Below are 72089 nucleotides of genomic sequence, written 5' to 3' on the forward strand. Positions count from 1 at the left end.
AGCAGGAGGGAAAATCTAATGGCAAAGAATGAAGCATATCTTTACAATAATATAAAGTTTTGCTCTCTTCATTTCGAAAACACAAAATTTATGAATGAAAACAAAAATAAATTAATCTGGAATGCAGTTCCAACTTTATTTGATGTTTCAAATAAACCTGTTCTGTTATTACCTGCAGTTGAGAAACAAAAGCTTTGCACTAATTCTACGTCTGTATCAGCTGATTCCTTGAATAATTGTACATTTTCAGACAACTTAGGCCTACTTCTTTTTTCAAAGGATATGTTTTTAATTATAGCTGTTAATTTTGTTGTTATTTTTATTTGTTACTTTACTAGAGACGTAGAAAAAGTAAGTCTATTACAATAAAATTTATTGATCACGTTTTATTTCCAATTCTGGTGTGATTATTATTGCTTAACCTCAACCCACTTTGTTAACTACGTAAGCCTACACTACAAGTACCGGTACACGTAAGTTACTCCCATTAATTCATATTTCCATTATTATTATTATTATTATTATTATTATTATTATTATTATTATATTATTGTTGTAAAGGGAAATGCGAATTAATATTTATTGGTTTCATAGTTCATAATCGTTATAACCTTGAATGAGTGAAGCGATTACGGCATAGTAAATTTCAGTTCGTTTTGCACAAACAAAAATAATATTAACCTATTTCTTGCAGGTATTTTCTAGTTTATGGAGGAATTTAATATATACTTCGTTAAAATAATTAATTAACTTTATCCATTTAATATTTCAATAATGGAAGGAAGGTGCTAATTTTTCCAAAAAAAACACGACAACGAAAGTGTAACATATTTTGTCATCTGCTAGGAGAGATCTGTGATGATGAGGCGATAGTAGCGATCCTAGTGGTGGGCAACTACCCATGTTTGCATTTTTACTACATATTGAGCTTCGCGACTGTATATAGTAGACTGTGGTCGTACGTTATCTGTTCACATCCCTTCCTCTTCAGTCCGCTCTCGTCTTCTCCTGAGTCACCGACAGTATACGAACGCTGCACTGCGGTCACCAGATTGTTTCGTAAATATATTATATATCCCTTGAAGAGTAACACTGCTATGTGGCGTTGAAGGTACTCATCTTTGTAGTCTACATTTTGATGTGAAACCACGTCTTTATCCTTTATAGGTATGGATAGATAGTTTGGTTTAAAAAGAGCCCGTCAGCTACTATGGCTAGTTGCGCCCTTATATAAAATTCTTCATAAAACAAAGACACAAATACTGTAATATAATAATCAAAGTGCTAAATAGTACATTATGCAAAAAGCCTATAATGGTAGTAATTAAGACGCGAGTATGTTTATGAAACGAGCACAAGCTCGTTTCATAATTTTCATACGAGCGTCTTAATTACCATTATAGGCAAGTTTCATACGACTTTTTATGCTCGACCATATTTCTAACTTGAAATTATTCATAAGTATTCATATTATTCTTATCTGACTGGAGAGCGGAATTGACCTTGTGCAATATCTCGTAAACTGTGAGATTTGCGCAGACGCGAAAGTAATGATTTTTTTTCGAGGAACAAATGTCATTGACCTTGATATAATCTAGAGAGTAAAATGAACATTAATCTTGATATAACCTTGAAATTGATTTAGACATTGAAAAACGAGATGACAAATTGAATTTATTTGAGTATTATTTACAATTAACGCTAATTATTATAGTAACAGAACATAACCTTCTGCGACGGTATTGAATTTCCAGCCTCCGTGACGTTTCGCCAGTTGTCTTTCGATTGCATATCCGAGAATAATCGATACTTGCGCATTCATATTGCTACAATGATGTTTGTGATTGGTGGAAAACCTGAACTTTAATGAATAGGTGTACTTTAATGAGGTCCATTAAAGGGCTGCTACCAGGTGTAGGCCTATAATTACTACATTTCGGCATGGTCGAGCACAAAAAACTAAAAAGCGTTGTCACGGTAAAACGAGGTACACAAATGCAGTATACACAAGTGATTTGTAAAGATCATAAAAGTGAGCAGTTCTCCTACCCTAGGTAGTATTCAAAACGAGCCAATAAAATAATAAAACTAAAGCCACCAGAGATAAATTGTATAGGCCTAACACATTTCAAAACAATAACATTTTATGAAATATTCGGATGTATAAAGTCCGAAATGTCAACTATGTAAAATCAAATATAAAACAACAAATGTAACCTCCGGATGTAAAGGGTCCGGAGGATGAGTAAAACGGGTCAATAAAAAACTAAATCACCCTGTCAAGTCCTGAATTCGATAAAAATCTCAGAACTATAGGTATGGATGTCCAACTTGAGAATTGACCGTCACATAAAAACATAACCTCCTCTCGTTGCTACAAGGAGAACAAGGGGAATGCATAGACATCAAGGGAAGACAAGGTGAACAAGGGAATGATAAGGACAACGAAGAGAACAAGGGGAATACATGGATATCAAGGGAAAACAAGGTAAATAAGGGGAAGACTGAGGATAAGGAGAATGCAAGGAGAACAAGGGCAGTACAAGAAGATCAAGGGGAGACAAGATAAACAAGGGGAATACAAGGAGATCAAGAGGAAGTGAAGCAGAACAAGGAGAATACAAGGAGAAGGGAAAGACAAGGAGAACAAGAGGAAGACAGAACAAGGGACATAGAAGCAGAGCAAGGAAAACGAGGGCAATACATCGGGGACAAGGGGAATATAAGAAGAAAGTAAGAACAAACAAAAACGAGGAGAAGGTAAAGAGAAAATGGGAATACAAGGAGAACGAGGGAAAACAATAGGGAGAAATGGGCATAGAGTACAAGGAGAATACAATGAGAATAGAGAAATATAAGAACAAGTGAAATACAAGAAGAATAAGGGAAAGACGAGGAGAACAAGGGCAAGGAGAATACAAGAATAAGAGGAAGACAAGGGGAATATAAGGAAAAATGATTTGAGAAACGTTGGCTTGTACGACAGAATCCGTCAGTTTTGTGTACGTCGTACTCTAATGTGTGTAGAAAAGCTGTCATTGAGAGCCTGTTTTAATGATATATTCACCGGAAATATTTTTAAATGACACCCTGTATTTTTTTCTGCATACCATCTGAAAGATTTTATTATTCTCCATAGTGTGACAATTCTTAAAGTGGAGTGTCATGTGTCTTTGATTCCAAGTGAAGGTCCGTTAATTTTAACTAAAAATGATTATATTTCTTACGCATAATTATAATACTGAATGCGAACAAAATCCGTCAAGTAATTTAAGAGACACGGGACTGAGGTTTTACAAAAAATAGTAAAAAAATTAAATTTTCGTCTTTTTGTACGAAAATATTCCTCCGGCATTTAGGAAGTTGATAGTTGCTTCTACGCCTTCTTTGAGGTCAGGAGGGATTTTTATATAGGCCTGATCCATATGTCAGTATTGTATCTCTTTTTACAAATTTTCCTTTTTCTCGAAACTATATTATTGATGTTCAAAATGCTCCATGCGCATGCAGTTTTAACTAAATTCAATGAAAATATTCGTACGTGTTTATGCATATACTATCTCAGATCTGACGTTGAGAAATGCCAAGTATCTTGAAAATTAGGAGCTAAAAATATTATTATGTAAATAAAAAATATGAATACATAAATATCTGATTTTCAAAAATGTAGGTGCCTGAACTACTTAAGATATTTTGAATTTCTCAACGTTAAAATATTGCCTGTGAATGAGAGTCTGTATGAAAAAATATGAACATGCTATAGTTATCACTGATTTCCATAATTAGAGCAAAATGAACTTCGAAATTAGCAGTCCGACTGAGCTCAAAATTTGCGCACACATTATTCTTAATGTATCTATCAAACGGTTAAAAGTTGAAATAAATCCGAATGGAATTGTAAAAATTTCAAAACTCTGTCCTTAAGAAAGAAATCACTGTACGGACGGACGGCACGCCCTCAACCGTATTTTTTTCGGTATAACGGTTGCTAAAACGTGCATTCCAGCAATAAAATAAAATGTATAACAGAAAGTAAGAAAATAATTTCATTCACAAGGAAATTGGGTTTATTTTGTATTATAAAAAGAAGCATCTTCTGTAGATCTCTGCAAAAAGAATTAAGGGAGGAACTTAGTGTCGATTGTGACAATGTATGGGGCAGAAACATGGACATTACGACGAAATGAAGAGAAACGACTATGGTCCGTCCCAGGAATCTGTAGAGTAGAAATACGAAACAAGACCTCTGCGCATGTGTATGTGGGAGGACTAGGACCAGTGAACGTTCTGGGGGGAGGCATTGCTTGAACAAAGCGAGCTTGCAGGGAGGGGATCTATAGACGTTAATAAATCTGGCCACATTTCTTGTTAATACCATGCTGCTACCACAGTCTAGTATATACAGTCACGAAGCTCAATACGTAGTAAATATGCAAACATTAGATAGTTGCTCACTACTAGGATCGCTAATATCGCCTCATTACAGGCAATGCAAAATAGTACCGTCACAGTCTATTGTTTCTAGCACCCTCAAAACTCAAGCTTCGTGATTGCATATAGTAGACTGTGCTGCTACCACGAGCATCTTGCCCCTTAGCGACCTCGAGCTGATGCTGCCCGCAATACACTCTGGCACAGATAGACTCCGCCCATTCACTGCGCCCACAGGCGCAAGCTTACTTCACAGATTCCTGGGACGTACCATAGAAACATTTTAAATTTGGATATGGAGTAGAATGGAGCGTGTGAAATGGACAGACAGACTAAGAATAAGAATGGAAGAGTGAGTGAATTAATATATTTTAGGACGGATCAATAACTGTGGTTGTTTCTGCTTTTATATTCAGTTATTTAAAATTATTGTCCAGCTAGAACGACTAAAAATATCCCCCTTCTTATGTAATTCCATAACTAAATTTCGCCTTAATTTATATTTGTTTCCAGCTACAAAACAGATCGGTGCTACCTTACTACACACACACACAAATAAATGGCATGCGTCACAGAGTTTTTGCCTTTATAATTTTTCAGTTCTTCTTTCTTTCACTACTTCCCAAACCGTGATTTCATCGCTGAGAGCGAAGCGGCAATCCTATAGTGAACGAACAATAGTTCTACTTTTGTCGTTAGGCGCGCTCGTGTCACATAATGGCGTCCATCGGCACGTGAGCCTGTCGCACGCTCGCTTCCAGTTTAACGACCGTAAAATTCATGTAAGGCAATCCGCTTATGAATTAAAACTCATATAATCGAACACCAGCAACAGCTGCAATGTTTCGTTTTTACTTTATGACCCCAGGCGTGCCCGTAGCCACAGCACGGGTGCAGAATAACGACGCCATCGTGTGTGTTATGTGACTGGACGATTCTGTCTGTCTGCGTACTATTTTTCATGTTTAGTACCATTCACTTAGGAATAGAATATGCATTATTATTATTATTATTATTATTATTATTATTATTATTATTATTATTATTATTATTATTATTATTATTAAATCCTGAAAGAAGACCATGTTCCAAACCATCTAATAAATGCAACTTATGTATAATTTATATTGAGAAAATTATATTTCACTACGTACTAGAAACAATTAAACTGAATGGAAATCAATTAATCAAATGATTAATCACATGATTAGAAATTGAAAAAGAACAAAACATGGTAAATTGAACATCAATAGAAATTTAAAGTTAGATTAGGCTATATTAGGGGAGACTGTTGTACCTTTAAACACTTTTCACATTTTATTTTTTTTAATTTTGGGAAATGAAATTTTTTAAATTAAAAAATGCTTGAAATAATTATTGAAGATTTCATTACAACTTCCTGTATGTATTTTCCTGTTTTACAGATCTATTAAGGATGGAAAAAATAAAATGAAGAGATATGTAATGTGTTCAAAGGTACAACAGGATCATGTACCTTGGAACATACCCTCTTGTAAGTTGGAACACATGGAATATAGGTGGGAATATAGCTGTAAAAACTGACAATCATATTTAAAATGTATTTGCAATCATAAACCAGAGCAGACTTCTCTGATTGAGATTTTATTTTGTGGAGAAGCAATAACTGCTTCAACAGCTTTCTTCAAGCCATCCGAATCAATTGGGGACCTCTTTAATTCCAGACTTACTTCGTGACATGACCTTAAAATAAAAGAAAAACAAAAACCGATAGTATCGTGTAATTTAGAACATGTTCCATGATACAAGATGTTTTGTGTTCAAAGGTACAAGAGGGTGCACGTTTAAACAAATATGGCTCCGAAAACTAGAGTGTCAAATAAATCATGGAAATTAAAATATGTTATTACTCACCAGATGATAGGGAACACACCGTACTTGAAAGATATTAACAAATGCAATCTGGTTTTGTGTTAGAAAACATACATCAATGAATTGGTATTAAAAAAATTCTTCTGTCCACGGAACTCACACTTTGCAATAAATCAAACTGAAACTACGACCAGAGCTACTTAGCGGCTTTCTCTACAATCTACTTCATTTTGAGTCTTCTAGGTAGCAGCAAAAATTAAAAAACAAAAAATGTTCAAAGGTACACTATGCTAAAAGTACAACAGTCTCCCCTACTGTTAGCAAATGATGTAATATTATTAGCAGATTCTGAAGATGCCTCCAACGTTCTGTTTTCCAATTACAACTCATGTACTACTGCCCTCAAAAACCAGCACAACGTTTCCTTAAGAGCGATGATTTTTCTTTATCAATTTCGATCCTACTGTAGCCTATAATACTTCAATTTTAAATGATTTTTAATATGTGATTTTAACATACATCTTTACGTCGATTCAACTATTTGTGAAGCTATTTATGACCAGCAACTTATTACTACATTCGTCATATATTATTAATTCATCCTTGACAACATACAGAGATCGTCTACGACAGTACGAGATTAATACATGACACTACTCATCACAATGATGTACACTTATAGTAACTTGATGTTTACTCACCATACATTTGCATCTCGTTATAATAATATTTTATCTTCACAACATATTTGTTAATAAATGTTAAGAAGTGACCATAACACTTATAACATTTGATGTTCACTTACCATACAACCGCAATTCTTTACAATAATATTTTTCTTTACATATTTACTAATAAGTGATCATAGTATTACTTACTTATATTTGTGTGAACTACATTCATCTTGTATTTCTAAACCTCCTAGTGATCCATAACATTTTCTATTCACGTCTAAACATCAATTCAAAAGCATATTAGTTATCCATGACCCTATATACCTTCATTGATTTGCAAATATTTTCATGGTATTATTTGTTAAAATATGCACATTTAATTACGCGTCCTATTGATAAATAAGTGTCCACCTACGAGTCTTCACACATATAATAACAATACGGCTCATTGATCCCACACAATAGCCCGGTTGTGATCTCTATCTGTAATGGACGAGCACAGTATGATATTAAATATGAATATTTCTTATACTTATTGATTGATCTTGTTGCTGTACTACTAGTTAAATCTTTTAAAAGTGTTTTTAATTACCTTTTTAACATTTTAAGTTTGTATTTGTATAATAATTATACACAATAATACTTACTTACTTACTTACAAATGGCTTTTAAGGAACCCGAAGGTTCATTGTCGCCCTCACATAAGCCCGCCATTGGTCCCTATCCTGTGCAAGATTAATCCAGTCTCTATCATCATACCCCACCTCCCTCAAATCCATTTTAATATTATCTTCCCATCTACGTCTCGGCCTCCCTAAAGGTCTTTTTCCCTCCGGTCTCCCAACTAACACTCTATATGCATTTCTGGATTCGCCCATACGTGCTACATGCCTTGCCCATCTCAAACGTCTGGATTTAATGTTCCTAATTATGTCAGGTGAAGAATACAATGCGTGCAGTTCTGTGTTGTGTAACTTTCTCCATTCTCCTGTAACTTCATCCCGCTTAGCCCCAAATATTTTCCTAAGCACCTTATTCTCAAACACCCTGAACCTATGTTCCTCTCTCAGAGTGAGAGTCCAAGTTTCACAACCATACAGAACAACCGGTAATATAACTGTTTTATAAATTCTAACTTTCAGATTTCTGGACAGCAGACTGGATGATAAGAGCTTCTCAACCGAATAATAACACGCATTTCCCATATTTATTCTGCGTTTAATTTCCTCCCGAGTGTCATTTATATTTGTTACTGTTGCTCCAAGATATTTGAATTTTTCCACCTCTTCGAAGGATAAATCTCCAATTTTTATATTTCCATTTCGTACAATATTCTGGTCACGAGACATAATCATATACTTTGTCTTTTCGGGATTTACTTCCAAACCGATCGCTCTACTTGTTTCAAGTAAAATTTCCGTGTTTTCCCTAATCGTTTGTGTATTTTCTCCTAACATATTCATGTCATCCGCATAGACAAGAAGCTGATGTAACCCGTTCAATTCCAAACCCTGCCTGTTATCCTGAACTTTCCTAATGGCATATTCTAGCGCGAAGTTAAAAAGTAAAGGTGATAGTGCATCTCCCTGCTTTAGCCCGCAGTGAATTGGAAAAGCATCAGATAGAAACTGACCTAAACGGACTCTGCTGTATGTTTCACTGAGACACATTTTAATTAATCGAACTAGTTTCTTGGGAATACCAAATTCAATAAGAATATCATATAATACTTCCCTCTTAACCGAGTCATATGCCTTTTTGAAATCTATGAATAACTGATGTAGTGTACCCTTATACTCCCATTTTTTTCTCCATTATCTGTCGAATACAAAAAATCTGATCAATAGTCGATCTTTTACGCCGAAAACCGCACTGATGATCCCCAATAATTTCATCTACGTACGGAGTTAATCTTCTCAAAAGAATATTGGACAAAATTTTGTACGACGTCAACAAAAGTGATATTCCTCGAAAGTTACCACAGTTGGTTTGTCCCCCTTTTTAAAAATAGGTACAATTATGGACTCCTTCCATTGTTCTGGTACAATTTCCTTTTCCCAAATAGCAAGTACAAGTTTATAAATTTTGCTATATAATGCACTTCCACCCTCTTGTATTAATTCTGCTGGAATTTGATCGATACCTGGAGACTTGTACTTTTTCAGATTTTCTATCGCAATTTCGACTTCTGAAAGCGTGGGTTCGGGTATAAATGGCTCAGCAGCTTGTATTTCAATTTCGTCCCGATCATTTCTATTTGGCCTATGTACATTTAGTAGTTGCGCGAAATAGTTTTTCCATCTGTTTAGGATTGATGGAGAGCCTGCAAGCAAGTTACCATTCTCATCCTTGATCACGTTTACCCTTGGCTGATATCCGTTCTTAAATTCCTTTATACCCTTATATAAATCTCGAATGTTTTTATTCATACTATTTGTTTCTACCTCATTCAGTTTTTCCTTCAAGTAACCTCTCTTTTTATTCCTAAGTGTACGACTTGCTTCCCGTCTTTCATTGAAATAATTATCTCTCTTCTCCTCAACTGGATCCTGTAAGAATTTCAATTTTGCCTGTTTCCTTCTTTCTACTACCATGCAACAATCTTCATCAAACCACGGTTTCTTTTTCTTAGTTTCATAATAACCTATGCTCTGCTCAGCTGCAATTTTGATACTATCTCTGATATTTTCCCACACGTTATTAACATCTAATTCTTTCTCAACTTCGTCGGAACTTTCTAAAGTGGCAACCTATTCGAAATTTCGACCTGATAATTTTGCTTAGCTTCCTCGTCCTTTAATTTCAAAATATTGAATTTAGTAATATTAACTTGTTGCTCTACTCGCTTGGCTACTGATAATCTTTCTCTTAATTCTCCAATCACCAAATAATGGTCAGAATTACAGTCTGCACCCCTGAAAGTTCGAATATCTACTATACTAGTATGTCTCCGTTTATCTATCAAGATGTGATCGATTTGGTTGTGTGTCAATCCATCTGGAGAAGTCCAAGTATATTTATGTATATCCTTATGAGGGAATGTTGTACTTTTGACAATTAAATTTTTCGATGTGGCAAAGTTGACTAATCTAACTCCATTGTCACTACTAATTGCGTGTAGGCTCTCTTTTCCAATAGTTGGTCGAAAAATATCCTCCCGTCCTACTTTAGCATTGAAATCCCCCAATAAAATTTTCATGTGATATCTAGGGAACTGATCAAAAGTATGTTCAAATTCCTCATAGAAGCTATTCTTTATATGGTCGTCTTTCTCTTCTGTAGGGGCGTGAGCATTTATAACTATGATGTCGCACCATCTACCCTTAAGTACTAAATATGATAACCTGTCACTGATAAATTCGACTTTTTTTACTGCTGATTTTATTCTTTTATGAACAAAGAATCCTGTTCCTAATTGGTGATTATTGTTTCCTCCCCCTTAATACAACAAGTAATCTCCTATTTGTGATATGCCATTCCCATCTAACCTAACTTCTTGTACTCCTACGAAGTCTATTCTATATCTAGCTAGTTCTTTTGCTACTAATGTTACCCCTCCTGTTCTATAAAGACTAGTTACGTTCCAAGTGCCAAATCTCAAAACCTTATTCCTTTGCTGTGGTCGTGCCAGAGAATCAGTCCTATTCCGAGGCTTATTGTAGGGATACGTAACAAGCTGTTTTTTACGGTGATGGGTTGTTAGCCCTTCGCCCAACCCCCAAGCTGGAGGACCACCCCTTATCGGCTGTCCACGACTGCTTATTCAATATATTCGCAGCTACCCTCCATATCTGGAGGCCATCTCCTCTATCTGCAACCTGAGGACGCGCCATGCCGTGGTGATAGGGACCCACAATACATGGACACAATAATAATAATAATTATTATTATTATTGGTCACATGTATTATGTAATTTTGATATGCATTGTGTACAGATATCTATATTGTCTGAAGATACCCACACAGGGCGAAAACGTTCACAAAATAATTAAAATGTGTTAACAAAAATATTTTTTGAGTTGACATTATAGATAAGTCAAGACGGAAACATTAAAACCCAGGGGCGGCTCGTCCATAAGAGCTGCGGAGCTGCAGCACTCCCTGCTTTGACAGGAAAATAAAAATAATATTTATTTTAATTTTTAGAAGAATTGTTACAGCCTTTATTGGTAAATTGCTTTATATTTCATCTGACCGGGAATATGTACTATTACCTTATGCATAATCTTTTTGCGCGTCGACTGTATTGGAATTGACATTGCATTTAAAGTCGTCCTGGGATCTGCAGGGTGGTCAGCTCATAGAGAGTGTGTCTTGCTTGGTCAGGGGGTAGAGAGGTGAAGGGAGGTGAGGCAGAGGGAAACTGCCGCTGTTTAAAACCCATATTTCGCTGCAGTAGTTGCAGAGCCAATCAACAAGGGATCTTTCCTCTCCTCCCACACCGCTATTGTAATGCTGCGTCAAATGGATTCTCTGTTCCCTTGAAACTTAATGACAAAATTTTTCTTTTCTTTTCACATACTTATTGTTGTAGAATCTTATCGAGTTAATATAACGAAATTAATATTCTCTTTTACCTTATTATTACGTATATATCCAGCCTCCAGCAGAAGCTAATATTTGCCTTAACTCAAAATGATTGCACGAGTAGAATCCTTTTGATATAGCACGTAGAATACGAAAGAGACTTCTTTTCCAGTTTTAGAAAATTGTTGACCATCAGTATATCTGAGTGTTGCTTTGGTATGACGTCTTAATACCGTAACTTAACCAGTGCAAATGTGCAAGCATGAGTGTGTGTGAATTACAGAATATTAATTTTATTTTTCCCTTGCGGAGAATATTGATGTAATGAAGTGAAATTAAAGGGTCGTCCGTTACCCGACTTAAATCTTAATTAAGCTTCATCCAGCCGAAATAGTGCATATATGTAAATAAGTATAACTATGAAATTTACGCTAAGCATTTGTGGTTACGTGGATGTGAACAAAAAAAAATCTGTATTTTGTTTTCCTTGCCTCCTCTTCGGTGGTGATACTGCATGGACTAGGAGTGGTGTGACAGATTTAGGACATTTGCCCCTAAAAAGCAAAATGCACGAATCTTCGCAGTCTCACCTGAAAAATGTTGTTTCATTGGCTATGTTACGCAACTCACACTGCTGTGCAATTAAATGAAACGAACAGAACAAACATTCTCAAACATAATCAAGAAGTGATAAAAAAAATCGTGAAATTATTTAAAAAAATTGATTGTATCAAATTTTGTGGCCAATATGAACTTCGCCTTAGGGGACATGATGAAAAAAACGATTCGAAGAACCCTGATGTGTTTCGTGGGTTGCTACAATTCGTGAGTAATCTAAACGAGCCTCTCAAAAATCATTTGGAACATGCCACTGTTTAAGGTAATTCTAAGACAATTCAGAATGAACTGGTAGATTGTAAGTTGAGTGTCTACCGATCTGAAATTCAGACTGAAATCGATGGTATTAGTTTTTCTTAGGGATTAGCAAATGGTCCCACAGACATCTCCCAACTAAGTCAGGAAGTTTTGGTTTTTCGATATGTAGTGCATTTATTTTTGTCCTATACTTATTAGTAATGGTATCAAGAAGTGAAATTTATATGTACCGAAATCTACTGCAGCTCTCCCAATCCACAAGTTCACGAGCCGCCACTGTTAAAACCACATTATTCGTTCATCATTTCTAAAGAATACGGGATGGAGATTTCTGTTAATAAAACTAAAGTAATGGGATTCATCGGAAAAAATCATCTCCGCAGCAAAATTTGCCCTTATAATAAACCTGTTGTACAGGTTTCATGTTTTAAGTATTTGGGTTATCGGGATGTCAAAGCGCCTGCACTACGTGCCCTCAAAAACCAGCACAACGTTTCCTTAAGAGTGATGATGTTTCTTTATCAAACTGATAAGTGAACCTTGTTGGATTTGTATTGCTTGTAGTATGAGCACGAAGTGCAGGCGCTTTGAAATCCCAGATTTGAGCTATGAACAAGAAAAATATATATCTACAAAACTGAATTGCTTTAACTATGCGATGAATACCATTAATTTCTCATGTATGGAAGCGAAGCTTGGACAATAGGCCTATGTAAATGTAATGAACACCGAAACACTGCCAATGAAATGAAGTTTTTAAGAAGAACTGCGCGCTGTATTAGATTAGACAAGAAGACAAATTTGGGCATTTTGAAAGAATTAAAAATTGATCCAATTTTAGAGAAAATTTAAAATTATAAACACAAATGGAAATCTCATATACTCAGGATACCTAGAACATAAAAATTGATCCAATTTTAGAGAAAATTTAAAATTATAAACACAAATGGAAATCTCATATACTCAGGATACCTAGAACATAAAAATTGATCCAATTTTAGAGAAAATTTAAAATTATAAACACAAATGGAAATCTCATATACTCAGGATACCTAGAACAAGGATACCACACTAAATTATCATCCTTTATGAACAAGATCTTTGGAACTTCCGCTGAAACGATGGAGTGAGACCATAACAGGCCACCAGGCTTAATACGTGATAGGAGAAAGAAGAAGAAGAAGAAGAGATTATTAGTCTCTGAGTAATACCACAGTACAGTATATACAGTGACGAAGCTTGAGTTGTGAGGGTACTAGGAACAATAGACTGTGCCGGTACTATTTCGCATTGTCTGTTATGAGGCGATAGTAGCGATCCTAGTGGTTAGCAACTATCTATGGATGCATATTTACTACGTATTGAGCTTTGTGACTGTATATACTAGACTGTGGTAATACGAAGTAGCTATAAGAGAAAGTACTCTGATGCTACAAAATAATAGGAATATTTTTGGAGATCGAGAGACTTTCACAATAAACGTCTTTAGCACAGGCTACCTGATTCCGAAAATTGGTTTTGGACATGTAGTCTCTCTGCCTATCTGTGTAAAGCGATTTCTCTTGACTTATTGTTCGTATTCAATATATCTTTATATCTTCATATTTAGTTCATATTCATCAGTTAAAAATTTGTGTACAAAGACACATTAACAGTTGGAATAACATTTTGAAATCAATTGCCTGCAGAGGCATCATTTAGGGGAAACAGGCCCCTTCCCGGAGTTTAAAATAAATAAACGTTAATAATTGAATAGTAGGTCTACACTAAAGAAAAAATTTGAGAACTGTAATTGTAGTATTAAGGGGTTAGGTACAGCTTACAGCAGTAAAATATTGGAAATATTAAACATTTTTTCCTCCATTACTGTATCTTGTAAAATAATAAAAATCAGTATGTGTGAAACACTGTCCTTTTGCTATATGAAAAAAAAAAAAATATTTTTACGATTTTTTTTTAAATTATTTACATTTTATTTTTCAAAATTCAGTTCACCGCGCAGTGATGAAGCGTTTCCCAACTTGCTGAGGCCTGTCATTGTTAAAACTCTGTTTGAAAATGGTACATTCGATTTCCGGGTTTACCCTTCTCCCTTCCTCACCTTCACCATCATCCTCACCCATTCTCTACAGTACACTTACACGGACACTTACACATGCACTCACTCTAGTACACGACAACTCTTCACAGATGCACATCACGTAGCCTGCTGCGTGGGCGCCCAAGTGGTGTACAAATTGAAAATGAGTCATAGTCCTGCCATCTATCCGCAATATGCAAAACCCGAATCACATACATACATACATACATACATACATACATACATACATACATACATACATACATACATACATACATACATACATACATACATACATACATACATACATAGGCCTACATAGTCAGTAGATTTACTGGCATGTAAAAGAACTCCTGAGGAACAAAATTCCGGCACACCAGCGACGCTGATATAACCTCTGCAGTTGTGAGCGTCGTTAAATAAAAATCATAATCTAATAATTTTTAAATTTAATTTTTACATACATACATACATACATACATACATACATACATACAGGGACATCATTTTATTTTTACTTCAATTTTTATTGTACCTGCGTTTCTAAATGTACTTGACTCCCACCCCTTTCACTAATGTCCTTGCTAACGTCAGTCACACAAAATTTACGGCCGCTGTTGCTAGCAGTGAAGTAAACAGTACAGAGTACAGTGTGTTTCAGAAATATGTTGCATTTTCTATAGAAGAAAGAGCTTATATTATTGAAGTTTATTTTCACACAGGTATCGTGTGTAGCATAACTGAATTTATCTGTGTGGACTGAGCACAAGTGAAGATTAGAGTTAGCGAAAGTACGGTACCCTATAATATGGTGGGGTACTTAACAGCATTATTTAAACAAGAGTTTTGTTTTACTATTTGTAGGTATGAAGGACGATGATGGAAACTGGAATTACAATATAATCGAATGTGAACAACAGTTTTTTTTCACAATTTCCTGATTATATCATTACGGAATATTTTCGTAGAAATGTCATTAATCTGGTAGATAAATTTAGAGCAACAGAGTGTACAGAAAGAAAGGAAAGTGTAATATCGCCAACAAAGGTGACAGAAGATGTTGTAGAAGATGCTAGAGAAAGGAAGCAGCGAGGTCCTAAGAAGTCGGTCAAGAAGTTAGCTGTAGAAATTGGGGTTTCTTACGGAAGTGCTCACAAAATTCTCAGGAATAAAGTAGACATTACATAATGAATATAACCGCCTGAAGAGTTGAGTATGTGAAAAAAAAAAATTGTTACTATTCTACTGTTTTTTGATAAAATACTGTAAAGGTAATGATCAAACTGAAAATCGTAATACTGTATTTCCCTGTAACATAAATGGATACACTACTTTTCTCTCCTCCTATAGCTAGTAAAATGATTTGTTTACATATTGCACTAGTAATACCAAACTCCTGTAATGGAAGGGGGGGTAACATGTTTCCGAGTATAGCCAGGTTAAAGTTAAAAATATTGGTAAAAATAAAGTGATGTCCCTGTACATACATACATAGGTCTACTCGTACAATGAAAAATACTGTATTTGTCGCAGGCATGAAAGTCTCGAATTGCAATAATGTCTTTTAATCATAACATTCTTTATATTCAATTGGATCAAAGAAATCCTTAATAGAGACCCACTCTTGGAAATTTCATTACGGAGTCATTATTACGCACTGTTTAAACATTACTTTTCGTGACATTGGTGAACAATACATAATTATTCGTGTGACATTAATTTCCATGTTGGGGGAGGGCTTAAGGGTGGACTCTAATTTTGAGTGGACTTCTGCCCACCAAAGCCCCTCTGCTGGCGCCGCCCCAAACCCTGGATGACCTGAACCAGAACCGCCTCAATCACATTCTCGACTGTAATGTACGGGGTAGGGTACCGGTAATAGGATACTGAAGCTAGCCGGGAGTAGCTGTTTTAATTTCAGTGTTACAGGCAGATACACTTTCTCGAACAATGCCTTTGCTTTTGTTAGTGTTTTGTTTTCTCTATACAATAAATCTTTATTTAATTTTCAGAAAATTAGTGTTTTTCATTTCTTACCCCCAGTGACGTCGCCAGGATCAGAGCAAGAGGGATGCGGATTGAGTGCGAGATTTAAAAATGGGGTGCGAGCTGTAAAAATGTGGTACATAAAAAATCCAAAATGTTCTTTCATGCACTTGCGCGCATATTATACATATGTTTATTATTATTATTATTATTATTATTATTATTATTATTATTATTATTATTGCTCATCACATCCATTACGATACACTATGGGACATAGTTGTTTTTTCACATCCAAGAAATTGTTTGTTTGTTTTTGTTCTTCAAAATAATTTATGCCTAGTATTTTGTTAATAAATTGCCCTTTGGGGTGCGGAAAGGGGTGCTCCGATTTTTTATGGGGTGCTTGCGCACCCTTTCGCACCCCCCTAGCGACGTCCCTGCTTACCCCCTTGGGTCATTGGCTTCACTGTGATAAAAAAAAATCGAAGTGGTTCTAAACTTTTTGAGCGGTGCACTTTCTCGTATTAGTGATACTAAAAAGTTTATATCTGTGAATGTATCGAGTTTTAATTTATATTGCAATGCTTTCGCTCTGTTTTTCGTAAATGCGGAACTGTGAAGTAAGTTAATTTTGGTATATAGTTGTCAGCACTGTTGCCCTAACAAAAGTCCCGTTGGCTATTGTGTTATGATGTCAGGTGCCATGTCATTGACATACATGTGTGCGTGTGTATGACGTACCACATAACAGGTGCCTTAGTAATTTGAATGTGTTTGATATAAAAGAGGACATTTTATCCTTAAAATGGCAAAGAAAAGTATATTCCTAACCTATTTCTTGTGGTTAGTTGGTGGAATTTTCGGTTTACATCATATTTATCTTGAAAGGGACGCACAAGCATTTGTTTGGTGGTGTACACTTGGTGGTTATATTGGTTGTGGTTGGTTAAGAGACATTTTCCATATTCCGGAATATGTTGCTGATGCAAATGAAGATAAAAAGTTTATGGAGAAGCATATACAACGAGTAAGGACTCACGAAACGGTAATAATGAGTCATTTCAAATTGTAAACATTAGTGTTTGTTCCATAAATTACAAGTATCTTAAGTATGCATATTTTCAAATATTTTATGTTAGTATGAAGACACGTAAATATTGTTATTATAAATTGGAAAAAATTGTACAAAAATGTTACAACACACATGAATTCTGTAGGTTCCTCGCATGTTAACTCATTTTCATAAGCCTATATTTGGAACTGGGGACATCTGACAGTGTTTGCAAATTTATTGCATTTCTTGTACAAAATTGATACCGGTAGGCCTAAACATAACGTCTTCCGGCTTCCTAATATAAGCTTACAGAATGAATTGTAATTGATTCACTAGAATCATAAGCTTTCTTTGTATTTAAATTAATACAAACTTAAAAACAACTCAATGATGAATGTTCTAAAAGTAGATATCGAAAAATTATGGTAATTTTCTAGAAGAACTACACCAAAGGATGTGTGTAACTGTTGTCTCTTTTATTTGGTACTTTCTATTGTAGGGTATGATTTGGACATTTTTTTTAAATAAAGTTCATGAATGATGAAGGATCTGTAGAGCGGAGAAAAATTCTCTCTGGCATCGGGTTTTCAGCTCTATCTGCTGACGTCTATCCACTAAGCCACACCGGATTCCAATACTGATGCCAGATTGAATCCTCTCAGTTTAAGCTCCACCTCTCAGTTCTCTTTAGTGGCCAACCCTCATGCACAGTTCTTTGCACTTAGGCTTACATTGGCCCATTTTGTGCCCTATAGATGTGATGATGGTCCAACTGCGACAGATGGCTGGGTAGTAGTATTCGGAATCCGATGCTGATAGGCCATTCTGCCTGATAGAGCCAGGTCCCATTCCCAGACGAGTACCAACCTGATAAGCCACAGAGCCTGGGACCCCAAGCCCTTCCTATATCACCATCGGAGACCTGTACTACCCCTAAGACTTACCTTAACCTGTTTTTAAGCATTTGTAAGTGATAGATGAAATGAGAAGAAGGTGAAGGGTGTTGGTGAAATGAAAGAGTGAAATGGGAGTGCCATGGGGAAAAACCCCTGCAGCATCTGCCTTGTCCACCACAAATTCCATCATGACCTGGCCGGAGATCGAACCTGGGCTGCCTGGATGGAAGACCAGCTCTAGCACTAGTGATAATAATTACTTGGTGATTTAAGACGGTGCTCGTTCCGTCGGATCCCGGCCACTTAGTCACTCGTAATGAGTGCACCTCTGCACATTGCCACTGTCACAAATCTGTGACACAGTGCATGAGGGCAGGCCACAAAAGGGAAACTGAGAGGATTCGATCTGCACTTGGAACTGGAATCCGGTGTGGCTTAGTGGATAAAGCGTCAGCACATAGAGCTGAAAACGCGGGTTCGAGTCCCGGTGCCGGAGAGAATTTTTCTCTGCTCCACCCATCTTTCTTCATTTCGAAAACATGTTTTGATTAAGGGTTTTCGTGGTTTAATACATTTTTTCTTTCAATTCCAGCCTCCATTTTCCAGCACAAGATTCTGTGGCATGGTTATAATTGCGTACCTTTGGAGTTCAGTTTTATGGCTTGCCATTCCAGAAGAGGATGTTGGCGGAATTAGTTGGAGGTGGCTCATTATTTTTGTGCCATTAGCATGTGCATTGGGTACGAATGTTGATATGGATATTTTCGTATTTTGTATGAAGTTATGAATGCCATCACCATGATCATAGGCAACAAGATCACGATACTTGTACTTTCATTATTATATCTTCGAAATTATTACTCATAATGCATGTCATATTGCAAAACTAGCAACAGTAATTCACTTTTTTTCTTTGACATTTGATTCCAAACTCTTATAGTAAGAATACTATCTAATTTGAAAATTTTACATTTTACTTGATTCATGTATGTTTATGGTTCCAGATATTGAGTGTTACAAGTAAATAGTAGCAGAGTTATGATTTATTAAATGTAACAACCCTCTGCTGCATAATGTTGCCTCAAAGCAACACATTACTTTTTATTTTTTCTGTGTGATGTTTATATCCATTCTCTTGCTCTGAGGCAACGCTCTGAAGTTAGCAACAAAGACAGAGTGAAAGAAAATTTAAGAAGTTGGTATCTCCAGCGAATAGGGATTATAAAGAATGGACACTGAGCGAATTTTCCTGTGTTTTGTTTCTCTGTGCGCCAGCGGCTAGTTCCACTTTCAAGCGCTAGAGGTAGTGTAATCGAGCATACGCTGAGAATAATTGAGAATAGAATTAAGGCACAGGATCCAAACATTGCCTACCTTATTGCATAATCCAGTAACGCTTTGCTTCAAATAAATTCAAGTTAACCGCTTTTCCTTATTTCTCAGTGACAAACTAGTTGTAATAATAATATTTTATATTTCAGATATAAATTATATTATAAAATAATATAATGCATTATAAAATTAAGTATCGAATTCGTTTAATATTTGTATATAATATAATATAGGTATATGGTTTTACTTCTCGTAAGAGTTTTGTTTTTCCATTTTCAGCGCTATCAAATCATTACATATTTTTAATTGTTGTTGGGGTCAACTTCTGAACTCTCATTATAAAGGAACTCTAGAGTCTAGACATTACAGCTAATGAAGGATTTATTATTTTATGGATCCAATTTATTTTATTTGAGTACATAATGTGCCTAGATGTATTAATTATATGTGTTATATTTCCGCTGTGTCGACTGCTAGCTGGTGTGATGTCAGCGCCAACTCTAGGGAGAAAGCAGAATCTGACGCTCTAGCTCGCTTGAAGGTCATTGAAATCGGTCCGGCTACATCAAAGGTACCGACGCGAAGTGTCCATTCTTTATAATCCCTATTCGCTGGTATCTCTGAGTCTATGGCGCCAATAAAACAGCTGAACGTTATTTGAGAAAAAAATAACTCGTGCAGTAGAGGGTTAAGAATATTCTAAAATATCCAAATTGGGAAATAAATATCTGTTGTTGCTTCATGCAGGTTATATTGGAAAAAATTAATACTGTACTTATAATGATTTCTTCACTTAAGTGTCCAGCATACTGAAATCACTTAAATTTCATTAATATTAACTTCGAAAAATAGTGTGGTCAAACTTTAACCCAGGAGAGGTCACTAAATACTATGGCACACACCTGGCATTTTGCTGAGGCTAGCGTTGCATTGGATTTTTCCTGTTATAACTTTTAAGAGGAGCGTAGTACTGAGTTGAAGTGACAAAACATTTATTTCTTAAGACCTGGAGCTTTCTTCTGATATATCACATTATGCAAGTATCTTTAAAAAGAATGCCTATACCTCGATACCTGCTTTAATACTTCCTGGGCCTATTATGTTCAACTGACTTTTGTACTGCAAAGTACATGTTTTCATTTATTTTAAAAAAGAGTAAGTTTTGTGGCAAAATAATTGCATTCAAGAAAGGTTTAGGAACTTTAAGTTAAATAATAAATCCAAATAGAATTAGAAGTCCATTGACTTTATGAAGGCATGACAGTGATTATTCCATCATAACTGAGTTAATGGTCTGACAGATATTTTCTCTATAGAGACCGTGTGTTGCTCGAAAAAAATTCTTCTAGCAGGTAGTAGCTAACACTTATAAAGTCAGCTAGAAAAAGAGACAAACTCGCAACCTCTTCTATTTTGGTGTGATTGTCATTTGAATTTGATACCTAGCAAAATTCTCATGTTAGTGACCAGCACCAGGTTAACCTTAAAAAAAGTTGACTGTAGATATTTAAAACTTAGCAGTATCACTTCTGAAATTGATCTGACCATTTGAACATTAGATTAAAATCGGCTTAATAAAGATTTTGAAAACCTCCAGACCTTGTCATGTGCCGAAGATAAGACTGTACTAAAAGGATAATTAAGATAATTGACAACTTTTTGATTTCTGCATCTATCGACTTTGGCAAAAACACTCCTCAGTTATCACCACCACTACCACCATTGGAACCGTAGAACCAAAAATGATAAACTATTGCTTATAATGACTGCTGTTCTCGCAGTCAGAATGTCATTATCTATTAAGAATTCTGAAAGTGATGCACCTGACTAAAGGTTTTCCCAGTCTATATTTTTATGTCGATGCATAGAGGTGTAAATAGAGGAAAGCTTGAAATTTCAGTAATCTAAATGCAAGGTTTATAACATCATGAACATACCAAAATTGAAGGGACCAAAAAAAATTGCTGTGTAAATGACAAGGAAAAGTAAATTTCTGGGACATGAAAGCAGTGTTCTGTACAGAATACTCCCGATTGACTGTGTGCAAGTTATCCATTTTGAGAATTAAGTGTGAATGATTTTGACTGAATAATTAATTAAAAAAATAACAACATTTACAGTTTCAGAACGGCCCCGAGGTTCACTCAGCCTCCTATAAAATTGAGTACCGGGTCTTTCCCGGGGGTAAAAGGCGGTCAGAGCGTGGTGCCGACCACACCACCTCATTCTAGTGCCGAGGTCATGGAAAGCATGGGGCTCTACCTCCATGCCCCCCAAGTGCCTTCATGGCATGTTACGGGGAAATCTTTTACCTTTTTACAACATTTACAGTCATACTTCCTGATACTCGAACTGAATATGGTGACATGTGAACTAAGCTTCGTAGTGTACTCTAGAAACAGACATATGAAGGGAGTGGGTAAAGTTCTGATTCATGCTGTCCATTGTGACATGGTAGGCTAGCAGGTTCTTGTAAATTTTCACTCTGTTGCTTAAGTATTTTCATGTGTATGGATGCTTGTTTTCAGTATGGCAGTATGTTAGTGGTAAAACAAAGAGAGTTGTTTAAGTCTGAAATAAATTATTATTATTATTATTATTATTATTATTATTACGTGTATCATTTATATTTAGATGTAAAATATTCAATATGTGTTGAAGTAAATTTTAAATTCAATGCTAAAAGCAAATACACTGACAATTCTTGCAAATATCTACAGTAAAAGCAAGGTTTTTTTAATTATCCATGTTTCTGCGATTATCAATAGTATCGAAAAATGGGATCATTCATAATATTATAAGGGTTTCAAACTGGAGCTGGGCAACACGATTCTTTTTCAGTGATTACGGATCATTTGTAACAGTTCATTCACAGTTTGTTCAGAACTCATCCCATTCTATGATTCAAAGCATTCTTTTGAATTGTAAACGAACGACTTGCACGATTCTTCACTTTGCAATCATGGGTAGAATAAAAGAATTCTACATATCTCGCATAGATGGCAGAGTAGGCCCGGGAAGGATACAGTCCTTTTATAATGAGAGTTGAGACATTATGAAGAGGAATATTTACAATTTTGTACGATTCATATATGCAGACAAGAACTGGTATACAATGAAACACAGATTTCTTTCTTTAAAAAAGTTGTACTTAGAACAGTCTGGTTCTCAGCCATCGATATATTATTAAATTAATAGTTCAGTACGTATTTAGACATAAATTCAGTTTATAACTAATTGACAAAAAAGTTTGTAATGACTATCGATAGTATTGATAGTTTTGATTATAACTATAACAATTGATAGGACTATTGATAGTAGGAATAACAATTGATAGTACTATTGTCCATCTCTAAGCTGTGACAATTAGCTATAGTAATACATCTATACTAATAATAAATCTATAGCCGAAATTTTTCTGGTAATTTTCGATTTTCCAAAAATAATTGGTCCTGACATGTATAATTAACCGCCCTGAAACCGAAAATCGCTTTTTTGAAATTTTTGTTTGTTTGCATGTATGTATGTCTGTCTGGCTGGATGTTTGTTACCTTTTCACGTGATAATGGCTGAACCGATTTATATGAAAATTAGAATATAAATTAAGTTCGTTGTAATTTAGAATTTAGGCTATATGGCATTCAAAATATTTTATTTAAAAGGGGGGTTATAAGGGGGCTCGAATTAAATAAATCGAATTATCTCCATTATTATTAATTTTCATAAAAATATTACATAACAAAAGTTTCTTTAAAAATAATTTCCGATAAGTTTTATTCCATGCAAAATTTTGATAGGACTGATATTTAATGAGATAAATGAGTTTCAAAATTACAATAACAATGCCATCTAAGGCGGTGTAATGAAATAAAACACAAATGACTTCGTCTATAAGGGGCCTTGGACAGCAACAATCGAAAGCTATGAAACATAAGGTAGCCTACAGAGAATATTTCTGTGTTTGTATGAAGTAATATCGGAAGCTAAATTAACCGATTTGTATAATTAATTATTAATTCACCATTGGAAAGTGTAGTTTCTCTAGATGGACATAATGCTATAATGTTATTACAGTAACTTCTGAGTGAATCGAGGACAGGTAAGATTAAAATAGCTTCTTATGCACAGAAAACTTGATAGGCATTCTTTTCCTGTATTTCCTAAAATAATTTTTATGACTGGATCAAAATGATCGCATTTTAATTTTTTTAATACAATTTAAATTAAGTAACATAATAAACTATTTATCCTTCTATCAAACACGAATGTTCCCTGGATCAAATGTCATATTTTAATTATGTAATTACTTATATTTATTTCTAACAGGTGCAGCGGAGCGCACGGGTACGGCTAGTAATGAATATTTGAAATTTCCAGAGGAAGTTAATTTTTCTATAAGAGCAATAATTCCCCTGAACTAAGCTTATCACTAATTTGAATTCATCATAGCTTGAAAGAACTGTTACAATTGATGAAGGAATTATCTTTAACATAGTCGTTATTATTGCTGTAGTTGATATAAATAAATGTATGCTACAGGCACTTACATTATTTCCTCTTTTAAAAGGTGTGTGGACAGTGGGTAACATTGGTAGAGAAGAAGGCACAATTCATTGGGCTCTCTGTGGGGCCTATGCGACTCTTCCACTGTACTGGTTCCTTGATGATGATTCAACTTGGTACACGATAATGACATTTGTTTCGGCTTTGGCATTTGATACAAAGTCAAAAAAGTGGAGAAGAAAACCAAAAGCGCACAAGTCTCTTACAAAGTGAGTATGTGACATTTTGTAATTCATTTCTTGTTTAATATAGCCTACAATAAGTTTTAGCCATGCAGCAAAAGTACTGGATGATATAAAAATGAATATTGCTGATATTCTTGCTTGTTACGTATTTCTCTGTACGTCACTAAAACGACAAACAGAGCAGATCAAGAGACCATTCAACCTGCAGACAGTTCTTACACTGCTCACTTTAAGGCTGTTTGCATACATACTGCATTGTTGACACCTTGATATTGACATGAATGTACTTCTCTGTACTTAAAATTGTCTTCTTCTTATTCTTCTTCATCTGGTTCAATATTAGAACTCATTGGTCTGTTGCAGTTTCAATCCATCATCATTCTGGTACTCCTCACTTTCAAACTTGATTGTAGTAATTTATTTTCTCTCTCTTCCATACGTTTTCATTTCATATAACCCTCTGTTTCATTTTGGAAGTATTGATAGAAATAAGATTTATAGAAATAAAATTTAACACGAGAAAGACATATAATACATATTCCAAAGTGATATAGTGTTAAAAGTTGTGTAATCAAGATGTAAAATAAGATTTATTATATTCCAAATCTGATGAAGCAAGAGAATACAATCACATTACTGAATTAATCTACAAACATATATTAACAGAAACTTTTCGTTGGTGTATGAAATGTTGCAGGCATGCAGTAATAATTGGCTTGGAATTGTTTTTGATTTTCTTAAAAAATTCTTACTTTCCAGAATTATTTGTGTCTTTATATATGTATATATTTACTAACATCAATATTGTCTAAATTTAATAAAAACAAAAGTATAATATGAAGCCTACATACCTATGTGTAGATTTTCCACTGGAGCTCATATTATCCTTTTATTTTAAGGAAATTGTTCTGTGTCCCAACAGTGTTTTGTCAGGACTACAAAATCTTTCTACATATGTTGGATAAAAAGTAATGGCAACACTCCTGTCACGTGACGATGGTGCGTTTGAGACTTGCCAGCTGTGTGGACATGAACAAGGACTGTTAGATGAGTTAGTGCAGCCAGCGGCGACAGTACTCTGTCAATCTACTGCAGTGTGTAGAACATTGACTTTCATAGGGATAGTGCGAGTGCCCTGAGACCATGTTTACAAAACTAGAGCAACGTTCCTGGTTCAAAATTGAAGTGACACGAGGTCATAGTGCACAAGAATGTTTTCAGGGACTGCATGAAGCATATGTCGATGCAGCGTTGCCATATCGCACAGTGGCACGATGGGTTAAAGCGTTCTGGGAAGGCAGGGATGTCGTTCAGTACAACTTCCGTACAGGACGATCCCGCGTGGAGGACAACACAGTTCAACTCCTTTGCTTCCCTGTTGGATGCTGATCGCCGATGGACTGCGCATGAGTTAGCAGCGGAAGTCTGAGTATGTCACAAAACTGAGCTCCACATTCTGCGAGACATTCTGGGTTACCGAGGTTTAACAGTGGCACCGCTATTCAGTCGCACAGGCCTTGTTGGACCGGTACCAAAGGAAAGATGACGACTTTCTTGGACGAATCGTCGCTATGGACGAAACCTGGGCTCGTTCATACAAACCAACCAAACTTGAAACGTCAATCAAATGAATGGAAGCATCCAGGTTCTTCTCGTCCGAAGAAAGTGCGCCCTACACAAAGTGCTGTGAAAGTGATGTTCATTGTGGCGTATGATATTGATGTAATACTGCACCACGCTATACCTCCAAGGCATACGGAAAACGCGGACTACTGGAACATCCACCGTACTCACCCGATATGATCCATGCGATTACGATCTTTTCACCAAAGTGAAAGAACCACTGCGAGGGACCCGGTACAATACCAGAGATGAACTTATCCGTGCTTTAGGGCGGTCAATACGGAACATCAACAAAGATGGACGCGCTGATGGTGTACGACACCTTCCAAACATTTGGCAAAAGGTAATAAATAAGAGGGGCGACTATATAGAAGGTACGTAAATGTTGTACCCCTGTGAATAAAGGCATGTCAGAAATATCGAACTGTTGCCATTCCTTTTTATCCAACCTTAGTATTTGATATTTCAAGATTAAAATGACTGTCAGAGTTGTAGAAACCATTCATGTGATTTATTGGCAACTGAAAAATGATGGTAACTACAGAACGTGGTTTATTTCGCACTGGAAAAACATCTCTAGTACCACCACTGCTACTATACACGCATCTATTTATTAGCTGTGGTTGCCACAGCAGTGGATTTTCAGGTGAGGCAAGGGAGGCCGTGCCTCCCCTAATATTTTACCAGAACACAATATGGCAGTAATAATTCCAGCTGAATTAAGATCATAGACAAGTTACAGCAAATGACAATTCTTCCTTTTATATTAATTTTACTATTCACTATGACTAAGATATAAGTTACGTAAAGTCGACCACATCCAGTTGGTGATGCCCGCTCGCTTTACTGTAGATAGATAGTACAAATAATTCGTACTGAAAAATAACAGATAGCGCTGTAACCTGTATAGTCGACATCTAGCAGCCTGTTGTGTCTATGCGAGAGCGGGAGAGAGGAGTCGGCTACATGACGCTACTCCCCGGTAACCATGACAACAGCAGTTCAACCTATAAGATAGCTGATTAGAAAAGTGTTTAAACTTGAAAGAACGCGCAAGGGGAGCCGATTTGGAGACGTCCTACCCACCGCTGACAACTGTACTGCTTATAGTCACGGCTGGTTTCGGCTGTATTGGGAAGCTCTCTCTCTTTCTCTCTTCTTGGTTTTAGAAAATTGAGTCACGTGTTGTTAGTTTTCTCTTGCGTAAAAGTTTTCATTTATGTTGTTAGATTTTTCTCTTGTTTGCGGGTGTTCTTGTTATTTTATTCTTTTGTGTTATGAGATGTATTTACTTATACAGTATTTTAAATATATCGAGAGTTTAGAAACAAATGCAGATTTGTCTCTAGCTTCTTCTAGTACCAGTTATTCAGTATGTTGTGACCTATTTGATCTGTTTGCGAAGAAAGAGGATCGTCGAGTTAATTTGCTATAAAATTAGGGTATGTAATAGTAATGAGCAAGCCCCGGATTCTTAGGTTCGAATCAATTTTGTTGCTATCTCGTTACTCTCGAAATATTGCTTTTCTTATTCGTTTAATGTAGCAAAGCATAATATTCTTAAATTCAATATGACCTAAAAAGACCTAATTCGTAGGTTAGGACTTGCAGTGTCCTAATGAGAGGCAATCTTTATCAAGCCATTGTAATATATTAATAATATGTTGTTTACTTTTACTTTTTTTCCCCCGTAAAATCATATAAATTCCTAAACATAAGATTTAAAATCCTAAAACATAAATTGGAAAACCTAATTTTAATTTCTTAAAACCTATAACTTCTGTGCTTGGTAATGAGGTACGTCACAGTCCTTATATTTTTATATTCTCATCATTCACGTCTTGGCCTCCCCAACTTTCAAACCCACCATCCGCTACTGGGTTACCAGGTTTTCGGAATGCAAGTAAGAGACAGTTGCAACATGCAACAAGGTATTTGTTTGCACTATAGACTAACTATATATTAAATTCAAAAGTTAAATACAGTAACTAATTGAGATATAAATAGTCATCGTAATAGGAACTACTGTAGAACTGTCACTGTTATTGTGTTATGGAGATAAGACAATTGTATTATGCTTGAATTCTAGGCAATAGATAAGATTTTTACAGCTGTTACAACATGCTATTGTTTGTATACTCACAATGACTTGTTTGAACAACCTGTGTGCAGTGTAATGTGTTTGTTGTATGTGTTCTTTCATACAGGCGCATCGCCATATTGTCTGTGTGTGGTATGCTGTACCTCTCCTTGTGGGGGAGTTACCTTTATTTCAACGCCAAATTTACAGATAGTGATGGAGAAGAGATTAAGGTATCAGAATCTTTACATCATTTCTTCACTTCACCGCTATGGACAGATTTAAAACAGTCATTGTATGACACTTGGAATTATGCTCAACATCATGGCTGGTATGAGATATGGAAACAGTTAATAGATCTATCGGATCCTCATGGAGAGCAAAATGCTTATAAGGTATATTGTCGCATTTGTAATCAACTTAAAATTTTCTTAATAATATTTACATCATAAATTATTGTTGTAAGATAGTCAGGATTGTCACAATAGTCCTGAATTTAAGACTTGCTAATTGCACTATAGATTAATACTTTCACATTTTAAGAAATGTTGGTTAAGGTAAATACTAGTAATAAAATATTATTGAAAAAATTAACCAAATTTCTTGAAACTGATATAAGATATTTAGAGAAATGATTTGATTTTCTAATTGAAAATGATTCTAGAACGAAAATATTGTACTGTATTTACGTTATTATATGTAGTATGCACCAAGGAAAATATAATAGAAGTTACTGGCCACCAGAAACACCCTCCCACTGCTCGTGATGTCATCTGCCGTCGAGGCTGGAACCTTTAACTTGCTCGCATATCCAGAACAGTCCCATTGTAGCACTTAAGGAAAATACAATAGGTCTTGTTTTAAGCTATGGAAAGCAATGCAGCACAGATATTTCTGATACCCGATTTCTCCAAGAAACTTTATACTTTGTTCCTCATGAAACCAGCAGAAGTAACATCTTGGTAAACCTTGATAAGAGAACAAATTGTATAGACTTATAAAGTTGAGTCCATTTCTGTTTTACCTTCCTAGAGGTGCCTCAAGTAATTTCTTTTTGGTTTTACTTTGCCAAGTTTGTAGTTCAGTATATATGTGTGTTAATTCAGTGTTTGTTAGTGAGTGCAAGAGGATTTAAATTATAAAAATGCCTTGCAATTGTGCATCAGCAACATGTAAAACAGAGGGAAAAGTTGCGGTGATAAAAACGTTATTTACCATTGATTTACTTCCTAGAGGTACTTTGACTTCTTTTCAATATTACTTTGCTAAGCTTGTAGTGCAGTTGTACAGGACTGTATTTCTTAGTGAGTGTAAAGGATTAATTTATAAAAATTTCTTGAACTTGTGTAGTAGCAACATGTAAAAACAGAGGGAAAAAATTGTGGTGATAAAGACATAATTTACCATCAGTTTTCAAAGGCACAGGCTGTACCTGAAAGGTGGATATATTTTCGTAAGATAGCAGATAGTTTTAGACCTGAAATATCGTATATTTGTTCGATCATTTCGATAATCTTGATTATGATCGTGATCTTAAACAGAATTATTAGGGTTACCACAAAAATTGAAACTAAAGAATTCGACCAAACCTCATTTATTGTTACCTAATAATAGATAGTGTGGTATCCAAAAGGACGAACACGAAGCAAGATTTTATTTGAAAGAAAAGATTATGTGTGAAATTTTGAAGCCAGTTACATAAAATACATGTAGTGGAAGTGAACATATCAAAGAGAAAATAAATGAAGTTATTAAAATTCGAGTGGTAAACAATAAACAGTTAAAAGAAATAAAGTAGCAAATGACAAAATATTGCAATTGGAACAAAAAATTTAAGAACTTGAGAAATAACTTTCAAAATCTAAATAATGTTTTGTTAAATATGAACAATTCTTTTCAGAATGCCAACGTAAAACCACAACTCATTGCTCGTGTAAATTTTGGGACAGTAGCTGTGACACTTCATGCAGTTTCGAAAAGAAATACTGCTTCAGCTAATTTCAACAGATTTCATTAACTGACTTTCCTTTCCAATACTTTTATAACACACTATTTCTAAAATATTCCCTCATATCGTAGATGATAGACCAATAGACAAAGTGCTACAGGATAGTTATGCCCTGGGGCACAACACACACTCCTAACCAAGCGGTTTGCAGGGACTTACTCAGGTTTTTATGTATGAATTATGACAATTACGTGGTGAGTCATGCATGCCAGTCTCTGCCACATGTGCTCATCCTCACGTGCGGTATTTAGGTCAGAATTACTACAGGTATGGCGAAATCTCGTTGTTGAACCAAGGCCTTTTTTTGTATGTGCAGGCATGCATGCTTAACTGATTTAGCTATTTGTACTGACCCTAACAAATAGGGTAACCTTCTCGTCTTATTTGCTGTAGCTCATTCTCAAATATTAATTTATTTTGTATAGGTTTTAGGTGTGTCCAGCAGTGCATCGCAGCAAGAAATCACAGCCAAGTGGCGAGCCTTATCCAGGGAATTCCACCCTGATAAAGTAAAAGATCCTGCCTTAAAGCAAGAAGCTCAAGACAAATTCATGGAAATCCAACAAGCATATGAAATTCTATCAAACATCAAGTCTAAACGGAGCCGCAGAAATAAGAAATATTCTCCAGATTAGTGATCTGAAATGTTTAGCACTTAAGAATCTCTGATTGTCAAGTAAATTATTTTTTTACCAGAATTCATAGGCAATATTCACTTTTTTTTTTTTCCGAGAAATGCGTGAAAACAAATTTGGGGTTTAATGTAGGATTTTACCTTCACGTATTGTCAAATGTGATTGGTTGAAGTGCAACATTGTAACCCTTTCTTTTTTTTTTTTTGTATAGTTTTTATTGCATATTTCATACAACCTTAAAATGAGACTACATTTTATATGTAGGTGTTCATTCTGATAAAATGGCTCAAATCTGTCCAGAGAGGAAGATATTTATGTTTAACCTCTTTCCTGTCAAAGAATGTGATAACTGATAACAGACATAACTTGTGGCTTTATCTGTAACGTGCTCACTGCTCATGAGTCTCTGGATTTTAAGCCAATATTACATTCACCCTCAGCCTAATTGTCGGAATTGGAATTTGACAGTCATGAGTACTGGATAGTTAGGTTTGAATAACATTGCATTAGTTCCACTAAATCATCACAAAGAATTCATGATTTATTAATAACTGACATAATCTTCAGTATTGAATAATAAGAACTTGATGCTGTACAACGACATTCATTTGTCCTTTTGTTATTGTTTGTGGTTATCTGGTGTTATTACTTAACGAAGCTCGGAATAGGATGAACTGGCGGCGCTACTATAGCGAGCGCAATGATGTCTTATTACTCCGCTTGATGGATGACTGACTGTTTTGCACTGGTTCTCAGTGAAGGCGCAAATGCTCCCATGTTCCAGTAAAAAAAAAAAGTACACCGTGTCCGAAATGAAACCTACCGATAAAGATACTATAGTCCCGCCGCTCTAATTTCCGGCAGCCAATCGCGTTTCAGGTCGGCTACATTTAAACGTGTGTGTCTTGTGATTCGCTGATTCATTTCTTAAGGCTCGATAAATACTTAATATAATCGCCCGCCATTTTAGCTCTTTCGTTGGTGTTCGCAGAAAGCACATGAAGACGTTATTTCCGCTCAATTATTTGCTGAATTACATTGTGTTTGATTTATTATCATAGGAGCTACGACATGATAATGTTTAATGGTGTGGCAAATAGATTCCTCACATGGTAGCTCGGCAACGTAAGAACAAAAATGGCGAACGATACTACCTACCTGGACTTTATAGAGCCTTCACTTTCTAAGACGTAAGCAAAGAGGCGGAGTCACTCCGGAAATAACAGCGTCGGGACTATAAATAATTTATTCCTTAATTATGACACACAAAAACAAATTAGGAGAAAATATTAATCAACTCAACAAGTTTATGTCACCATCAGTAAATCTCTAGTAGCACAACACACATCTAACCTGTATTCAATCTCTTTCCAGGCAATGTGTAACATCTGCAGACTTACAGATCTTACTGTGTCGATAATCCTTTGACATAACACTTGAAGGTGTTGTAGACACGGTCTTTCACGAATCCCCAAAGAAAAAAATCCAATGATGTAAGATCAGGACATCATGGGGGCCATGCAATAGGACCACCACGACCAATCCAACGTCCTGGGAAATGATTGTGTAAAGTTTCAATGACTGGTCTAATGAGCATATCGAGTTATACTGCACCATTCTCTGTGTTCTCTATGAAGGATAAAGGTCCAATCACTTCTGAACTGATTAATCCACACCAAACATTTAACTTTGGAGAGTTATGTTCATGTTAAAAAATTACGACTTGCTTGCCTGACAGATTTCCATAGACTTCGTGTGAATGCTTCACGAATGGCTTCGATGTTTTCATCCGATGTCCTCTTCCTACCGCCGCCACCATGTTGCTGAAAGTCTCCATTTACTAGCAAATTTTTGTGCCACTGAACAATGCTGTGCCTATCAGGAGCTGCATGGCCGTATTTTTCACGAAATCTCCGCTGACCTGTAACCGGAAACTTAAACTCTGCCAACCAATAACAGCACTGCACTTTTTCTTGAGGTGTGAATGTAGCCATTTTGGAAAACAATCTGTGTATACACAACAATAGAAATAACAGGTTCGCCAATTTCACGAAATAAAAACTTGAGTTTCTCTACATTTTAGTGCAAGCTGGCCATATGTAACTTTTATGGATGTCTAGTTAGTTCATTTCTTTATCTGTAGGTTTCATTTCGGACGCAGTGTATATCATGTACCGGTAACAATACCGTACAGCCGATGATGATGTCGCAGAGTATTAATACATCATTAGAGACAACTGACATGATGCCAAAAATACTGAGTTATAATTTTTACTTTTTTAATGTTTTTGTTGCAAATATAATTTGTTGTCCGTGGTTTAAACCCTATTGCTAGCCATTCTGATTGAGGTTTTCATGGTTTCCCTTAGACACAAAGGCAAATGCCTACAGATTAGACGTTTACATACCATGATTCATAACCAATAAATAAATAAATAAGCATAAACATTAAAACATAATCTAAATCAGTTACATGAACACAAACCATCTAGAACACGCGAAAATAAAAACAGAAACCCAATAATAGTCAGTGATCTACTGGTATAATCAAAAGATCCTACACACACGGTATGACAATAGATGTTAAATCGTACATGAACATACTTAAAAAATAAAAGGTATTTTTTTTTACAAATATAATGTGGTAGCATATCTAAAGAAACTCCACAATAATTATTTGCCTATGGAAAGATTTGTTTTCTTGCTTATTTTGTTTTATGTCTATATAGTTACATGAACTGCAAGATACGGCCATTTTCAGCAAAGTAGCTTGTAATCATTACTTCACAATAAAGCCAGCTAAAGGCATCAATTTCTCTTAATCTTAACCGTAAACAGGGTGATTGAGACCACCCGTAACAGTAATTTATTTCGGAAACTAGTGCATTAAAATTTTGGAGAAAAAAATATTTATTACTAAACCACATGTGAACTTTCACTTGAGCTTGATTTCATCAATCAGCCTTAACAGGAAGTAGGGTCAGTGGCGTATCACTTCAAAATTTGAAATAGTCCGGGTGAAGTAAGGTACCATTTGATAGAGCTCTTCAAAACAAACTACTTTCATAGGAAACGTTTTTACCAATTCCAACTCTTTCAATAAGAAAACGTACAAAAAGATAATGCCATCAATATTGAGAAATGTTAAAAGACGAAAATGTAAACAAGACAATTAATGTTGACATTTTACTGAAAGACTGGACATCGTTTATCAAGACTGTTCCACAATAAGAGATGACATAAAACAGCGAATCCGGGAGACCTGCCAGTCACTTGACCACGCCGAAGTGTTACGAGTCACTGACAGTGTTAGAAGAGTACGGGTATGTGCTGCTCAGAACGGCAGACAGTTTGAACATTTATAAAAATTAATAGAATTGTCCAGTCTTTCAGTAAAATATCAACATTAATTGTCTTGTTTACATTTTTGTCTTTTAACATTTCTCAATATTGATGGCATTATTTTTTTGTACGTTTTCTCATTGAAAGAGTAGGAATTGGTAAAAACGTTTTCTATGAAAGTTTGTTTTGAAGAGCTCTATCAAATGGTACCTTATTTGACCCGGACTCCCATTTAAAATTTTGAAGTGATACGCCACTGACCCTTCTTCCTCTTAGAGCTGATTAATGAAATCAAGCTCAAGTGAAAGTTCACATGTGGTTTAGTAATAAATATTTTTGTCTCGAAAATTTTAATGCACTAGATTCCGAAATAAATGACTTAGCCTAGGTGTGGTCTGAATCACCTATTGCCTTTTCGTACGTTTTCTCATTGAAAGGATAGGAATTAATAAAAACGTTTCCTATGAAAGTTGTTTGTTTTGAAGAGCTCTATCAAATGGTACCCTATTTGACACGGACTCCCATTTAAAATTTTGAAGTGATACGCCACTGACCCTTCTTCCTCTTAGAGCTGATTAATGAAATAAAGCTCAAGTGAAAGTTCACATGTGGTTTAGTAATAAATATTTTTGTCTCGAAAATTTTAATGCACTAGATTCCGAAATAAATGACTTAGCCTAGGTGTGGTCTGAATCACCTATTGCCTTTTCGTACGTTTTCTCATTGAAAGGATAGGAATTAATAAAAACGTTTCCTATGAAAGTTGTTTGTTTTGAAAGCTCTATCAAATGGTACCCTATTTGACCCATACTCCCATTTGAAATTTTAAAGTGATACGCCACTGACCTTACTTCCTGTTAGAGCTGATTAATGAAATCAAGCTCAAGTGAAAGTTCACATGTGGTTTAGTAATAAATATTTTTTTCTCGAAAATTTTAATGCACTAGTTTCCGAAATAAATTATTGTTACGGGTGGTCTGAATCACTCTGTATAACACAAAGTGCATTTTTGCTCTGCAAGTGTCCTTCCATGCACGGCTTCAAATTGAAGTCCAGAGTCAGCTGTCTAGCGGAGTAATAAGACATCATTGAGCGAGCGAGGCTGCTGATGGCTGGAATGCAAATGTAGAAGGGTTATAGTTCCCAAACTCACCACCGAGCTTGGTTGCATAATACATTCCATCTTATTAACAACTTGTTCTGCATTTCTTTTTGTTGTTGTGATTTCCACACTTCACGATCAATGCATTTAAATAGAGTTAGTCCTGTTATGTTAATTGCTTTCTCTTGAGAATTACTGTTTGAAACTACAGAGCGTTCGTCTACAGGTGAGGCCAGGAAAGCGGCATGTACTGATACGCCACTTTGTGCGCGCAGTTGTTGAGACACACTTGACAATCAAGGTCGACAAGTTATCAGTTGTGAGCCAGATGTTGCAGTATTTAACACGTACAGTGCAGTTTCTTGACACAATTGCTTAAATATTCAGTGTTGTGTAAAATTTGTTAACAATGCAAAACGCAAAATTCACGCTTGAACAGAGAGTTTTTATGTATGATGCATATGTGAAAACAGAGTCGTGCAGAGAGGTGCGTAGGCAATTTGAAGTAAAATATTCGGGTGCTCCAATTCAGGGTAGAGAAACTGTTAGACGTCTTGTTAACAAATGAAGGACAACAGGGTCGATAAATGCTACAATTTCTAAGCGAAAACGAAGAGTATTGACGGGAGAAAAAATTGATGAAATCAGTGCATAATTTACACGCTCTCCTAATAAATCTCTACGACGTGTTTCACAGGAAGTTAGTGTTTCAAAAACATCAGTCTTTACTGCTGCTAAACTTTTAAAATTAAAACTCTACGGAGTATAGTATAGAAAGCAGAAGCTTACGGATAGACGATTCCCGCAAGTGACACCGCAGGCAGGCTGCTTTCCTGGCCCCACCCGTAGGCGAACGCTCTGTATTATCAGTATTTTTTTTTTCAACAAAGATTTTATTAAGTAGCTTGTTTATTGCAACTTGAGGAGAGATATACATTGCACTGAGTTTGTATTCTTTATTCAGATCTGTTCGCAAGGAAAATAACAATGACCTTTCATGGTAGCTATTTATTTATTTCACAAGGAAACATTTTTAGACATATTTATTTTTTTGTTAATGGGAATATTGTTATTGGTATGAATATGTAACATGTTTTGTAGCTGCACCCAGACATCTGGCAGTATATTTGAGTTGGAAACTTCCATGCATTAGTTGAAATGGTCAAGGTGAACAACTGATAACATAGCAAGTCAAGGAAAGCTAATTCCAATACATGTGCAGTGAAGATTATTTTAACTTACATAACATTACAGCACACTGTGACATGCCTTAATTGCACTGGCGGACAAAAAATGTGGGACACTTGAATTTTACTTTGTATTTAATGTCACCAATATTTTTTAAATGGTGATTAATTTAATTATATGATTATAAACGTAACATAGTCTGAAAACGAAAATTATTGATTTCATACCACCAACAATAACATCACAGTCTAGATTTGAACAAAATTTTGCTTATGCAGAATGTGACAACAATGGCATTATTGTTGGTAATTGTTGTTATTCTATTCTACGGCAGAAGAACATTAGGACAAAAACAAAAATGATGATATATGAATCCATAGTTAAAAGCACATTACTCTATGGATGTGAAGTTTGGCAGATACTTGAGCATATGAAAAATAAGCTTCTATCTACTGAAATGGATTTCCTGAGAAGATCAGCCATGAAGTCAAGACTAGATAGGGTTAAGAACGAGGATATTAGAAGACTTGTGCATAAAGAGAAATCAGTCATCGAAGAAATACAAAGAAGACAGTTAATTTGGTACAGACATGTTCAGCGGATGGAAAACGAAAGACTGCCGAAGACTATCTTGAAATGGGTTCCAAATGGGAGAAGAAGAAGAGGGCGACCGCGAGATACATGGATTAAAGGAGTTAATAATGCTATGTCACAGAGAGAGTTACAAGACTGTGATTGGGAGGACAGAAGAAGATGGCAAATGGCAACTAGGATCCGGAAGGCGACCCTTCTCACTGTGAAGCCGGACATATATGTATATATATATATATATATATAATTGTTGTTATGAAGTCATGTTCATTTTCTTTTTTGTATAGTAAGATTATAATCTTATTAATCACTATTTATAAGATATTGGTGTAGGGTTGCCAACTGTTTGGAATTTTTCCGGATTGTCAGGAAATCACTCCTCTATGCAGGAAAAAACTTAAATTCTTTTCAGGATGCTTAATGATATAATTAATTACGATACTTAATCACTCATTTAAAGTTTGTGTGACTGCAACCTGTGTATATTTTTGTGTGGCTTTGCTTTGTTCATAGTGTGATTTTTTTCTTTTTATTTCTATTATTGTATTAGTATTTCTGGTGGTGTGAAAGTGAAGGCCTGATGGCCTTAACTACACCAGAATAAATAAATAATGTCCGGAATTTTGTTCACTGCAATATTAATATTTCATTATTAGAGATCCAAAGTAGTTTGCAATGACATTTGAATAATTTGCGTGATTCTGATGTGCATCTTTTTAAGAAGGAAGCACTGAATGTTTATCAGAGGGCCATTGACTATTTGCAAAAATGGTTTGATTACGACTCTTCACTTCTTAAGAAAATCACATTTCTAAGCCTTAATGATACTTTCACATTCAGTGTCCTTACTGAAATTGTGAATATATTGCATGTTAATATAGAACTGGACTTCGAAAATGGTGATGCATTGTACCAAAAGTATTGTCTATTGAAAGAGATGATGCCAAGAACTCTGGGACACTCTTTTGAAGACATGTAGTGTGCCAAACTTGAAGAAAATTGCTGAACACATACATGCTTTTCCAATTAACAATGTTTAAGTGGAACGAATTAAAAAAAAATGAATCTCTGAACTGATGAGAAGAACCGGATGAAGTCAGAACTTGTAAAATCAGAACTCTTAGTAAAGACGAACTTTAATATGTCGTGTTGAGAATTTTTTGATTATGTTTCAATAAAGAAAGAACTATTAAACAAAAACAAAGGAAGCAACAAGTATTATTTTAAACAATGTTATTGTAGTGAGTGTAGAGACATGTGTACTTATCAACCTTCCGTGCTTTTCACTGTGTACAGACAGACATATGGCATGCAAATCTAGTCTTTCAGGTGAAGCTCCCTGTAAAGCAGATTTGAACAATTTCAAGGGAAAAATTGTTCAGACATATGGCATGTTCTTTAATATAGAGCTACACCGCTACAACCAAGTAATAACACAAAGGCAATTCTAATTGTTTGAGCGTCAAAATACAAGTGTACTTACGTTGAAATTCATTATAAGTTTATGTGCTTTTTTATTTTATTAATGTGTCCTGAATTTCCGTCCTCTAGAGTTGGTGACCCTATATTGGTGACATATTAAATACTAGAGTTGGGTTGATTCGTGAACGAATCGTTCATTCGAATGACTAATAATAAAGAATTGTAAGAATCGATTCATGGTATCAACGAATCGTCGTTCAAAAGAATCGTAACGAATCGTCGTTCAAAAGAATAGTAACAACTCGGCATGGTATCGTAACCCACGATTCTATTTACTTGTTTGATGTAACCTGTCAACGGACATTTCCGAACCGTGCCGAATGCTCCCGAGCGAGAGTGAAATCAAAATACTGCATTTGTTAAGTATGGAAAATAATGAACACAAACCTGAAATTTGCATAGTTAAATAGAGATGTAATGCAGAAAAATGTACGCCATAATAAAGTTCAGTTGATAAATTATAATTTAGAAACATTATCTTGGGTAATTTTGTAGACTAATGGAGGTCATACTGAATGGTTCCAGCCAATGACAAAGAGACATTCCAATGTGTCTCTTCGTATGCCATCTATGCGAGAGATGTAGAACGTTTTCGTTCTACGTATGGTTTGCAAAGGAAAGTGTCCTGCGAGTCGTTCGTTGATGATTCAAAAGAATAGTTGGAATCGCAGACTGGGAAGAATCGTGAACGAATCGTTGGAGTCGATTCGTAATGTGTGATTGAATCGTTGGAATCGATTCGTAATGTGTGATTGAATCGTTGGAATCGACTGAAAAAGAATCGTGTTGCCCAACTATATTAAATACATTTACAAAGTAAAATTTAAGTGCCCCAAATTTTTTCTCCACCAGTGTATTTTTTTTTTTTGCGCTTTTTCAAAATAAACACCATATCGGCGTATTCGTCTGTAGAAAATGTACGCAGCATTGTAACACAACATTCTCAACCAAAGACAAAATCTGACTGATTGAGTACAAACCCCGTCAGTGAAACAGCTGCTGACACAACATTGTCACATATTCACGCTGGCTGCTGGCTGCACTCTAGCCAAGGTCACGCATTGTTCACAGCAATGTGTTCCAAAAACGAAGCTTAACTTTGTAAATATTGAGAATAGAACCCGTGTTTATATGATATTTTTTGCTCAAAATGTCTTCAGAAATGAGCTCTGTAAGTGACGGTAAATCCTCGTGAATCACCCTGTGTATATATATATATATATATATATATATATATATATATATATATGGGGTGGACCGTTTAAGTTGATACTGTACAATATCTCCAAAACTAAGCGTTGTAGAAAGAAATGTCTTGAATAAAAGTTGCTTGATATTATGGGGGAAAGTAAATACCATTTGTCGTGTTTTATTTGGAGGGTCAAGGTACGTTTTTTAAATGGGAACCAATATTTTTTATTTTGTTTTCTTATTTCTCATCACAAAATAAACAGATTTTGTAAAACCTTCTTCGGAGAATTGTTTTATCACACGATAAAATGAAGCTCTTGATGGAGTTCTTCTATCAGGAAACCTTTCCGCGTACACAAGAATAGCTTGTTCCACATCTCTCCTAGATTCCCCGTAAATTAGAATCATTTCCACTTTTTCTTGTTGAGAAAGTAGGTCCATTTCAACCCACAGACAACTGAGTACGCTTCAAATAAACGACTTGAATGGAACTGATGGTTGTTACTTGGTAATCGCTAATTGTAGGTATGTACCACCAGTGGATCCACCTGGACTCGAAGACGACTGCAAGTACACTAACGACAGATACAAGGAAACCGTCCTACGGTGGAAAGTAAACAAAAAAAACGGACGCAATGTCTCATTGCCTCCTCGCCTACTGTGATGCTGGACTGTTTCGAATGGGTCCAACCATTCATTGCGCTCTTCGTACACAGCCATTCATAATTTTTGTTGTTATTTACGTTGGTGTAAGAACAATTGCAAAGTGCTTCATACAAAAGTTGTTTAGTTTTTTATGAGGAATGAGAAAACAACATAAAAAATGTAGGTTTCTATTTAAAAAAATTAAATTGACCCTAAAATAACCATCACAACGTCCTCCAAATAAAACACGACAAATGGCATTTACTTTCCCCCATAATATCAAGCAACTTTTATTCAAGACGTTTATTTCTACAATGCTTAGTTTTGGAGATATTGTACAGTATCAACTTAAATGGTCCACTCTGTATAATGAGATATTCTAGCATAAGTCTTGGTCATTTGTTGCAGACTAAATATATATTTCCTGGAGGCAGAATATAAAATACTTGATTGGTTGTGCCAATTCTAAAATGTACTCTAGCTGGACCAAATAGCATTCCAGGGTAGCTAGGGTGGGACGAGACAAACCAGGCATTTCAGGATAATTCCTCCAAGTCTGGAAGAAGTGACAAGTCTAGTTTTGTAGTCTTGTTACATTTCGCACAAAGGGTGGCAGAATTAGTGTAACTTCTACCTATATTTATTTTGAGTAACACACTCTTAATTTATTTAATATACATTCCACATGTTACCTAACAAAGCAAGATAATATTTAGATTTAAATAATAAAATGCTAAAATATCAGAAAATATTTTATGAAAGAATGTAATTAGGAGCTATAATTGCTCCTAAGAGCAGTTATTTTCCAGGTCCTTTACAAGAACTACTAAATAATGATGTTAGTGATTTATGAAAGAGATACAATATTTAATTATTATTTATTTATTTATTTTATTAGTAAATCTCATAAGTTACTTAAAACTCGAAAAATAATTTTCATTCACAAAGAATATGTGATCAGATAATAATTATGATGGTTCATGTAGCTTTAAGTAATTATTGTTTTCAAGTCATTTACAAAATTGATGATGTACCACTACATTCATTTGTTACTTTCTTTACCTCAGCTTTTATGTCATATAAATGACTGAAGATGCTCAAGGGACTGTGCTAAAAATATACCGTTTTTATTTTATTAGGAGTTACTGGAGTAAGGATTTTTATGTTATTTTAGGTAGCACATTTTAGTGTTTCTGATTCAAATCACTGTGTTGATATTATTACAGCTGCAATCTTTATGATGTAAACATATTCCATTCAAATAAATCTTCAAAGTATTACTTGACCAAGGCCAATGGAGTCCTGCATTCCAAGGCGCCACTTGTACTTCTCCTGTGTTCATATAGCGTCATTGCGATAGTTCACATTACACCAGCATCTCCATTGGTCTCATTGGAATTATAATCAAATTCAGCTGAATAATTAAATTTTCGTTAATTTACTTATGACAAGTCATAAGTCACCCTTAAGAGAATTGTGAGTGATTGTTTTTCCCCCTCTACTCTTCATTTGCACATATCGGAATAGTTTAATCTTTTCTTCTAGGTAATTCTAAACTTGGCTAATTTTTTTTTAATAATGAAATATTCGCTTTCCAGATGTAATATTCTGTATGAATAAATTTTTCTACAATTGAAGCGTCGGCTGGAACAATGTTGTAAGTTACAAAATTTTCATTCGGCTTGTTTCTGTGTAATAATGTTGTATGTCATGTTACTTTGCTATACTCCTTGGCTTGCAACTGTCCATCAATGCAGTACGTGAAATTTGTCCACTCAAAAGTTTGCTACCCTCATAAGAACAACGTACGCGTACACATTTTTGCAGCTCCTGTAAATTTTACCAAATGTAACTTATAACGTTGTTCCAGCCGACGCTTCAATTATTGTTTAAGGGTTCTGAAATATATTTGTAACAAAGAAAAGATTTATTATAAATGTGATCAAGTATTTTTACCTCTTCTATTTAAATTGTATGGAACTTTGTACTGCTTGTATTAAACTGAAAATGTTGTTCATAGAATATTTTTCGAAATTTCTACTATGCATTCGGTGAAATGATTCACCACTTGCCTTTAGGCTGTGCCAATTCTTACACTAAAGTTGCTAAAATATTCCAAACATAACCAGATTAAGCACAAAAGAGTTGCTGACAAATCTCTATAAGAATTGACCCTTTTTCCTACAATTATTACTTTGTACTCTTTATGCATTCTTAGTGAACAGAATTAGTTATTGCCAGTTAATGAGGAAAATTGTCTTAGAGTGTATATTTTGTCATATATTGTACAGGAATGCAAACCTCTTGTCTGGCTCAAAAAGGCATTGTTATATATTTTTATTTAACTGATAATCTGTAATAATATCAGGGGCGTATTTTGCGGGCTACCAGGGCTACCGGCGGTAGCCCAAGGAAATTACAAAAGAAAAAGTTTATAATATAACATAATGTAATAATTTTGTATTATTAGTTTTACCATAGTAATTAAAATTAAAGTAATTGTTAGACATATTTTGTGTAATAATAGGGTCAGCGGTAGCCCAAACCCTTTAACCAGTATACGCCACTGAATAATATGTAACTCCTTTTTTCACTTTCTAAAGGCTGGTTCACAATAAACCAGGAACGAGAACCAGAATGAAAACGAGAAGCAGAGGACGTGAATATGAAAATATTTGATTCACAATAAACCGAGAATGTAGACGACTATGCATATCGATATGCATGTCAATAACGATATGTAAAGTTGATATTACGCATTCTGATGTTATTTGTGTATAATTGACCAATGGCGTTCTCTCATGAGTACAAGGCAGCCAACATAAACACAGGTTAACCAACTTCGAAATTTCAACTGAAACATTTCATTAGGTATGGTACTATAAATATGCCCATGCATCTTTATTATCACAACCTATTTTAAGTCTGCCATACGTAAAATAATTAGAGAAGAAACATTTGTAATAGAACAAAAATGAACACAACAGTAGTTATTGAATTGAAGCATGAATATGTAGTGTATAATACAACCAATACAGTAATAAAATATGATTCACTTACGATCGGTGTTCAAAGATGCAGGTATTGAAAACCACGTATTCTCCTTCATTTTCTCATCTTTATACGAGGCGCGCCGCTTATCGTAAAAGTGAGGATTTTCCTCAACACTCAATATTAGAATCTCATCAAATAAAATTTGCTCCATGATGCACAGCAGAGAACAAAATAATGCATAGGTTATGTCACGGTCTTCTTGTTACAAAATATACGACGACAAAATAGATTTTAGATGGCAATAGAATTAATCTAGTGGGCTGTGATCGGAAACGTGAACGCCAAAGTTGAAACTTGGCAAACTCTCCGTTCCCGATCCCGGGCTCCGGCAAGCTTTTCATTAATTGTGAATGCTCACATTTAAATGTACACATTTTAACAATTTTACTGTTTTCATTCCGATTCTCGTTTCCGGTTTATTGTGAACCAGCCTTAATTATAGAGAAAGTATTCTAATGCCACAAAATCAATTTCAGGATTTTGACGGAAAAACATGTTCACAGCATCTCTAATACCATAGTGGCACTTTTATTATTTTGTCTTGTCTGTTTGTCCATTACCTATCTGTTCATCCTTCTATGTAAACTGTTGGAGTGGTTTTGTTCAAGACTTACATGGATTTCAAACATTTTTATTTGAAAAATTAGTACATAAAAATACTTATAAAATGGCAATTTAATCGAACTTCACAAAATTTCTCGTCTTGAGTATTTTCCTTACAAAAGAAATAATGCTGATGAACAAAATTCAGAAGTGCAGAGTAAGTCTTCCCCTTAGTACATAATACAACACTAATATACTACTTGCCTACCTCGAGTTTATCCTAAGACATACTAAATCATTCATGATCATCAGTCATTAAAACAAATCACTAAAAACGAAAGTAAACATCCTTCTTCCTTCCAGTCTCTCCAAGGAATAAAATTGGATAAAATTTCACACTGTTTTACTATCAAGATAGGAGTAAGACTACTCTTTTGCTTCCATTGTGCACTACATAATTTTTACATTAAAAGGTATGATTAATAAAATAAGTGTAAATCTTCAGCAGTCTATTATCTCTTATTTTGTATACTGTACATAATTTCATTTCAATGAAATCATGCTTAATTAGAGAGAAATTCTACCAATTGTAACAGTGAACGAAGAAATTCTAGAATGATTAGAAGACAATGGAAGTACCCTAAGAAAGCCTGCTGTGATACCATCTTTGTGGATCACAAATTCCATTTGGACTTGCCAAGATTTGAATTCCGATCTCTATTGTGGGAAGCCATTCAAGTAACATGCGCCAAAAATCGGTTCTAAAGAATATATTTACATTTTGAAGCATGTAGTTTCAAAACAAGAACTACATTTGTCTTATATTGCCGAAGTTCTATCAGTTTTGTTCTTTTACAGCTGATGTCTTAATAATTCATTTCTGCTGCAGGTATTAATTTATTTCTTTAAGTACATATTCTAATTTAGTACCTCTTTCATGTAGTGTCTCTTTAGCCAGCACATAGTAATTAACTGAATTCTTGTCCAAAAACAAGCAAGTAAACTTTATATAGTTTATCTGAACAAATTTGTTCCTGTAAGTTCTGTTACTTGAAGGTGTTTCACATTCATTCATTTATTCATTCATAATGTTCTGCACAAGGGCAGGTTTTTCATTGCAAACCTAGCATTCTCCAATCTTTCCTATTTTATGTTTGCAGTTTTTCTTAAGCTTCCCATTGCTTTCGCATCTTAAAATATCTCACTGGCCCCAACGTGAAGGCGAGGAGAGTGAACGTGACTACTTTTCACCGAAATTCACCACAGTAGTTAAATATCAGTTCTATCAGAGTTTTTGAGCCAATCAGAGACCAGGAAATTCCAATTAGCCTTTGCTTCACATATGAGTTATAATATACATTGTTTTGTGATATATATCACCTGGGGCTCGCAATACTGGTCAGAATATTAATCCTGGTATTTCAAAATCAAATAATCAAATTAATGTTTTAAGTCAAACTTTTCTCATACCATTAAAATATATCCTGTCAAAAAAAATTAATACATTATACTAAAAGGAAGAAATAAACATTGGTGTTATTATCAAGTGTTATGTTCCATGGGTATAAATATTTATCTTACTAATACATTTCTATAATGCAACGGTATGTGAAATTATTAAAACAAAGTATTTATTTTTCTCGTTTGTGTAACAGAAAATGTCTAGTAAGATAGACCTAAGTTTCTTGGCTCTATTAGGATTCTCTTACTTTGTTGTTGCACATTGTACAATGTTATCCACACCTGTGGAGTAACGGTCAGCTCGTCTGGCCGCAAAACCAGGTGGCCCGGGTTCGAATCCCGGTCGGGGCAAGTTACCTGGTTGAGGTTTTTTCCGGGGTTTTCCCTCAACCCAATACGAGCAAATGCTGGGTAACTTTCGGTGCTGGATCCTGGACTCATTTCATCGGCATTATCACCTTCATTTCATTCAGACGCTAAATAACCTTAGATGTTGATACAGCGTCGTAAAATAACCCAATAAAATAAAATAAATGTACAATGTTTTTCAAAAGTACGAGATCTCTTTAATTGTTCATATTTTCTTCATATTCTACATACTTATTTTTAAGGATCCCGGAGGTTCATTGTCGCCCTCACATAAACCTGCCATCAGTCCCTATCCTGTGCAAGATTAATCCATTCTCTATCATCATATCATATTCTACATAATCTCAAAAATTCTGGCACTGATTTGTTACACAAGAAATTTTTTTTTTTTTTTGCATCACCATGACGAGTTCATTTGTTTCTGATTCTTCTGGTGATTGTGTAATCAGTGGCACTTTCCTGTAACTTGGTCTGCAAAATCGCCAGATATTAACCTACCAGATTATTGGTTGTGGGTCTATCTGAAGAAAAAAGTGTTCTTGAACAAACATATGACAATTGATGAAGGACTCCATCGCACACACTGTGTCAGATATTCCAGAACACGAACTCAGAGTTGCTGTATATAGCATTGAAGAGAGGCTGTTACTTGTACAAGAATAAAATTGTGGACACATACAATATCTATGATGATATTGTAGGCAATGGTTGGTGATGCGAAAAATCTCATTTCTTGTGTAATATGCCAGTGCCTGAATTTTGAAAGATTGTGTAGAAAATATGAACAATAAATAAAGTTACTATTACTTTTGAAAAATTATATAAATCAATTCGTCTATAGCAAATTTAGCAACATTAATTATGTATGGCTGCTGACTTTATAATCTGTATGCTGAATAAATCATAAAAATGTCCTTTAAATTAGTATCAAAAATCTTCTATTTTTATGTTATTATCCATACTGGTATTGTAAGCCCTAATATCACAATTTCAAATACATTACAAAAAATTGTGTTTATACATCTGACTGGTATTGATGTGTGAGTGCTTAGGGATGTCTTAGAAATAAAAGACTGACAGAATGTTGTGGAGGAAAGTTCATTTCTAGTAAACAATAAGCATCACTACATATAGTGTACAAGTCCACTTTCTCAAAGGACATGTCAGTCGTCTGGTTCAAAAGTGCAACAACTCAAAAAAACAAGTTTTGAGATATCCTCAGTTGAAAGTTTCAAATAAATCACTTAGAAAGGAACAGAGTTCTGGTTCATAATTATTTCTAAAGCAGTTTATTTCGTTTTTTTTTTTTCTTTTTGGTTGTAAATATGACTTATCTCAATATGAATTGGAAAGAGCTCCGAAAGGGGCTTTCAGTAGTATAAATAACTAAAAAATGGCAATTTTTGAGTTGTCGCACTTTTGAACTGGACGATCGATGTTATGTGTTCGAATATTGGAGTGGCAATATGATGCTTTCGAAATAAGTTGTTGTCTTTTGGAAATTATGTTATTGTATTTCTTATTTAGCATTGTGGTTATATCAGAAGCAGAGACATCTGAGTTACATGTTACCCAGTTCGTTGATTTTTATACTATCTTCACTCTTAGAATGTCCCAATGTAAACAAACAAATTGTATCCATCTGCCAATAAACCAGACCAATGAGTTTGTTTTCCATTTGTACATGGATTTAGACTGTGCACTACTTCTCTGTCTTGAGGTCACTGGCACATGGCTGATGTTTACATTTGAACTCCAACTAAGAACGGACAGATTATACAGTACTTGCTTCTTGGAAGTTCATACTGAACTTAATTTGTACACTTTGATCTGAAACCAAAATGAATTGTAAAATACTTAATTTGTACAGTTTTCTGAGTTCTTGTGAAGTGTATAACTCGGGTTTGTCTCTATATCATTGCGTGAGGTGTGCTGGTCTGTGATGTCCCTTTCACTTTATAATATTTCATTTAGTTATTGACTATACATTTGAAAAAAGATCTGCATTCCAACCCAGTATTATCTTTGATAAAAATGCCTGTATATCTGCTGTAAGGTCATTTGTTTTTAAATAGTAATTCTAAATAACGTTAAATCGTTTTAATTGTTTACAGTTTCACAATTAGACTTTCTACAATAATCTGAAAAATGGATCTGCAGAAATGTAAGCATAATGTGATTTTGACAATATTTTCTTTGTATTTATAGTTATTTGTTAGTTATGTTCTGTTAATTATATAATATATTAAAGATAACGCATTTGTTGTTTTGATTGCAGTTAATGTTGTACTGTTTTATATTCACAGCATTGTTCCTTCTTCAGTACTGTACTTTTTTTTTTTTTTTTTTTTTTGTTATTTCCATTTAATCTTCCATTTCCATTTAATCTTCCTTCACTGAAATTTATCCTGTCCTAAATACATTGCTAAGCAAAAAAAGCGTAACAGTTGAGTTATTCTGAGAAATGCACTTTTAATTTACAAAAATGATCAGTGGTTCGATTCTTGGACCGACCAACCTGACTGTGGTTTTTCCGTGGTTTTTCACAGTTATTAGGCAAATGCCGGGTTGGAATTTTCATTGCCATGGTCCATTTCCCTTCTACTCCCTTGTAGAAAAAGAATTTAGATTTCATATCATTCATTTTCTTCATCTCATTCAATAGACATATTCAGGTCGAAACGCGTGTCTTCATCTGCTTACGGGAGGGGGGGATCCTCTCCGCAACCATTCCTAGGTTTCCAGCCTTCTGCAATATCTCTGTCAGGATTCTTGCCTTAAGAGCACTTTCAAGGGCACTTCGATACCTTGGAAGGGCCTTTGGAATGGATCCTGTGCTGCCTGATCACCTTGGCTGTGTGAACTTAGAGCGGGGTGGGGTGGTAGGAAGCCCCCATTCAGTGAGCGGGTGAGGAGTCACATGCTGCTGGTGGGCTGGTACACCCTCATCCTTATTCATCCCATAAATTCGGGGTGCACAATAGCCCTTGATATGGCAAACGTGCAAAGGGTCGTCCTGACATGCCCGTAGCCACCGTGACCTAACCTAACCTAATCTACAAAAATGATATTGTACCCGCATATATCTTCATAATCTTTTAAAGTAACACTTATATCGTTTTTTAGTGAAAGAATATATTTTAACCCAACAGCAATTCTGTACCCGAGAGATATTCTATGATAAGTCCATTTTACCAATTTTAGGATACAGGCAAAAAAACAATTTTCACGGTTTTTTTTTCTTTCATCCCTGGTAAAGTTACAAACCTATTTCTTTTATTTTTGGTATAGTGGAACTGTAGTATACCTTGAAAAGTATAATGCATACATAGAAGTAAGCAGAGTTATGTAAGACTTATTGTAGTGTATTCCTAATGTATTTTCATATTCCATGTGTCCCAACCTCAGAAATGGGTTACACTAAGCCACTACCAGGAGAGAAGACCAGAAATGTCGAAAAGACAATCTGGTGGCATTGGTAAAAAAATTCTTTTGAAATAAATTATTAAATCTGAAATCAGTCATCTTAGTACCTTGAAAAGTATAAAACATACATAGAAGTGTCGACCTGGTTGGTGAGTTGGTATAGTGCTGGCCTTCTATGCCCAAGGTTGCAGGTTCGATCCTGGGCCAGGTCGATGGCATTTAAGTGTGCTTAAATGCGACAGGCTCATGTCAGTAGATTTACTGGCATGTAAAAGAACTCCTGTGGGACAAAATTCCGGCACATCCGGCGACGCTGATATAACCTCTGCAGTTGCGAGCGTCGTTAAATAAAACAACATTTGCATAGAAGTAAGCAGAGTAATGTAGGACATAGTGTATTTCTAATGTATTTTCATTCTTTTGAAAAAAAAATTAATCAAATCCGAAATTCTCACCATAAGCAATTAAGTACTGCTATAATCTCAAAATCCTAAAATTTGGATTTAACATACATTACCTTTGAGATACGGAATTCATTTTAACAACAATTAAACCTACAATGAATAAAATTATGCATTATATTGCTTTGGCACAAGTTGCATTGTTAATTTCCTTATTGTTCAGCTCATTTCATTCCCCAATTTTTCATTCAATATTCCACAAAGCTTTGTGAGGAAAAAAAAAAGGTTTAATTAAGATGGTTCTGAGGTCTGTGGATATAGAGGGAAAAATTGAATCGGTGTCTGGTAGAGTTCCCGGGTAGCTCAGTTTGGAGAGCATTGGTACGTTTAACCAAAGGTCCCGGGTTCGATACCCTGCCCCGGAACAATTTTTCCCTCGAAATTATTCAAATCAACTTTACAGGGAGTTATACCTGAAAGTTTGATTTGCATAATACACGTCACTGTTCGTTAACAGAAAACCACAATTTAAGTCACACAGAGTTAGTGTGCACTCAATGTTGGTTGCTTGACGGTTGTCAGCCCACTTTGAGGTCTGTGGATATAGAGGGAAAAATTGGATCGGTGTCTGGTAGAGTTCCCAGGTAGCTCAGTTGGGAGAGCGTTGGTACGTTTAACCAAAGGTCCTGGGTTCGATACCCGGCTCCGGAACAATTTTTCCCTCGAAATTATTCAAATCAACTTTAAAGGGAGTTATACCTGAAAGCTTGATTTGCAAGATGGTTCTGAGTTCAGAAGACGCTGCAAGAGCTGTAGCATTAATTGCTGATGGACACAGCTTCCATTATGTTGTGAATGTGCTCAGAATATCACCTACGAGTATTTTTCGAGCTGTGAAACATTACTGAGAACACGACTCCTTTCATAGACGACGTGGATCAGGTTGCTCTAGGTCTACATCGGCCAGAGATATTTTTAACTATGGAAGTATTGAGAGATCATCATGTGACAGCAGTAGAAACAAGAAATCAGTGGCCTCCAGTTGATACATCAGCATTGAAGAGCTTGTCTGGAGTTTGCTCAAGAACATAAGAATTGGGGAGAGGAGCAGTGGTGCAGTATTCTATTCATTGATAAATCAAGGTTCAGTGTCAGGTCACTGGATGGGAGAGAAAGGATGTGGAGAAGACTGGGGGGAGCATTATGCTGCCTTTACCTTGTCAGCAGGAATGGCCTATGGCGGAGGTTCTATCATTGTATGTTCACAGTCTAGTATATACAGTCGCGAAGCTCAATACGTAGTAAATATGCAAACATTAGTTGCTCACCACTAGGATCGCTAATATCGCCTCATTACAGGCAATGAAAAATAGTACTGTCACAGTCTATAGTTTCTAGCACCCTCAAAACTCAAGCTTCGTGACTGTATATAGTAGACTGTGGTATGTTCTCATGCTATACCGAGGTAGTGGTAATTCAAAATAGGGCATTAAATGCATATCAGTACATTGAAAAGGTATTTCTTCAACAAGTCATTCATTTTACCCCTTATGTTGGCAATAAATATAATTAATTTTACCCCTTACATTGACAGTACCGGTAACTTTGTTTTAATGCATGACTATGCCCGATCTTACACTATCCAATGTGCATCGCAGTTTCTAGAGGAGATGGGAATCATCACTTTGAAATGGTCAGCACGAAGTCCTAGTGCCAAGATCATCCCATTTAAAGGACATTATTATTTAAGGAGCAGGCATAAAAGGGAATTTTAGGTTAAATTTCTGTGATGAGCTTTTCAATAAGCGTTTATAATTCAGTACTGCACTGTAGCATTGTGATCTAAGGCATCATGCCTGAACTCATGTTATGAAATAAGTGCTGGTTCGAGTCCTCATTTGGAAGGAATTTTCTAATGAAATTTCGGCCAATGTATGGGAATGGTAATTTATTTTCTTTTACACACACTAAAGCTGTGTTGCAATCATTACTAAAGACGGAGGACTTTTTTTGTTTTTTAATGCAAAATCAACCATAATTATTAAAGTTGTCTTGTTATGAAAAATGTGTATATGTCAGAAGTGAATCTAAATTTCAACTTTTGGTCAATGTAGAGTATCCACCGCCCACTGAACGAATATTTCACACTTTTATCACTGCCAATGTTGCGCTATAAACCAATTTTCGCAAATCTAATGTAAAAAACTACCTACACAAGCAACAAGTTATAATAAATGTTTAGGATTGGGTCAATGTTACTTATGCCCCGCCCACTATAGAGACATAGGCCAATTTTACACATATTTAGTATAACTTGTTGCTTCTTTGACAGGTTAGGTTTGGTTAGTTTAGGTTTTTGTTATAGCCTACCTTGCATATACGATTATAGCGCAAATTGGCAGTGATAAAAGTGAAATATTCGTTCAGTGGGCGTTGGATACTCTACAGTCACCAGGATTAGTGTAAAACTGGCCTGTGTCTCCTATAGTGGGCGGGACATAACTAACATTCACCCAACTTTTTAAAATGATGGGCGTGATAAAAAGCAGCAGATACAGTGCAAGAAACTTCAAGTCAGGTTTTCAGATAAGTCAACTCAATCGCTCGTAACACTGTAGATACAGTGCAGTTTCTTCATGACAAGGGATCTGCAGACTTTCATGAGTAGTTCATTCAGGTGTCATAGGCCTATAGATTAATGATAATTTCATATATATTATCGTTATAAGTCGGGAGAAATCCCAGGTAAGAAGACATTACGTGAAGCCGCAAGCAATAAAAAAACAGCTATCCAAATATCTTCACTCTTGGCTCCCTCTACTGTACAGTCTTCACATCTGCTTGGGTACGTACACGTTCAGGAATTTATCGTGATTTCTAGATTATCGATATGCAAACTCGTGATAACCAATCAGAATGATTCTTCAGTTCAGTTCGTTCAGCTGTACCTGTTATGGACCTGGGCACTCCCAACGTCAACATGTACGTTTTTATGATCCTTCTTTCTTTTTCTGATATTTACACGGTATTTCCAACTACAGACCGAAGTTACGAGTGAAATTGCAGTGTAACAGTCATAGAATGTGTGGTTGCTTTGATAATAGTGTTGTTAATAATATGTTAGTGAATCCAGCATCTTTGTAAGGTATGAGTGAAATGGAATTTTGTCAATGTTTCTATTTAATTCAATTGGATTACTTGATCCTGTTTGGTGTAAAAATAATATAGAATTATTGTAACAGCTGAAGCGTACATTATCATAATATAAGGTAGACGTATGTGTATACAAAGTGAACCGTAAGTAATGTCATTAATTTCAGGGGGTTAAATGTAGGCTAATAAAATTATGCTCATTTTTGCTTCCTACTAGAGATAGCCTACTGTACAAATTGTTTTATATGAAACATTTTATAGCGTGCTTTGGGAAAGCCATTGATTTAATTCCCAATATGGTCAATCAATTTAAGAGAATATTTTAAATGTACAGAAATTTGATCCGAACAAATGTAACATTGTAAAATTCCTTTGCAGAACGTCTATAAATTCGGTCCGGTCGACCGACACATTTTCATGCCGGTATTGTTGCATCTGTAATTGCTAAACTACATGACATATTCCAGTGAAGTAAACGACGATCATTAGACGAAGGATCAATGTATCCAACGTGACCATGAATTGGAGCCGGTGACATCATCTTGCGATACGCGGGAGGATAGAATTTGCACGAATTGACAGCCGAGGCAGTGTAAGTCGAGAATGCTAAGTGATAGAATGTTCGCAGTGGTGTCAAACTATCCGTAGTGAACGTTCTCAATTGAGCAACGATCAGCAGTCGACAAGTTAGATTGGAAAAATTCGCGAGTGAAATTGAGTGAAGAGAGAATTAACAATGTGGAGGCATATGCAGTGCAAATGGGAGCGGGCATGTAAGCACGGGTAGCAAACGATAGAACATGATGGTTACTATAGCAACCGATATGTTTACTCTTAATTAGTGGTGTACGCAGAATTTTGTCAATGGGGGGGGGGGGATGATCATTATTAAAATTGTTTACAATTTACATTATCGGTATTTAAAGTGTCTAATTATTATTATTCTTATTATTATTATTATTATTATTATTATTATTATTATTATTATTGTTCATTTAGTGTTCTGACCAAGGGCAGGTCTTTCACTACAAACCCAGTTTTCTCCAATCTTTTCTATTTTCCGCCTTCTATATCATTATTATTATTATTATTATTATTATTATTATTATTATTATTATTATTATTATTATTATTATTATTATTATTATTATTATTATTATTATTAGCAGCAGAGTTTTCACAGAGAATGTGAAACTATTTCCTGAAAGAACGTTTGCGACATCGTCACGCCGCGGCTGAAATTTTTACTAACCTCGCAAGAATCACTACACGACTTTTTTTTTTTTAAATTGTAGAATTGCGCTTTGCGGTCGCTTAGACATATCAAATAACCCGGAACGATAATGTGAAGTTTATATTAAAAATATGAACTATCATGTACTCAAAACGTGAAACGAACGTTTCACAATAAGGTCAACTCAAACGAACTGGTGAATATTGCTCCTAAAATTAGTTTAAAATCGAAAATACACAATATTTAACATCTGCACTGCAGAACTGTCAAAACAACCTTTTCATTATGTTTCACAACAAGTTAAATTTCATATTGTGTCAGCTTCATTTTATTACAAGGTCAGTACTAGGCGTTAAGTCTCTCTATGATAAAGATAATATTGTTATTATTCGAACGTGCCTCTGCACCAGACACAGGGAATACATTGAAGGAGAGGTAGGAAGACTATACCTTATGTCGATGTAGATTTTGTTACTTTGACAGTGAAAAATTAGAGAAAGGGGAAACGATTATGGATAAAAAATACCCAAATCTAAACACCGGTATGTCATTTTTTCAAAAAGTTGAAGGGGAGGTTTCAAACCCGATAGTCCCCCCTTGCGTACGCCCCTGCTCTCAATGCATACGAAATGACTACTCTTATTCCCAAGAGTCCTAGCACAGCGAAGATATCAATCAGTATTCACGTATAAAATTTGCGGCTTTCTGTCCCGATTTTCTTGCATGTTTTTTGTTATGGACATGTATTTGTTTTTTGAAGAAGTAGATATATATTGAATTTGTCGGTAGGGATGTTTTGACAGTGGCATCCTTGTAGTAAGTCACTACATGAGGGTATTTTTTTTTATATTTTTAGGATTAATTTAATGTAAAGAACAATAATGTATTTTTTTAAAGTAAATTAGTTTCAGTGTTTATTTTGGATCATAATTTTTATTTCCTATGTTTTACTTAGTAACCATTTTCATATGTTAGAATAAACTAACTTGTAATTACGGTACCTGTATCATAGCGGATTACTGTAATGTAGGCCTACGATACAAGATTTATTTGCTTGCATGTACAGTACATTAAGTTCGGCTGCATGGCTTCATCATGTTTAACGATATACCGGTACCGTGAATGTTAACTTATTTACTTTATATTTCCTAGGTAAGTATTATTGCGGGTTATTGCAATATACAATATTTAGTTAATTTGATAGGTCTATCGCTGGTGTAAGTTGAGCTTTTGGACTTCACTGTTTTTTACGGTATCTTAATGTAAGCTATAAATGTTAAATAGGCCTAAGTAGTTCGTTCTTCCTTATTTTTAAAATTAGGCTGTTTTGTGTATTTGGTAGATCCCTAATAATTATTACGATTATATTTAATTAAAACTATATTTGTAATATAATGATTTTAATTAAAATAACTCTGTATTTATTATTTATAATCGCTACACAACATTTCTGTTTGTATGTAACATTCAGGCTTTTGACTCTCACCCATTTTACTGATTCAGAAAGCGCTTGGTATTCTCTATATATTGACAGAAACATGCTAAACTTTTAGTAGTTTCCTTTGTTTACAATTGCTGCGTACGAGCAATGCAGTAAGTTACTCTACGAGATGGCAAAGCGAAAACAAGGACGGGCTGAAGTAAATTACTATTGAACTTCCTCTTGAAGGTAGACTAAATCTTTAAAAGAAATACAGAACGGTACTAAGTAAAACTATTGGTGAAGAAAGATTAATTTTCAATAAGTTCGTCTCCACTAGGTTAAGAGTTCCAAAATTGCGTTTAATGCGCTACAGGTTCGTCGTGTTTTATGGAAGAAGGACTATCATGGCAGATTTCCAAGAAAAAAAAAGCTTTAATTAGTGAAACATAATCATAATCATCATCGTAATTTCCTTTCACTTAGTGATCTGTTATGTCCTCAATCCATCGATTTTTGGTTTTCCAAGTTTCTTCGACCTCGAGGAGTGTATTATATTGAGTACGGTATACGCACTTGTGCGTCTTGTAAACATGTTCTTTCCACTCCAGTCTATATTGCTGTATGTACTTAGGGTTACAGAATGAAAGAAAAAAGAAAAGCAGGACAATTTTATTTGAAAGAGCAGGATTTTATCAAAAAAGCAGAACATAAAACATAACCTGACACGTGATGTGACACTTATTTTCAATATTCTGTATAAACTGTGTTTTTAGTATAGGTATACAATAAAATTGATACAAAACTGTCTATAATCATTCATTAAATTAAGTAAGCTGAAGATGGCGTACAATTCCCATGGAAACTAGTAATTAAGATGAAGTACCTACCACAGTAGTTTCAATATTAATACAGTGAAGTAAAAAAGTTAATTTAACAAATATAACAAATCATTAGTGATATATAACGGTACTACAAGTGTTAAAAGTGTGCCTATAATAAAAAATGAATGACTACCGGTATTACATTCATAGTAACACTATAAAGCAAGTTCGCATTTATAGAGACAAGTTATTTTTGGCATGAATTCGTAAAAAACGCATTAACTCGTTAAAAAGGCTTGAATTGTCGTTTATTTCATTTGACATAACAATAGTGAAACAAAAAATTCTATGAAAATAAAATAAACTTTGATAATGTTATTACAATCATTAAGTTATTGTAATAGTATATTACGATACAAGGTTGGAAAGTGCTTGTTACAAAATCAAGGAAAAGTTTGAAAAACGAGCAGAGCAAATATATTGTACAACATTTTTGCACGATCATATAAAACTGCAAATACAATATATTTTGCAATGAAAATTTAGAGCAATATTATTAAAAAGCCTTCGCAAAATTGCACTGTAATGGACAATGGTAACTAAGTAACAATAAGTGCATTGTAATGGGTCTATTTCAATAGCCTATTGTAGTTTTATGTTATGAAGAATGGTTTCCCTAGCAACAAATTTCTGCGTGGGAGTTGTAACTTTCAAGGCCTAACAACAATAGCTGTAAATACAGTAAAAAACATGATCGTGCAAAAACATTACTGTATTTGAAATTTGATTGTGATGTATGATAGATGTATTATGGATTTTTAATACGAGATACGTTTGAAAAGTTCATGACTTGACACATAGATGGCGTGTCAATAATGCCGCCATTGTTAGCTGCCATTTTACATTAGTTCAAGCAGAAAAATCATGATTTTCTGTTGACTATATATTGTGTACTTTAATTTTGAAATTAGTGCACCTAACAGTTTAGCAAAAATGGAAAATATATGGTAATATTCCACCATTGAAGCAGAAAAGACAGTACCTACCAGTAATTAGTTAACTCATGATTCAGTGGTAAACTTGGGCGTGTATGAATTCCATTTGGGTTTTGTATCTGGTTGGGATTTTTCTCCGTTTTTCCCAACAGCAAGGCGAATGTCAGGTAATCCTATGGCGAATTTTCGACTTCATCTTGCCATCTCTGGCTGTCAGCAATTTATCGATGATGGCAGCTTCCCAGTTAATGCAATGTCGCTAAATAATCGATTAAAAATATTCTTGTGAACACACTGCAATTGTCTCTCAAATATGTATAAATTTCGTTTTGCTGTAGTTTAAACTGAAATGAGAATATAAAATTATTTTATCTTATTTTCAGGTAAATATTTCTGGATCTCTACTTTCAAGATGATGTGAGTGAACTATAAAATACTCTGGAGTCTGAGTTATAAAGCACCTTATTAACAGAAGACTACATTTTGTTGTGTTCTGATCTTGGCGTGTTTAGTAGTGAACTGCCTAGTGAACTTGAGTTTAAAATGTGAATAATGAAGGTGCCGGTATTTGTCTGTGTACTTGACAAGCGATATAATTCATTTTTACCTTTTCACGTGCAGTACCGGCAGTGAATGTTCAGTGAACTAAACATTCCAGACATAAATTTTTTGAAGAAAATATTTAAAAGACGGCATTTGAGAATCCACTAAATTAAGTTGATCTATTTGCTGATACAAATTATAAGTAATAAATCATGTAGCAGTTTTATTACGTCACAAACTACATAGTGATGTGTTGGGAAGGTGAACAATGTACCCGAGTGACAATGTGACAAAATGATGTTACTTTATTAATGGACTATAAAAATTATGTGCATAAATGTTTACGGACATGGAATGCTTACATTGTGAATTCAGATGAAGCATGTTTTAACTCCATGGAACTTTGAACTTCATCACATGAATTTTTGCATAGTTTTGTTCAACCTGGCAGTGCTACTGCACCTTATGAGCTGGATAAGAGTATCGGTGAGTAGTGACATAGAATTTTTTTTAGAAATAAGGATGGAGTTTGTGTAAAATTGACACAGTTGTATGATTGATACCTGATACTCTGTGATTAGTTCTGTTTCAAAATTCCGTATTAATTGGTAGCCATCTGGAACTGACAATTTATGAAGTTGGTAAGCATGTTTATTTATTTGAAATGTCTTTAGAACTTACTGATTCGGTAGCTAAGGATCTGGTATAACAGCATTGTGAAGAACGATGGTCAAATGTTTCTAGAGGGCATTGTGTTTGTTGAAGGAAAATACGTTAAGTTTTATTTCCAGGGAATGCCTCAATTGTGAAAAAGTTAAATGCATTTAGGTTATCTTTTGTTCAATATGCAGCAAATTAAAATATCGGTACCCATTCACTCCACAGGAAAGGAAATATTTGTCAAAGATTTAAGAGACTCAGCTATCTCTATCAACTTTCTACAATTTTGATAACAGGCTATTATATCGCTCTCAGAAGATACCATTTTTGTTGCTTTATGAGTAAACAATGAAAGTTAAAAAAAAAGTTTCAGTAAACTTTGTTTCTTTTTAAAAGTAGTGTCCCATGGCACCTTCAGTGGCCTATATTTTGAAATTTCGAAGTTGACCACAGGTACCCCTACTTCTGGTTTGTTACAGGAAATGGTACTACCACCAATCGATTCTTTATGTAGGTTTTGGTTATCAAAATTTGTTTATGAAGAAATAATATCATCCATGTTGAATCTTTCGTACACTACTTTTAACACTTGAATATAAATAATTGATTAAATGGCGATCTTATTCGTGTTAATTGTGTAAGTATGTTGAAATGTGGTGTCAATTTCAGAACACACACACTATTTGACACCACATTTCAACACTTTTCAACAATCAAACGCACCGACACAACAGGCAGCGAAGTTCGAGATGACACCGAGATCTAGTAGGCTCTGAGGATGGTGTGAAGAAGCACCGAAACAGCCATAAGCCGCATATGCTTACACAATTAACACGAGTAAGATCGCCATTTAATAAATTATTTAAACAATATCATATAGTTTTCGAGAAAAAAAGACTGACAAGCTATGGATGGTCTGAAACACCCAGTATATTACTGAGTGTTAAGAGATGGTAGAAATGGTCTTGGCTGTACGAATATCATCCTTTTACGCTCTTATATTTCGAGTACCGGTAGGTTTTGTTTTCAGTTCAGCTTCTGCTAAGCTAGGTCTGCCAGTCAGGAACATGTCGATATGTTTCAATCGTATAATCCTTACCTGTGTCTCTTCTGTCTGCATTATCAATGATACATTGGGTGCAAATGCAACACAGCACCACTGCAATTAGAAGCAACTAAATAATGATCAACATACTTCTTAGCTTGAAGAAAATATTGAAGTCTGCAGACCTCTATCATGAATTGAAATTAAACTAACGAATTCAAGCGTATAATAAGTTTTATTTAACTTTTTTCTCCCTTGAATGTTGTAGGTATAAATACACACAAAATATAACATTTAAATACAGAGTACATATGAAATGAAAGCGGTTTTGTAAAAATACCGTCACTACAGCTACTGAAAGGCCACACATGATTTGTGAAAGTTCTTTACTGAAAGAGCTCAGAACAAAACCATAACATATGTATACCATTAATAATGATTAATTTTATGCAATAGTTCTTTTGAGGAGACTGTGTAACAGCATTCATTGTAATATTTAATTGCGTAACAACAGTAGATGAATGAATTCATGTGGAATAAGTTTATACAGTACTTTATAATAACTCAGTAAGAGGTTCCCAAACCTTCCCATGTTATGATTACATACCGGTATTAATAAAAAGTAGCAGTGCTGTCATGGAGGCCATACGAGACCATACATCATAGGGAACCTATAATTTTTTTTAATTAATCATATGGGAAAAAGAAAATTTTGTCTGTATGAGCCATACGGCATATGGGTTTTATACGCAGAGATCTGTACAGATCTTAGATCATCTCTTGCTGTTCCTTGTTTGATGTTCATAAACAAAAATTGTCCACCTCTGCAGCACTGGAATCCAGAATTATACAGGGTGTTTCCGAGGTGGTGTTACAAACCTTCAGGGATGATGGCGAAGGTCACATGTATCAATTTGAGATAAGGAACCCTAGTCCGGAAATGACCGAGTCGAAAGTTACAAACAAAAATAATTGTGTGGAAATGACATAATTTTATTCCTCTGTACACCTTATTTATGTGTATTTATCTGTACATCTTACACATACTGTATTCATCTGACGTTGTTTACGTTGTCTACTTACAGTATTCAATTCAATGAGCTGTCTGAGGGATGGGGACAGGAAACTACACTAAAGCAATGCAGATAGCATAATGTGTAACGGAATTGTTCGGTCCTGATATGCACGTCTGTAGACAGCAGTGTATGTGTACAAGTTGTAGTGTCCAGTCGATCAGTCCTAGTGAAATGGAAGAGTACACGAGAGCGGAATAAGCAGGTCTGATTTTCGAATACGGATGAGCCAATGGGAACAGTAGATAAGCTCACAGATTGTATCTGTGCAAGTACCCATGTAGGAGACATCCGGCCCATATCATTTTTCCACGACTGTTCCAAAGGTTAAGGGAAGTAGGGTACGTGGTGCCAAATTACAATTCCATTTCCACACAACTATTTTTGCTTATAACTTTCGACTCAGTCATTTCCGGACCATGGTTCCTTATCTCAAATTGATACATGTGCCCTTCGCCATCATCCCTGAAAGTTTGTAACACCACCTCGGAAACACTCTGTATAAAATAATGGTTGAAAAACAAGAATTGCTGCAAATACATATTCCAATATTCATCAAGACAAGTGTGCATCTACAGTGGTGCTACATGGTGTATTCTTTACATCAAACTTGTACAATTAAAATGTAAAGAAAAACAGTTTCTTTACTTCTTTATTTAATATAAAAAAATCAATAAATGACGGTCGAAGAGATAGAGAGAGGAGAGTAAAATATAACATTTCAAGGGAAAAAACAAGGGATGGGGCATATGACCAAGAAAAGAATTACCATGACAGCTCTGCCTCTCAGTTATGACTTATAATTGTGTAGGAAAAAAAAAACACCCTTGCCACTTTGGGAATCACTGCCTTTATTCACAAAAAACAAAAGCTACCCATCAGACGTACTAACATTGTATTTTCTGAAAACTGAAAACTTTTTTTCACATTTTATCACAAGTTTGTATTAGCAAGGCTCTCAGAAATTGTACGAGTATTAAAATATATGCATATTTTTGTGAAATACCTAATGTCTTATTTATGAAATGAACTATTAAGGCTATATTTAGTATTCTAAACAACTTCTGTTTATACTTTCATTTTATGATTTTAATCCGGAGACACAATTAGAAAATTTTTGTAAGACAACAAAATATGAAGTCCTGGTAGTTCGTTTACTGGGTTATTTTCTTCCTGATTTTCGTCCTCGGCATTTCGCAATGTAAGAGGGGGCGAATATTTTCCATTCTTTTTATCGAAAGTCCATTCTGTCGTTATTTGGTGTTTGTTTCCATAAGTGTGACTGCAACGGAAGTAACTTCATTTAAATTTTAGGGTATTCTTTAGACCATTTCCCCACTACTGCAGTTATGCCGTTTTTGCACACAATTGTATATAATCAATGTCAACATAAGAAACAACTCGTCAAAAGTAATGCTAATATGTAACAAGCTTAAAAGTAGACTTAATTGATCAATTCCAGAGTGTACTGCATGGTAATAGTTTCATTCATACTTCTAAATACAACTTTGAAAATAATTTAGGAAGCAAATGACTTATAACTTATAATAAATTGATTAGGCTTATTCATTAATAATAACAAAGCTGTATTTGGAAATATAACAGATTTAAGTCAATGATATTTATTTATAACAAGATGTGCAGCGAAGCACACGGCTATGGCTAGTATGTAACAATCCTCTAAATACTAAATTCGGTAGGAAATGTTGGTTAATATGACGAAGGTTAGGTTTGGTTTGTTAAGGTTTTTAGAGCTTGTTCTCATTCGAATAATCTGATAACAAATAATGATAGATGAAGTACAGGAATTTTTTCCATGACCTGCATTAATCTCAAACTGACATGGTATAGTTGCTTCTGTTGGTAACGCAAGAAAAGGCAACATGGCGAATATCAATGGGAAATGGTCCAAATTTTAACTACAAAAGCCAAAATTTTAACTACAAAAGCCAATTTTAACTACAAAAGCCATTATCTTGATATGTAACTTCATGTGAATTTGAATAATTGTTAGTCCATAATTATTTTAATAGTATGTTTTTAATATAAAATGGTCGTTTCTTTTGCTATCTAAATTGGAAGGACAGTACTGAATTAATAGATGTTTTATAAAAAATATTATTGAAATTAAATAACTTCTTTTACAAAAATAAAATCGTATACTGTCAGAAATGCGAAGAAGATTATTTTAAAGAAATTGAAATATAAATGCAGTTAAATCTCCCTCAGCAGTTACCTACTTCACTGAGCAACTATTATACGGAATATAGCTAATATGTATTGTTCTACACTTAATTTAAAAAGAGAATTTGTAAATCACACACTGTTACTGTTTTCAAGTGGTAAGGTTTTAAAACCTGATCCTGCAGTTTCTCTCATGCAATGACTACTGAAGAGAGAGTTTTTATTGGTAAATAAATGTATTGGTGGATTTATTTTTTTGCTGTCCACAATGAAAGAATGTTAATACTAGAGTTATTTTCTCAATAGGCCTACTATGCAGTTCCCAGTACTGTTTTATACGTTTTTTCCCCAGTAATGGTCGAGGGTTGTGATTGATAGCTTTTAAAGTGGGTTAAAAAAAGTAATAGTAGCAAAAAACTTAGTACAGACAAGTTTCCGAGTTTCCTTAATAATAATAAATTTGTATTAACAAAAGCTGCCCTAAATAAGTGTTCGATAGATCTATCGAACACTTATTTAGGGCCTACTAATCAATTCACAAAGAACAATCATTAAAAACAATCACGTGACAATTTGAAAGAAAAAAAAAACCATTAAGATAAGTGATAAGAAAACATAGGAAATCATTTGCAATAAAAGTTTCTTGGGTATAAATGATTGCTAATTATAGCAAATTTTAACACATGAGATCCTATGGCATCAATTGTTGCATCAGAAATTTTAAATTGTTTAAGTTACAGTATGTGGCAAAACAAACGACACTGAAATTATTGTTCATCTGCTGTCTTCGTTACCTTAGCAACGAAGTATTTATTTATTGTGTATAATAGTTTGACATATTGTGAATTCAGTATTGTGTTGATTTCTGCAATTATGGTTATCACAATAGAGGGAGTGTTTATCGTGGAACATTATTTCCGGTCATATGGAGAAGGACGTCATAATGAGCAAGTTTGCTCATGTTAATGAACAATACGAGGAGCGATTTAATATGGAGGCACAAAATAACAGAAAACTGTTAGTTGTCGTCGACAAGTTTCGTCATACGGGATCAGTCTTATGTCAACGAAAGAGGACAACAGAGCTCCCAAGAACAGTCACCAGAAACGGGAATCATAGAGGATTTCTCCAACAGGTGTTAGTCCCAAAACATAGTCTATGACGAACATCGCTGAAACTAGGTTTGAGTGATAGGTCGGATGTTTAAAGAGCTGGGTGGATTTGCATACCGCATTCAAGTTGCTCAACATCTAACAGAAAGGGATGAGCAAGCCCAATTACAGTATTGCAGCCGAGCATTGTCCATGACGTATCAGGATCCAGATTTCTTCTGCAACATATGGTTTTCAAATGAAAACCGACAAACAACTCGTTTTTTAGAGTTTGAACGGCCTGATGTCATTATACAGAAACCAATGCAAGAGTGGCTTCAGAGAAACATTATTCCAGATTTCATTTTACTGACTGATTGATCATCTGGCAGTCCTTGATCTCAACTCCTTGGATTACAAGCTGCGATCTGTACTTGAGAGCATGGTTTTTAGAAAGAGGCACACAAATATTGACATTCTTGAAGCTCTTCTTGGAGATAGAATCGGCGAATTTCCCTCTGGAGAGACTGCATGCTATAGTTGTTGCCTAACCAGAAAGAGTAAAGCAATGTATGAAGCAGGGGCGGACGCAGGATTTTTTTTTTGGGGAGGGATTTTAGGAGATAGTAAAAATGGAGCAATGAGAAATAAGTTTATATACTCACAATTTGTTTCTGAGTCACAAACATTTACAAGTTGGCCTGAGTAGCGTAATCGGTATAGCCTTCTGTGCTCGAAGTTGCGGATTCTACTCCAACCCAGCTCGATGGCATTTAAGTGTGTTTAAATGCGACAGGCCTCATATCAGTTGATTTACTGGCATGTAAAAGAAGTCCTGAGGGAAAAAATTCCAGCACACCGGCGACACTGATATAACCTTGGCAATTGCGAGCGTTGTTAAATAAACCATAATTTTTTTATTTTAACATTTACAATGACTGCAATACAAAAACAATGACAGAATGACATTTACAGAAGAAGGCGACGAGGCTTGTTAGACATTTCATCCAGTACTTCATGAGCTTTTACTTCTACATTTGTATGTATATACATCAAGGCCAATCCATTGAATCTCCCTGCTCCCATCGTGCTCCTCAAGTAAGTCTTCAAATACAGCAATGTTGAGAACGACCGTTCTGGTGTTGCTGTAGTTACAGGCAACGTGCAGAAAAGTTTCAGCACCTTGCGAGTGCAGGGAAAAATAATTCCATTGCACCTGTTCAAAGATGATATAAAATCAGTAGGTATTAGTTGAAGATTTTTCTGATCAAGGAAATTTCTTCTCCACATCTTCAATTCAATGAAGAAAGACTCTGGTGATGCATCAACATCATTGGGCCACTGATTTACTACAGCCTGAACAGCAGTTTCTAAATCTTCATCTGATGCTCGCACTATGTTTTTAGGCAGAAAAGTTTGTATCGACTTCAGGATTCCCTTATGATTTAAAAACCTGTCCTTGAGCTGACTAATGAAATAGTCTAAGAAGAGAAGGAAAATTACAAGCCTAAAATACTCTTCATGACTCTCTGTCTTGAAGTAAGAACGCTGTGTTTGTCTTCCTGCAGTTCTTGGAATTTAGCATTTTAGCAAAGAGAATTTACGTGGAAAACTCTCTAATTCCTATGTACATTCACGAATTAAAATTAATATTATTTTTGTTTCTTGTTTCGTATTTTTCTAAAAATTTCGGGAGGGGATATATCCCCTTAATCCCCCCCCTTGCATCCGCCCCTGGTATGAAGAGAACAATTATCTTAACGTTTCACGAAAACATTTGTGACAGTATGGTATTTAAATACGAATAATGAATTAACCAATTTGTAGCAATGGATGCTTGAAATTATTATTGATATATTGATAAATATGGTAGCAGTACATTTTTTTAAATTATAAAGTGTGGCCGTGATATATAGCCTACAGTCTGGAATTAGCAAATTTGATTATGCCAAATCACAAAGTGCTTTATATATAATGTTCTTCTGTTGTGTGAACTTCTGTAGCTTATTTGAAATGCAATGTTTCTTTCTTTGTTACTTCCATTTCGTACATTATACAATAATCTACACTTTTTTATTATTAAGAAATGAAAATAAATATTTTATCTTTGAACAAACAAGCCAGTGATTATAAGAATTTTTTAAATTTTAATGTAAATCCAGGGGCCTGTTTCTCAAAACTCACGTACTAGTAATACTAGTCTGTACAGTAGTAATAATAGTTTGTTTTACAAGTCTGTGTTTCTAGAAACTACAAGGGTGAAGTAGTAGTTACCAGTTCACAGACTAGTAATATTGGTCGATTTCACCAGTTCCTAAGAGATTCTGTTTCTCAAAATGCTAATCTAGTTGATTATACTAGTATTCAACGGGAATATTCCTACAAGACTCTAAAGACTGGTGATTTCTATATTATCAGTTACCAGTGACAACCTTTCTCAGATAATCAAAACAAAATATTGTAGTTATTTTTTAAATATATGTGATTTAGTGATTCCGATTGAAGTAGTAAAGAAGTTGTTGTGAGAAGAGCTAAAACTATATCGAGAAAGAACAATTATTATTCCTTTACAGGAGCATTGTTTAAATATAATGAACGGTTTAAATAAAGTGCTGAAAAACTTGGAGAGTTGTTAAATATAGTGGGACCTGCCATAACAAGACAAACAAATAGAAGTCATGCATTATCAGCAAAGCTTCAAATACAAATTGCTCTACAAATCGGGATGTTGATTATTTTCCAATGCCATCTGGTTTTTCTGCCCTAGACTAGCAACACATGCAGAATTTTTTTCCTAATAATCTGATACCAATTCATCAACTGTAGTAATTTTTGCTGGCTTTCCTCCTCCACTGCCAGTTCTTCTGACATTGTCAACTTTAGCCTACAAATTAAATACAAAACGACACTAATTTACGAACAGATCAAACATAAAACTGAAAAAAAAAAAAATTAGCGAATTTTTCAAGTCATAAGTGGCATTCATGTCGCCAGTAGACCCACTAGCTACATAATGTGTTCATATTATGATACTGTGAACTTGAATTGGTACTTGTCAAAGTTGCTTTCTTAATGTTGGACCAGTAAGTGTCCCTAACGTATCCACAATCTTTGTTCTGAGGTATCAGTTCCATAGCCTCACATATTACAAATTTTTTTGGCCATTCATTTACTTTATCATGTTTTGTTATTATGCTTGAAAAAGCACCGAATGATATATTCTTTGATTCATTAATCATATTGAGTATAGTTAATTTGCTTTCAATTGATGGAATTTCAAGAGAAGAGAGAAGTAAGAACCAAAACACAAACAATTTAGCCTTCTAACCTCAAATAACAATACCTACCCTGACCTACCAATGGCTATAAACAAATGAACTCAATCAACTGACTAGTGAAAAATTGTCACAAGTTACTAGACTGGTAAAATAGTTTGAGAAACAGGCCCCAGGTGACATATACAAGAAAAAGGAAATGGATTGAGTTAAAAGAATGTTACAAAATATTGTTAGTTATTATACAATTGATATTCTGTCTCTTTGGATCGATTATTATTAACCTGTGATGTAGTCTCAGAGGCTGTTTGCAGCTCCAATCTTTGAAAGTACCTTACCGATACTGATATTGTTTGATTTGCAAATTAATGAAGGAATTATATTATTGTATAAAAATCAGTTGACATAGAGTTTTATGAGCAGAATCGCAAGTTTTAAAGTAAATTCTGTTTCATTTAATGAGGGGGGGGGGGTATGCCGTGAAATATGAGATTTTTCAGCAAAAAATAATTTCATGCATATTCTTAATATTTTCGTACATAATGAAATAATATTTAACAAATTGTTTATTACATTCAAACATATTCACATACCCACGTTTATAATGCTTGTTATAATTAATAGTATTCATTGCACTGTTCTTCCATGCTGAAGTTGTTTATGTATACATATGACAATCGCACGCATGTAGGCTAGAAAAATATGAGTTAAAATGCACACTTCACGTAAGAGCTCGAAAACGATTTTACTTTAAAGGACGGGATGTTTGTTACCTGCAATATTGTTAGGATTTTACAGATTCATTAAACTCTGATCATATATTATTCCGAATTTTTACAAGTTAATATAATACTTACCTTTTTTTTTTTTTGCACTATTTCTCTTTAGATAACAAATTAAAGGATGTAAGTTATATCATTCTTTAGAGATATCAGTTAAAAAAAGGGCGTTAAAGTAGATAGGTAATTTAAAAACTCTCAAATTTGATTCACTAGGATGAGTTCTCATTTTTACAGTAACATGCATTTAGTTTGTTACAGTAAATGTAATATGCATACAGATTTTGAAATTGTGTTAGACTTTGATTGTACAGTATGTGTATACACCACTGTTAAAGTTGAATTCATTAAATGAGCTGTTCAGAGCAGAAGTGGTGTAAGTCAAAAATTGGTAATGAGGGTTAAAGTAAACATTCTGTAAAATACAGCGCAAAGTAGCAATTAATATTCAATTTATTTAAACTATTCGTAGTCAGTGAATAGCAGGAAGGACATATTAATTGCTACTTTGAGCTGTATTTTACAGAATTTTTACTTTAAACCTCATTAAGTACCCAATTTTGACTTACACCACTTTTGCTCTGAACGGCTCAAATAGAAATGGTAGTATTTTGTATTAACTTACTGTTACAGAAAATGTACTATTTACTGAAGTTAAATGATACAGGAATTGCTAATATTTTAATTTGAGTTGCAGTTAAACATTTTGAACAGTAGCAGTTTATGGAGTGCAGACTTTGTCTTGGAGGGGCCCCGCTGTGAAAAGTGAAAATGTCATTTAGTTAAAATTTAAAATGACAAATCATGCATAGTGAGAGCAAGTGGTGACCCCATTTATTTCAAATTACACTTAATTCGAGATTCTTCTTAAATTATTTCCACAGGCAGCACCCTGAGCCTCCTCAAGCAGCCTCCACTGAATTTGAATACTGTTATTTTCAAATTATAAAGAGCCTACATTTCACTTTAAAATAGGACATAACTGTTAATTCTTGAACAGAGTTATTCAGTGATTTAATATTAACACGAATAGAATAATTCTGAAGCAGCTGATCTTGCTGCCTTCACTGCTTGAGTGCCTTTTGCATCTGTGATATTAATAATAAAATCATTATTTGTGAAAACTTGGAGACTTCTTTATTTTGAGTAACAATATGAAAAGATGAAGCCTAAATGTAGCACTCACTTTCACAAACTTTAAAAATTAACACTGTAACAAATTATGCATGTACATTTGAAAACTTGAAGTAAAGAAGGACAGTGGCGTAACTAGACGCTAAAAGACCTCTGAAAAAGTTTTAAGGTGGGCCCTCACCATTTTCGATTTCTACATAGTGATACCCTTACATGTTTTGTAGAGAATACTTTAATAATTTCTGTACCGGTACTACATATATTAGAAATACGTATAGTAACTCCAAATTCAATTTATATACAAAATAGATATTCAGAATTTATTTGTGATTACATTTTATGGATGTAGGCCTGTGTATAACATTTTTCATACCTTGAAACTTGTTCATTCTTGCTTTGACCTCAGCAAAGTCATTTCTTACTTCGATGCCCAGCTTCCTAGCAATGGATAGACGTTTTAAATCTTTGTCTTTCATAAACCCATGGTATTCCTCAGATAGCTTCTGATTATTTTAAGTTCGGAAAATCAACCTCTGTACAGGCATTTGTAACAGGAATGGTCAGAAACAACATCAAAGCTGTACAAATTTCCGGAAAACTGGGTGAAAAGAAGTGATTTTATACTATAAGAAGAGAGATTAGTTCACTGATTGTTGTTACTTTTGAGATCTCATTAAGTCATCACTTGTGCCGATCACATAATTAAAATTTCTCGAGAAAAATCTGAATAAATGTATTTGCTATATACTACCGGTCAGAAGTTTTCGATCAGGTATGAAAATAACTATAGACATTATTTCAATGTACCAGTACAAACACATCGGAAAAACTAAATAGACTAACAAAATAAATATTTTCTGTCTCTAGCGTTATGATATGATAGAAATTTCATAGTTCTGTGTTAATATTACATGAACTATTAGGACGAAATTGTATTAATGTGGAATCTTAGACTGCCTAATAACGTCATCTCTCGCAAAATATAGGTGGCTAATTGTTTCTACTAATATCTTGTGATGATAAAACCGTTATGACGATTGTTTTTCAGAGTGAAAACCCAGGCTGCCTATGAAAGTAACTATGTAAAAATAGAGTTTGAATAATTAAAGGTTTACAAATCTCTCTTTAATTTCTGTTAAGCATTATCCAAAGTGTCTTCTTTTGATGTAATAATATTTTTGTAACATCTGTGGCATGCCCCCATATTCCCATATGTATCCCGTAATTTATATGACATTGAAGTAGTGAAAAAAATATATTTCTAAGAGTCTCAATTGAAACGAAATCCCTGTTTTAACCACAAATCCATAGTTGTGATAGGTGATCAAAAACTTTTGACCAGTGGTGAACGTATCTGCGAATTCATTCTTATGCAGGAGATCAATGTCACTTAAATTTTGTATCATACTGTACTAGTATTTCAAGTCAGATATTTTAGATTCAGTCTATTACAGAAATGAATGCCATGAATTTAATATATTTAATGTTAGGAATGATCTTATAATAAAAGAATAGATGATGATGATGATGATGATGACTGGGTCCCCTTAATCCTGTAGGCCCCTGGACATTTGCCAGTCCAGCCATTCTGTAGTTACGCCTCTGAATAAGGACCTAAGTGTCATTTTCAAACTTTCGAGGAAAATTAATCATAATACGCGTTGAAGCTATTTGCACATACACATCCCGCCATTTATGAACACATAATAAAACGATAAAAGAAAGACTCTGGATTATGATTCTTAAGTATGTTATTATATGGCTGAGCACATCAATTGCTATTTCAATAAAAACATAATTTTCACGAAAATACACTTATATCCTTACTAGGTAGTACTTCAAGTCTTCATTTTTTAAAGAATATAAAAAGATAAAATCTGAAACACTTGACTCTTAATATAATATTGTCAGTCATACAGTACTTGGTCAAGATAGCCTTACAAACAACAGGAATACCAAAGAGAAGTTAAATTACTTGCAGTGATTTTAGTAGCACAGACATAAAGCTTTCAGTAATTTTTGTTTTCATATTAAGATAACTTCAGTGACGATCTATTGTTTCACTAATTCTCACACTTCACTTGTTTGATTGCTTCTGAAACATTATTTCAATATAAAATGGAAAAAGAGATATAATAACAGATGTACTCATCGAGAATTCTTCAGCAAATCATTCTCATTACAGGTCCATTTACACACTGCAATACTTCGAAAATCTGAACCTCCTACACATTCTCCACATGCCGAATAGAAGGACTAATTGGTTAGTCCTTTCTTAAGGGGAGTCTGTACTTCCATATCTTACAATGTTGAATTCCTCAATTTTTGGGTACACTTTTCTCAGAAGTTATAAAAGATACAAATGTAGAAAAAATAGGGCATATGTAACATACCTTTTTGCGAGATCGTGCGTATTTGCTTGTTTTCCGCACAGAACCAATACGCGGTAAGTGTGAAATACCACATTCAGTATTCCCAACCTAACACACATAACAATTTCCCTCTTCTTACCGCTTAAGCGCGACATTCATTTTACTGCTTTAGGCTTTTAACATATTATTTCTAGAGACGTTTAACATAGTAATAATTATAAATTGGAAACTTACCACTGCAATTTCACCTAAATTGCAATGTTAATTATTGTTTTTAAATATTTGCAAAAATTAAGTAAAGTCTACTACTCCACGAAACTTATTGCATTCCTCATACAAGTAACATTAAGGAAGCCGTGAAAAAATCAACAAGATTCCAGATGCGGATGTTATCACTGCAATATGTTGTATAAATAATATTGTTAAAATATTAAAATGAAAAATAAATCATTACATAACCTTACCGTTTGTTTTAAGTTCGCATTTATAGACTGGGGAGAAAAAAAAGACAGACGTATATCACGGCCTGCTGGAGTATAGTAAACACAGAAAACATTTTATAGCAACAATGTTGAAAAAAGATATTTTGGTTTTCCGAAGTTGCCGTCATTAAACAGAAACCAAGATGGAGATTTCATTGCAACTAATTAGAAATTCGTCTTTCAGGTATGTAATAAACGATCTTCGCACAAAATAATGTACGATAC

The 72089-nt window shown here is 34.7% G+C and overlaps 2 protein-coding genes across 2 annotated transcripts in view; one reads left to right on the top strand and one right to left on the bottom strand.

The window, feature by feature from the left end:
• Positions 1 to 16912: 16912 nt before the first annotated feature.
• Positions 16913 to 34220, top strand: wus (TM2 and DnaJ domain-containing protein wurst). Its single transcript, XM_069823045.1, has 5 exons — positions 16913 to 17474; positions 18972 to 19119; positions 24279 to 24483; positions 28290 to 28557; positions 30596 to 34220. Exons 1-5 carry the CDS (start codon positions 17235 to 17237, stop codon positions 30803 to 30805), a joined length of 1071 nt encoding a protein of 356 aa, XP_069679146.1. The 5' UTR covers positions 16913 to 17234; the 3' UTR covers positions 30806 to 34220.
• Positions 34221 to 68987: 34767 nt separating this feature from the next.
• Positions 68988 to 72089, bottom strand: part of LOC138697633 (uncharacterized) — a 262595-nt gene continuing 259493 nt past the window's right edge. Inside the window, exon 6 of the mRNA XM_069823047.1 lies at positions 68988 to 72089. This exon is cut by the window's right edge and continues 4000 nt beyond it. The gene's annotated coding sequence lies outside the window, so the exon portion shown is untranslated.

The sequence above is a fragment of the Periplaneta americana genome, chromosome 4 (assembly GCF_040183065.1).
Source record: "Periplaneta americana isolate PAMFEO1 chromosome 4, P.americana_PAMFEO1_priV1, whole genome shotgun sequence".
Classification (NCBI taxonomy): Eukaryota; Metazoa; Arthropoda; class Insecta; order Blattodea; family Blattidae; genus Periplaneta; species Periplaneta americana.

Bases quoted from the DNA above. Each gene is read 5' to 3' on its own strand.
- wus (XM_069823045.1), top strand. From the start codon at position 17,235: ATGGCAAAGAAAAGTATATTCCTAACCTATTTCTTGTGGTTAGTTGGT. The intron at 24,484-28,289 runs GTGAGTATGTGA...TCTTTCATACAG, and splicing joins GCGCACAAGTCTCTTACAAA to GCGCATCGCCATATTGTCTG. The intron at 28,558-30,595 runs GTATATTGTCGC...TATTTTGTATAG, and splicing joins GAGAGCAAAATGCTTATAAG to GTTTTAGGTGTGTCCAGCAG.